A 72,089-nucleotide genomic window follows, 5' to 3' on the forward strand; every position below is an offset into this window, starting at 1 on the left:
AGGCTTGTTTTATTTATATCATTTCACTCATTTACGGTATTCTTATTAGTTTATTCATTCATTCATTCAGTATATATATATATATATATATATATATATAATATTTTAATAAAAATATGTATCCGGACCCTCGGGAAGGCTAGGCCCTGGGCCGTCGCCCACCCCGCACTCCCTCAAAGACGGCCCTGGCACTTATACTCAATACAGAAATCAACACTTGTTTTACATCCACATAAAACGATAAAAACGAACATCAGTACCAACACCGAGTTCGATAGAGAAATCAACACGTATTTTACATCGACATAAAACAATAAAAAACAAGCACCGGTACCACCATCGATGTTATTCAGACGATATCGATCAGTTTAGATCGTGAAGATACTGGCACCCAATTAATTTATCGTCACAGAAAGGAGTAATGTCTTATTAAAATATAAATAAATGCTTAAAAATTAAATAAAAATAAATATATACACACTTAAGAAACCCAAAACACTGTTCATCAAGACTATTAATATTAATTAATATGTATAATATGTATAATAGGGGTGTAACTTCTCGGGGTCCGTGGGGTGCCTTGGCCCCTCCTGATTTTTCGCTCTTAGTGTTAGTTTTACCGACTTTTTTTATTTGTAGTGTAAAATATTGGATTTTTAAGAGTCCAACCCCCATCGATATATATTTTGAAAATCTAGCACCCACTGATTTTTCGTTCAAGCTCTGCCGCTGAATGAGCTGAATGAGGACATCATACAAAACATCCCATCATTATTTATGTTAAGAACTCTTTTGGCTATAATATCCTTTTTATCATTGGCAAGGATCTTGTTGATGCACATTATGTTGTTACGTTTGCCCAGTTATAGTGATGTCATGGTAAATATCGACTTTGTGGTCCAGTGTTAAATCATATGGACTTCGTACGATCTGGATCTACTGGTTCCAGACCTTGATCATCCATATGTATTTAAAGAGAGTTGTGACCATATATGGGTCTGGACATGTTCCAGAACTTGATGCTCAAAGCATGTCGATCAGAGCTGGCTTTGGGCTTGTGCGGGAGGTGCCACCACACACGGCCCAAACTATCTAGGATTACCTCGTGAATATATTTGTAATTGCTTATAATATTTTATATAACAACAAATAAAAGTCAATAATGTATATAAATAATAAACATATAGTTATACATCGTAAAGGAGATGCAATTCAAAAAAAATATATACATCATAAAGGAGATATTATTAATAAGATTAAATAAAGAAAATAATCAGAAAAAAAAAAAAGAACTAATATTTGTAAAGAATGAAGCAAGATTCTTGGAGGCATGAGGCCGACAAGAATTGATCCAGGTACAAAGTTGTTCTTTTCCATCTGTGTGTGATCGAGAGAACTTGAGTTGGTTTAGAAGATTGTTAATTAAGTTATAGGCAAATATATAATATACACACATAGATTTTGTGGATCTACCAATAATATAATCATAATTATATAAAACTAATAAATGGATACTTTTGAGCATCGGTGGTTGTAAGTGAGAGATCCAAGAATTATTTGTTGAGGTACGGATAAGGGGTTTAATCATATTTTCAAGGAGTGCGGTATAGTTTTTTGCCTAGCAGATACACTAATTTTTTTAACGGATGCGCGGTCCGTCCCTGTGTGTTGTTTAATGAAATTTACAAGCTACTTCGAGCTTAAGCCAAGCCGAGGGTATGAACTCGAACCTTTACGTAGACTTGGAATCTAAAAAAATTTGTTTGTATCGAAGGTTTAGAAAAGTAGTTGTAGCAAATAATTATAAAATAGGGTACAAACAAAACCTCATACATCAAACATAATTGATTAAAAGGTATTTAAGTAATTAAATTTATCAAAGCTCCACTTTTTTTGAAAGCTATTTGTAGTAGTTTTCAACGTTTATACGTACGCTTAGTTTACTAAAACAAGTTTTTAATGCAATAGAACTTTAAAACTCCTAAATCTCATCACTTAAATTTACCAAACCAATATTAGCTAACAAAACTTGTGCCATATTGGTGTTGTGGGTTTTCACTTTTCACACCAAGCAAGCTATGTTATGGTGGTGTGAAATGTGAACTTGATGCATTATTGTAAAATTTGAGAAAAAAGAAATAGGGGTATATGGACCTGCGGCCATTGTTCACTCCCCCTCGGACCCCATCGCTCATCTGCCTGCCTCCTCACACCCATAGAAGACTCCACGCCTACCACCGCGCCCACCTGTGGTGGTGTTTCACCATCGCACCCGGCTGATTTGGCATCCAACCTCACCCCACAAGTCAACATGTGGTCTAATAAATAACTGGTTGTGTCACGTGCTACATTTATGTAAGCGCTATGTGGTTTTTCTTGCTTCTCTTATTTCATCATTCGGTAGTCTATTTCTTAACTAAATAAAAATTAAAAAGTTTAAACTAAAAAATAATAGTAAGAAAGCATTAATATTTCCTTTATTCAACTCGTACTCGTAGAATACGCAAATTTAACCAAGCTTTCTATAAAACATACGGAATTGCAATGTGAGGACCACTAAATCCATCGGTGGTTCTCTACTTATTTTGTAGTCAATAAAGTTATGCATAGATGTACAAGTAAGTAGTGTTTATAGGTAGTTAATTATTCGAAAGGCAAGGAAGAAAGCACTAAAGCGGTTTGTGGTTTGGTTTGGTGGAATTGGTTCCTTAAATGTTGCATCTCATAAAAAGATAAGAGTAATTATGTAAAAAAGAAGTTGAAAGATGCTTTTAAAAAGCCGATCCCACATCTAACAAAAACCCTACACAGTCATACTTAAGTCAATCATCTTACATAAATGTAATCAATGCCAAAATAATGATTAAAATGGTAATTAGCATATCAACCACCACATGTTCTATACTATCTTGACATCTCAAATTTTCAAAAAAGTGGTATTTTGAAAGGGCAGAAAGGTAATAGAAAAAAAATCCCATTTGTTATTAATCTTGTTTATATCAAATGAAGACCAAATCTTAAGATAAATAAACAAGATCTGGTGTTTTAGGATTAACAACTCCAAAGGCGGCAACAATTCCACTTCTTGCATAGTGGCGGACCTAAGAACTTTTTTTACTGAGTTCCTTTTGTTAAATTCTCATTATTTTTTCCAAATCATACAAGCTTCTCACTAATTTTTTTCCATTTTTTCCAAACCGAATGGGTTCCTGACTCCTGAGAACCACAAAAGTAGCCTTGATCCGCCCCTGTCTTGCACATTCGAAACCTTTATCAACATTGTGCCGGGATATTGAGGATGAGGTAGAACGCAAGTTATGCGTTCTATATGCTAATGCCATTCGTGGGTAGGATCACTCGGTATGTAGTGAACTCAACATTCCAAATGTTGTAAGCGCGACTAACGAATCGAAAATTCATTGAATCGCTTGAACAAAGATTAGTAACCACAAAAAGGTGGATGGGCTCGGCTTTGGTAGTCTTTACTTAAGCAACTAATAAATTTCCTTTTCTTATTTAAGTGATAGTGGCATTTAAGTCAAATAAAGATGGTCTTTGAAAAAGGAAAAAAAAGAAGGTTATCAAATACTTTGTTTCATATTTGAAAAAGGGAAAAAAGAAGGTTATCGAATACTTTGTTTCATAGTTGGGGAATGGAGGTAAAACCGTGTTTCTGGCACTACATGCTTAAAAGAAAAGTATGATGTTAAACTGAAGTTGTATAAAGATAATAGATACGGGTGAAAATTGATTTCATGACCCTTTTACTTTAGTGCATTTATGTTAATAAAACCCTTTCACATGCATATTCTTCATATAAAGTTCATACGTTATTTCCAAAAGAGTTGGTGTTAGTATGAGACAAGTAACTATACTTTATTTTGTTGAAGAATGAAGAATGAAGAATAAAGAAGATGAGATATTACTATTTACTCATGTTGAAGAATAATACATACTGAATGAATGAACTTTCATGTTTGTATCCATAGTATTTCATGTTGAAACAGTTTCTGATTTCAGATGATGGTTTTAGCGTAGAAAATGTAGATATAATTATCATGGGCGAAGCATTGTGGATGCCCGGGGGTGCACCCGCCCACCCCAATGTTTCGGTTAGAAGTGTATAAGTTTCAATTTTTTGTCCGAAAATTTTAAAATTATATATGATTGTCCCCCGATTATTTTTTTTAAATTGTATATCCTAAATATTTTTAAGAGTCAAATGTCATTTTAGTCCCTGTGGTTTGGGTCATTTAGCCAGTTTAGTTCAAAGGTTTCATTTTTCCACTTGTGGGTCCAAAAAAGTTTCACCGTTGCCATTTTAGTCCACCGAGTTAATTTCACTGTTAATGAGAAGGCCAATTCGGTCATTTTATATGGCCGAATTGCCCTAATAGTGAACAGAATTACATATAAAATGATCGAATTGGCCTTCTCGTTAACAGAAAAAAAAAAAAAAGACGAAGTTAACCCAGTGGTCTAAAATGGCAACGGTTAAACCTTTTTGGACCCACAGGCTAAAAATGAAACCTTTGGACTAAACTGACAAAATGACTCAAACCACATGGACTAAAATGACATTTAACTCTAGTTATAAACTTTGTCTATAAATGATGGGTAGTTTAATAAATATACACTTTGTTTTATTTGGAACTATTATTATTTGACCCGACTTGAATCGAATAGTCAACCCGACCCGACCCAAACATAACGATATATGCCCCCTTGAAACTTTTGGTTAAGCTCCGCCATTAATTATGGATTATTGATCCACACATTCACACCAAATTGATGGTTAAGGCTATGCGTAGTGAGCTAGCCCCTTCAAATGGAGGGTTCTCGTTGATTCATCCCCGCTCTTGGCGTTTGTATCGCAGTGTTTACGCTGATGTGTAAGTTTAAGTTAGCACACTGCATATGACAAGACTGTAACTAATATAAATAAATATGATTGGAAAGAAAATCTAGTTGGGTATCATTTTCTTCAAATTTAGTCTAATAAAAAAAATTAACCCAAAAAGACTTGTATATTACATTTTTTTCTTAAAATTATAAGATATAATGAGAATTGTTATGAACAAGCCTAATAGCAAGAAGATGAGAAAAGATATTGGGAGAGAAAGAGATGTTTATAATTGATGGTGTGTTCATACAATAAATACAATGGAATATATATAGGGTAAAGAAACTTGGAGAATAAGCCTATTCTATTTTAGGCGTTAATAATCACAATATCAATATATTTAGAGTAAATTACGTTTTTGGCCCCTATGGTTATATCACTTTTACTATATTAGTCTAAAATAAAAATTTTTAACATATCTGCCCCCATGGTCTCTATAACTAACCATTTTGGCCCCCATGATCTCTAGACTTAGGGGTCAAAATGGTTAGTTATAGAGACCATGAGGGCAGATATATTAAAAATTCTTATTTTGGGCTAATATAGTAAAAATGATATAACCACAGAGGCTAAAAACGTAATTTACTCATATATTTATAATACTCCCCCTTGGTTATCAACTTTATACGTTTAAAGATGTTGCCTCAATAAAAACCTTACTAAGAAAACCCAGTAGGACAAAACTTAGTTAAGGGGGAAAAGAGTGTAACTTGAATAAATCTCTCTCTTTTTTATTTAAGTATAACCTTCAGTTTTTTTTTTTCTAAGTTAATGCACTGTTTATTACAAGGGAGTTTTTAACTCTCCACTCTACATCTAGAACCACTTGTAGTTAATTAGACACAAATGGATCACATTAGACATACACATGTCACTTCTTGAATCATTCAATATGTTTTGCACTTTTGCACGTTATAAAATCTCTTTTCGCACAACCCGGCCCTAAATGTGTTGGTATATATAACCTTAAACAAAACCACACCCAGACCGAAAATGTTTCACACATGTACTAACTTGATTGTCAAATACATCTCAGAGGCCATCCCGAAACCGTTGTTGACGGTTTGTCTTTTGTTGTGTTTTGAGGGTTGGAGCCACAGAGTCTTGAATGACCAAAATCCACCGTTTTAAAGACCCTAGGCGATGCCGGATGCACAACGCATCCATGTATATATCAAGTTTTGTAAGCAAAGTACATAATAACTAGTTCAAGTGGCACATATTCCCCAGATGGCCAGATCTATGCACATTTAGAAAGTGTAAACAAACTATTTACCCGAGCACAAACAATTAGTTCATCGATAATGAATTAGAAAAAGAATTATAACCGTGGACGTCATGCCACATCAATGTCAACATCAAGCCAATCATTAGATCCTTTCATTTGAGAGTCATGAACGCTTACTTGTGCCGATGAATCACTATCCTTACGATCTACGGAGCTTCGATTCAATTGTACCGAATCTCTTAAACTTTTTGTTGAACAATCTGAGGCGTATGTTGCGTTCTTGTAATGTATTGGGATGTTCCCATCATCATCATCATCGTCATCCTTAAGGTCACTAAATGATACATCCTCATTATTCTCAATGAGAATTGCAACAATTTCCGGGCTTTCTTCCTTTAACCAATCGTCTTCATCTTTAACTTCATGTGTTTCCTCTTGAATCACAGATTTGTCTACAATCTGAACATCATCACTCTTTACGGGGTGTTTTACAGTCTCCATTGCAGATACCTCAATCGGGAGAGACTTTGACTTACAATCAGACGTGTTTTCTGAACAGGAACGGTTCTTCAACTCGTGCGTTAACAAGGCTCTAGCTTTCACAATCTGCATAAAGACATTAAACCGACACAAAAGATTAACTATATAAAAATGCTATCACTTGTGTAATCAAACACGAGAATCAGCATGACTCCAAGCAGACTTACATTGGGTGTTGAAAGAAGGTCGGCAGCATCGCGTTCGAGTCTTGGATGCAAAAGTACAAAATATATCTTCCAGAAAGAGCTCTCACTCATATAACTTGGGCACAACTCGATCCTTAGAGCACGCAATGTTGGTGCTAAACGTTGAACAGCGTAAACATGTTCTTGTTGTGCATCAGAGAGATCAAAATCTGGAGTAAAAGGAAAAGCAAACAGACGTAATTACCAAACCAATATTTGATAGGTTATTCAATTCAGAAACTCACTATGGCATACCAAAAACAGAAATTTACTTCAACTATAGGTAGGTATACAGGGGTGCGCTCTTTTCAGAACCAGTATAATGTTGCACAACAAGAGACTGCATAGTATCAAACATGAAAACCACTTGTTTAACTACTTTATATCTCACGTTTATAACTTATTTTATAGTATACTTTTTATTAGGCCACAGGGTGTGGCTTAACGCCACCCCGCCAGCTCAACATTTATGGCGCCCCGGGGCGCCAACCACCATCCCGTCGTTGTTAAGAGGGGGGCGCTATAGGCCTTCCGCCATGGTGCTAACGCCGGTTAAAGGGGAAAGAAGGTGGGGCCCACTCTTATCAACCAATCAAATCTCCTCTCTATTTATTTATTTATTTTTTTTGTATTTTGTTTAATAGGTAGCTTTAAACCATTGCATGCAAGTTAAAGGGAGGAGCTTTAAAGCCCCTTGTGTGACGTGGCGCCGAGGTGGTGTGATAAAACCCCTAGGGGCTTTATACCACACCCTGTAGCCTTAATAGGTTTGTTCATGTCATAAACAGGTCAGGAATTGCCGGTCCTACTATCTACATCTTGTTAATATTCTATTTGCATTTCTATATTGATACAAGGTATTCCATAGAATTATCAGGTAATCCATAGAATCATGATTCAGAAGAGAAAAACAATGGAGTAGAAAATCATGTAATAGAATTGCCGAATCGGTTTGGACTTTGGATTGGTGACTCGGTTATGCCACACACCAAAACCGAACCACCATTTCCAGTCAATTGATTATGCATTAACCGGACCAACAGTTAACTGTTCGATTTGGTTAGGTTCATTAATAAGCGGTTAATTCGGTTATTCATTTACATGTTTTCAAAAATCAACAGTTCAACACTAGCGCTACCAAACATCAAGTAAACAATCTCCACTTCTAAAACACATCCAATCAAAACATCAAATAGCACAACACCTAACAAATAATCAAAAATCAAATCACTAATCACAGATTCACATATTCACAAGTTCAAACTCAACTAACATCATATAGTTTACCTTCATCATCATCTTCATCCTCCGGTAACGGAAACTCAAGCCAAGTTTCAGGATGCATAACAATATCACTAACAAACACCACCACATCATCCGTAACACCAACCGCACCACCACTGTCACCGTCACTCGAGTCGCAATCATCATCATCCGAATCCACCTGAAGAAACTCCGAAGCAAATTTCGAAATTCCACTTCGAAACCGTCCTCCGATCTCCGCAAAATCTCTGCGTATTCCGGCAATCGGTTCCGGTTCCAGATCCGACGGCTCAGATCGCTCGTTAGGTGCGAGAAATGACGATACGCAACGATATTGGCGAGTTAGGGTTTCGGTGAGCTCCGATAAGTCTTCTTCGAGGTTTTCGTTGTCGAGTTTGAGGCTGTTGGCGATGGTTCTGGTGAGCCATGACATTGTACGGTGGCTGGTGGTGGTTGAGATGGCCGGTGGCGGTGGTGGTGATGATCGGAAAATGTAGTCCGGCGGAGTTGCTTGGAGAAGAGGTAACTGAGTTTGTAGTTACACGAAATGTAATGGTTTTTAGAGGGGGGGGGGGGGGGGGGGGGGGGCATAATGGTCAAACGGAAAATGAAGATTTGTTGTAAGATAAACTTGATTGCTTGAACCAGAAGTAATCAAGTAGAAGAAAGATTTCGTAGAGGGTTATGTTATGTGGTCAAAAGCACACTAGTGGAGTCTAAACGGCTAAAACTAGTTTCAAACGGTCTAAAGCGGTAAAAAATAACAGGGTTGCACCAACATGAGGAGCATGAACCACCTTACTAAGAGTGGAGGGAGCGTCTTACCGGGTCACCCTCAAGTTCAATCGAGTATAACCGTGTACTCATAATACACTGTTGCAAGTACCCCGGGTACTTGGGCCGAGTGGTATATCCGGGTTGTGGAACTCGCGTGTGGGGGCATGTTTTGAGCCATTGCTAACTCGCGTGGGAAGCCGATGATGAAGATGAGGCGGATGTGTAAAAAGGATTTAGGGTTGGTTATGATGAAGATGAGAAGTTGTTGGAATCTAGTTTATTATTTTCGTGAAGTTCATATGCAATTAATCAAATGGGTCGAGGATCATACAGTTGGGCTGCAAGCCTGCAAATGAAGTCAACAAAAATTCTTTTGTAATCTAGTTTAATATGCGATTTATCAAATGGGTCGAGGCAGAGCCGGCCCTGAAGGAGGGCGGGGAGGACAACTGAACAGGGCCCGTGATTTCATAGGGCACGCAATTTTTAAAAAAAAAATCCGACATTATATATGTAAACAGATTTTTTTAATAGGGTATAACCAAAAAAATATTAACATAGGCACACTTAAAAAAATCATATTGTTTAAACTATTTAGCCCATTAGATTAATGAGCCCAATACCCAAATATTTTCTAAAAACTAATTAAAAAAAAGAATTTTGGGCGGCCCTAAGGGCACGTTTTTTCGAGCTCGAACAGGGTACATGAATTCTCAGGGCCAGCCCTGGGTCGAGGATCATACAGTTGGGCTGCAAATGAAAATTTGCATGTGTTGATTTTTAGTCAGCTTATTATACTTTCAATTTGGGCTAGTAGTATTAAAATTGGACCATGTGATTATCCAAGCATCATAATTCATAGGTGTTGAACTATTGATGTTGAATCAAAAGTGTTTATTATTTGAGTAAAATGCAATTTTACCCCTTGAGGTTTTACCTCGCTAACACTATTACCCCCTAAAACCAAAATCTTGCTGCCCAATTGATGGTAGCATAGACGAGTCATGATTTAGGCCAAATCAGAAGGCTTGTTAACTCAGTTTTATTGATTGAATAATCGCAAGGAGATGGCAACCTGCTAGGTAATTGGTTGGCTACTGGCGGAAATCAAAAAGAAAACTAGGAGGTGCCTGCTTATTTCTTTTGTGTTCAGAATATCGGCTTCTTCGGGTGATAAGAGTCCAACTGGGTTGCGGAAAAAAACGAGCATAAAGAATCCGTCAAGTAGGAGGCTTTGGATTCGATTCGTTTAGCAGGATGAAAGAAACGGGGCTACGAAGCTAAGAAAGGGCTAGGAGCAGAGAAGCAAGGCATGACAGAGCTAATCACTCTAAAAGAAAATGGATTTGGTCTCGGCTAAGCCGATTTGGTGATCGGTGTATGAAGGATGAATGGTTTAGCCCAGCAACAGCAACCGCAACGGAACTTGTTTTTGCTCAATCCACCATGGCTGCAATCCCATTTAATAGAGAAATAAGATTTGCAGGTGTTTTTGCCCAATCCACCATGGAGCTTTGCCAGAAATCCACTATACGTCTTCACGAAAATCAAATACCTAGGATAAATTCCGTCGCTCAAATAATATCCATGAGGGTAGTAGTTTCGATTTGCGTAAAACGACGCTTTTAGAGCTTTGCCAGAAATCCACTCCTCTAACAACGGCGATTGTTCAAAAACATTGATATCATTGCATGACCCGACCACGCCAAAGTAAGCCGACCAAACCCAAAGGTCCTGTGAAGCAACCGCCTGAAGAATAATAGTGGGTCCTTTTTGGTCACCACGTGTGTGTTGGCCTCGCCATGCAGTCGGGCAGTTATCCTAACGCCAATGCATGCAATCTGTGCTCCCGATCATACCAGGCAAACCATGCTCAGCATTATGTACCTCGTAGATCTTTTGAAGGTCGTCCCATGTAGGCGTTCTAAGATAACGCGCACCGTACACATTAATTATACCTTTATAAAAAAATATAGACAAACATAAGCTTCCAAAAAAAAATTCTAAACATACTCGTCGTTTAAAAAAAAATAAAAGTAAAGTATAAGAATTGTACCGCGACAAAAATGCTCCAAGCTGTCTCGTGTTGTTTTCTCCGCCATTTTCAGATACTCGTCGTTGATGTCGGTAGTGTTACCATAAGCAAGGATTCGTAACGCCGACGTACACTTTTGGATACCGGTAAATCCAAGTGCCCCTCTCGCATCCGGTTTTTGTTTAAAATAATCGTAGTTGGCTTCCAAGTCGTCGACTATGCGTAGAAACAACCGCTTACTCATTCGGAAACGACTCCTAAAAAATTCGTTCGAAAATGTCGGCGCCTCATCAAAATAATCTTTCATCAAACGATCGTGTGCCGCGCGTCGGTCTCTTTCAATATAACCTCTTTTATTTTTTTCTGCTTGGGGCCGACGAGAATGCTTGACATATCTCACCGCTAGTTCACAAGCACTCGTAACCGCCTCTTGCTCAAGCTCCTCATCGGTCGAACCATCGCCATCCGCAAAATACTCGTTGTAGTAAAAATTTACCATGGATGAAGAACTAGGAGAATCCATCAAGTTTTTTTAAAAATGGTTGGGTTTTTTAGAGAGTTTTTGAGGTTGTTTTTGTTGAAAGTGAATGAGTTTTTAGGGCTGTAAACGAACCGAACGTTCAGCGAACAGTTCGTGAACCGTTCGGCGGGAAGTTCGTTTATGTTCGTTCGTTTAATAAACGAACGAACACGAACAAGAAATTTCGTTCGATTAGTTAAATGAACGAACATGAACAGAGGTCTCGTTCGTTCGATTGTGTTCGTGAACGTTCGGTAAGGTGTTCGTGAACACGTTCGTGGACATTCGTTGATTTGCGTTCATTTATGTTCGTATGTTTGTGTTTTAATTGAAGATCTTTGTACTTTCTTATATTTTATTTGTACTTTTTATATTATTAAACTTTTATTTATTTTATTTCCCCAACAATTAAATTAGGAAACCCACTTTCACCTTATTTATGCATCATTTTCCTTTCATTTCTCATTATTTACCTCCAGAATACAATCGACCTTCGTTACACAATAAGGGATTCAAGTTCGAGTGCTACTCTCTGGGCCATCTATCTTTATCCTTTGTCGCATTAGCCAAATTTATTTGTGTTCGTGAACCGTTCGCGAACACACTCATTTCCTTAATGAACGAACACGAACATAAAATCTCGTTCGGTAAGTGTTCATGAACCGTTCGTGAACACATTTATTTCCTTAACGAACGAACACGAACAAGGCATTGTTCGTGTTCGTTCGGTTCGTTTACAGCCCTATGAGTTTTGGTTGTGTATATATATATATATATAAAAGGTTAAAAAAATTTAAATCAAACTAGCCGTTGATTGGTTATTTTTTTTTTCGAATAAGCGTTTTAATTGTAACGCCGGGGTAATTTTTTTTCGATTAAAACGCCCTATAACGTCGGGTGTAGTGGGTTATGGGGCGTTATAGGGCGTTATTTTTGAAAATTTAAAAAAAAAAAAACGCCCCAGTACGGGCGGTCTAAATGATTAATTTTCTATACAGTTATATGTTTTAATTATTACTATCGTTTTTTTCTTGTCCCGTAATTACGTTATTTTTACATCTAGGCAACTCTTTTTGTCCCGACTGCGTGCCTTTAACTACTTTAGATGGATTAGAAAATATATTTTTTTAATAATTTCTTAAATCTTCAATACTAACTTTTCAGTATTTTATTTATTTGATATTATATTTTCTAACACGTGTAATATACCAATTTCTAACAAAAAAGAGTCGGAAAAATATGAAACAGTGGGATTATCTACATATACAATTACAAGATGGGGGAATAGTGCCAGGCAGCTGCCTGGCACTCCCCCATTGGACCAACCTTTTTTTAATTTTATTTTATTTCCAGTTTAAAATTACGCTTTCGTCCTCCGTTTAAAAATACGTTTTTGCCCCCAATTCAAAATAAAATTATAATTTCGCCCCTATCTCAAAATTATATAACTATAAATATGCTATGTCGGTGATGACAATTTTTTTTTATTTTTTTTTTCCTTTTTTTTTGTCTTTTCCTAGCAACGTTTGGGGTTTCTTTTTTTTTCCTTAATTTACGTTTTCGGTCCTTATGCTTTGTGCGTTGTTTCTTAAATACCAACTTCTTTTGCAATTTACAGTTTTCATCAACTTTTTAACTTTACGTTTTTACCCCTTGCACTAATTTTTTGTGATTTTGTTTTTTTATGTATTTTTTTTTTCATCTCTTGTAATATACGTTTTTGGTCCTTATGCTTTGTTTGTTGTTTCTTAAATACCAAGTTCTTTTGTAATTTACAGTTTTCGTCAACAATTTAAACTTTACGTTTTTACCCCTTGCATAATTTTTTTTCTTTCTTTTTTTATAAATATTTTTAAACTCCATTACAGTAAAACAATTACTAAAACAAAAATAAAGAAATAAATAAATATATAAATAAATAAAGGGAAGTAACTTAAATAAATGAACTACAAGCCTAACCTCTAAAAAATCAAGCATCATAATAAAATATTTTAAAACTCCATTACAGGAAAGTAATTAACAAAATAAAAATAAATGAAGGAAAGTAATTTAATTAAATGAACTACAAGCCTACTATAACCTCTAATTAATAAAAAATAAGTTGAAAGATTATTTGCAATTTTACATTAATTTTGGTATATTATGTCTAATTCTATGGAATTACAAAATAAGCCCCTATACTATTAAATTAGCTACAAACCACTATAAAACTAATCCAGCACAAGTATGAACGATCTCAAAAGTTCCAACATAGATTGAGCCTTTAAAATTTTGGAGAATTTTAGAGGGTAAGATGTTATATAATGTGGGTATTAGTTTTAAATAACTCGTTAATTTTTTATTTTTTTTGTTTTAAATGGCGAATTTATTTTAATCATTTTCGTCTGTGAAACATGAACGCACGACATATCCCTCTCAAACTCATGTGTTATTAATTCGTTTATTGATTCGATGATGTGATGTAAGTTATATGTCTTGATTCTATAAACTATATTTAAATTGTTTATCGAATTAGGTTTTTTTATTGAATTAGGGTGTTACACCCGCGCTTCGCGGCGGGGCGACCCGATTTTTGATCCAATATAAAAGTATGTCGACACGTGTCTTACATCGACTGGAAAACTCGATTAGAAAAGTATTTACAAAGTAAAAAGGTTGTCAATGTGAATGCTAAAACCTGAGAAAAGAAAAAAAAAATTATGTCGACCAACATGTTTTTTGTTTTATATTCGTTTTAAAATTACGATTTCGCCCTTCATTAAAAATAAAATTATGTTTTCGCCCCCACTTCAAAATAAAATTACGTTTTTGTCCTTCGCTCAAAATTACGATTTTGCCATCGGTTCAAAATTATGATTTTCTCCCCAGATTACAACTACAATTTTGGCCCCAGTTCAAAATAAATTTTTGCTTTCGCCCAAACTAAAAATGACGATTTCGCATTTTTGCCCCTTTCAAAAATTATTATTTCGCCTTAAGTTTAAAATTATGTTTTTGCCCGGTTCAAAATAAAACTATGCTTTTGCCCCCCTATTCAAAATTACGATTTTGCCATCAGTTCAAAATTTTGAATTTGCCCGAGTTCAAATTAAAAATATAGTTTTGTCCCCAGCTTAAAATAACGATTTTGTCCTTAGTGCAAAGTTATAGTACGATTTTGTCTCCGGTTCAAATTTATAGTATTGCCACCACTTTAACTTTTGGCAAATTATGATTTTACCCAAGTCAACAAATACAACTTTGCCCTCAGTTCAAATTACAGTATTGCTATCATTTTAGTTTTTTTAGCAAAATTATAAAAGTTTTTTTTATATTAGTTTACTGGATTTAATTTTTTTCCATGTCAAGGAGCTTACTAAAACTCACTCATTAACCCTTACAAGCTACAGTTTTGCCCTGAGCTCTGAACTACGGTCTTGTCATCGTTTTAGTTTTTTTTTCCTAACAAAACAATAATAGTGTTTTTTTAATTGATTGATAATTATTCGGTCATCGCCCCGCAACGCGTTGCAAAATGGCCTAAAGATAAAGGACAAAACTTGCAATTCACTCTAAATAAAAGGTGGGCTTTTTTTCACCACTGTTTTTGTTTATTTGAAGTTTCAATTCTCACCCGATTTTACTGTGAAGTCGTAATCCCTCACCCGACTTCATCTACACGATACACATTGAACACAAGTTACAAAACATAACAAAATATATGTGGGTCAAAATGAACTATCTATTAAGGGTATCAATCATGGTGGTTAGCAAGCATTCTTACTTTGTAACATCCTATCCTATAAAGAATTAGACGAAAAAAGGTACGATCACATGTTAAAAGTAAAAAAGACACTGGCGTCTTTCCCTTGTACTATATATATGTTCAGTTGTTTTCGAGTTTATTGTTTGACTCACTTAATCAAGAAAAATTATAATTGAAGGCCTGGTTTTAAGTTATTTTGTTAATTTCTTTTATTAATTGATTAACAAACAAGCTATGTTACATATAGTTATGATAAAAGCAAATATTTATAACAAAATGAATTTAATTTATGTGTAAATTTATATGTAGTTGTATTTTAAAAAGTTTACACATACACATATCTACAAATAAATCTAAAAGTAATTTTAGGGAACTAGTAGGATTCCTCGCGTGTTGCGAGGACATTTGCTCAACATTGGTTCTGTTCATTACAGTACTGGCATGATGATTGGACTCAATATAACAACCGAAAGAAAAATACGCTAGAAGATACGTGTTTACATAGATAAAAAACAATAAAAACGAATGCCGATATATGTTTCCAATCCCGAAAAGAAAGTAATTAACAAATCAATTTAAAAAAGTAATTAACTAACTTATTAATAACTAAGCCCAACATATCTAACAAGATTAATTAAACAAACCATTAAAAACTAATCCCAACATATTATTGGGCATAAGTGGTTAGCAAAAAAATATAAGAAAAAGTGAAAAACCTACACCGTGCACACATGACCACTCCACCAACAATGGTTTTCTATTTTGTTTTGCGTCGAATTGTATGTATCCTAAAAACAAGTTGAGGAAAAATTAACAAAAAAGCCATCACCCCTTTGAACCAATCAGAGGGGGACGACTCATGTTAGCATACATCCACTATTCATCAAAGGTTTGTTTTCAGTATAGAGATATAATATATGAATTATTGAAGAGATAACTCATTTAATATCTCACATTCCTTTGCATAAGTCAAAATTAATTTGATTGGTTTGTTGCAAGTTATGACGAGTTCTTGCTGTTGCTCACAACCTGTAGAGTTCCTCAAACACTTATGAATATTTTCTATTACAGTTTTAAATTGATCAACTTGTTTACTTTTAACTACCTTTTCGAGATTTGCCCTATTGATATACTTGGCTTTTTGCAAATAAGCTCTTATATAAATAAATATCTTGAAATTTCTCCTTCCAAACCCAATAGAATAGAGTAATAGACGATTGTTGGAAATAGAACGTTAAAGACGCCATGGTTTCAATACAGGTTGGCACTTCGAGTGTGTTATTGAGATTTAAAGATATGTAACATACGATCCCTCCTATCAACCGATATTGTTTGTTTGACTTAGTAAGAGCTCACGAATTTGTTTTTATTTCGCCTGAGGCATGTGTTGCTCTTAGTTAAGCACGCCTAATCGTGGAGTTTATCTCTTATCCACAACTAAAAGAATAAAGAATAAATAGTAAAAGGCCAAGAGGAGTCGTTGCAGTCTTGGATATGTTGCTTTTGTCGTGCCCAAGTCCATCACGTGTGGGCTGAAAACAAATTGAAAGAAAGAATCTTTGAGTTTGGGTTTATTTTCGGTTAAAAAATTTCCAACCATTTGTAAACCACCTTCAACTCTTCTTGTTAAAATCTTGAATCAAGTATAGCTTAAACAACGCTTCATACCGGATTCTGCTATACAGACATTGAGCTTCATTGGGGAACCAAAGCTAGAGGTTAAGTTGTAAGAATGTTACATGCACGGGCGGACCTAGCTTTATAATAGGGGGTATCACCCGCTACCTCTTAACGTCCCGGCGGTAATGTAAATTTTAGAAAAATTTAACGTTTTTTCGGTTTCCTTACCCTTTTTTAGACATTGAGACAAGTAACTATACTTTATTTTATTGAAGAATGAAGAGGAATGAGATATTAACCATGCGTAGTGGTAAGGGTGAACAATGCCCCTACTTTTAGGCGTTTTTCGTCGTGTGGCAATACAGTCAGCAAGGGGCATTATTGGTCGTTTTTCTAAAATGGGTGTAGTGGGGATGTGGGCATTATGTTAAAAGGGTGTAGAGAATTAAATAAAAATAAAAAACCCAACAAAAAAAGCTATTGGCCAAGAAAAAGGAAGATTAAATGTGATTGATGCTTCAAATGTGGACAAAGCGTTATTTAAAAACGCCTAGGGGGAAAATTGATCAATAACACCCAATAATGCCCAGGGGTGGGGAGCAGGCCCGGCCCGCAGGGGGTGCGGGGTGGGCGACGGCTCAGGGCCCAAACCCTCCGGGGGCCCAAATTTTTATTTTTTAATAAAGTTACGCTGTAGAGCTTAGAATATATAAGTACTGAATTGGAAAAAGACAAGATAAGACTTATGGTCTGGTTGTTCTCATGTCACTTTATTAGCAAATAGGTCTTAGGTTCTAGTATTGATAGTTTCTTTTTTAGTTGATTTTTTTATTTATGTTTGTTACCTATGCACTAAATGCAAATGACATAATTGACTAATTTTGTGTTTAAAAAGGTAATCGTAGTTATTTCTCAAATCTAGTTTAAAACTGTTTATTATATTAATTTCTTAAAATATTATTCAATCTACAATTAGTTTTGTGTGTTCCATTATTATGAAAAAGGTTATTTAAATTTTTTTTCTCTTTTCACTATGTGTATTTTCTAAATAAATTTGGATAGGTTCCGATGGTTTTACATAATTGTAAATAACGATTTTTAAAGTTACGATGTAACAATTCTACATTTTCTTAATTTACCCTTACAACGTGTTTTCTTTCTATGTTTCGTTGTCCAAATATGCGTGTGATGTGCTTTTTATCTACATTTCCACGTAAAAAAGCAGTCCGCCGCAACATGCGGGCGATTCCACAAATTTTTAATTCATTTCATATATTTAAAACTTTTTTGTATATTCTTTTTAAAAAGTTTATATTTTAGGGGCCCGTATTTTATCTTCGCACAGGGCCTACATATTTTCGAAGATTTTCGGAGACGGCCCTGGTGGGGAGGGGGCGTGTTTGATTTCAAGACCCTTTTACATTAGTGCATTTATGTTAATAAAACCCTTTCACATTCATATTCTTCATATAAAGTTCATACGTTATTTCCAAAAGAGTTGGTGTTACTATGAGACAAGTAACTATACTTTATTTTATTGAAGAATGAAGAGGAATGAGATATTACTATCAGACCATGCGTAGTGGTAAGGGTGAATAATGCCCCCACCTTTAGGTGTTTTCCGCCGTGTGGCAGTACAGTCAGCAAGGGGCATTATTGGTCGTTTTTCTAAAATGGGTGTAGTGGGAATGTGGGCATTATGTTAAAAGGGTGTAGAGAATTAAATAAAAACAAAAAACCCAACAAAAAAAGCTATTGGCCAAGAAAAAGGAAGATTAAATGTGACTGGTGCTTCAAATGTGGACAAAGCGTTATTTAAAAACGCCTAGGGGGAAAATTGATCAATAACGCCCAATAATGCCCAGGGGTGGGGAGGGGACGTGTTTGGTGGCAAATTTTGAAAAAATAACGCCCACTACGCATGATCTTACTCATGTTGAAGAATAATACATACTGAACTTTCATGTTTGTATCCATAGTATTTCATGTTGAAAGAGTGTCTGATTTCAGATGATTGTTTTAGCGTAGAAAATGTAGATATAATTATGGATTATTGATCCACACATTCACACCAAATTGATGGTTAAGGCTATACGTAGTGGGCTAGCCCCTCCAAATGAAGGGTTCTCGTTGATTCATCCCCGCTCTTGGCATTCGCATCAAACTATCAAAGTGTTTACTATTTAGCGCCTAAAGATTGCTGATGTGTAAGTTTGAGTTAGCTCACTGTAGCCTAATAAGGCAATGACAAGACTGTAACTAATATAAATAAATATGATTGGAAAGAAAATCTAGTTGGGTATCTTTTTTTTCAAATTTAGTCTGATATAAAAAACTTAACCCAAAAAACGTTTATATATTACATTTTTTATCTTAAAATTATAAGATATAATGAGAATTTTATTATCTTTTATTTAAGTATAACCTTCAGTTTTTTTTTTTTTTTTTCTAAGTTAATGCTATGTTTATTACCCAAAATCCACCGTTTTAAAGACCCTAGGCGATGTCGGATGCACAACGCTCCATGTATATATCAAGTTTTGTAAGCGAAGTACATAATAACTAGTTCAAGTGGCACATATTCCCCAGATGGCCAGATCTATGCACATTTAGAAAGTGTAAACAAACTATTTACCCGAACACAAACAATTAGTTCATCGATAATGAATTAGACAAAGAAATATAACCTTGGACGTCATGCCACATCAATGTCAACATCAAGCCAATCATTAGCTCCTTTCATTTGAGAGTCATGAACGCTTACTTGTGCCGATGAATCACTACCCTTACGATCTATGGAGCTTCGATTCAATTGTACCGAATCTCTTAAATCTTTTGTTGAACAATCTGAGGCGTATGTTGCGTTCTTGTAATGTATTGGGATGTTCCCATCATCATCATCGTCATCCTCAAGGTCACTAAATGATACATCCCCGTTATACTTGATGAGAATTGCAACAGTTTCCGGGCTTTCTTCTTTTAACCAATCGTCTTCATCTTTAACTTCATGTGTTTCCACTTGAATCACAGATTTGTCTACAATCTGAACATCATCACTCTTTACGGGGTGTTTTACAGTCTCCATTGCAGATACCTCAAGCGTTAACAAGGCTCTAGCTTTCACAATCTGCATAAAGACATTAAACCGACACAAAAGATAAACTATATAAAATGCTATCCACTTGTTTAATCAAACACGAGAATCAGCATGACTCCAAGCAGACTTACATTGGGTGTTGAAAGAAGGTCGGCAGCATCGCGTTCAAGTCTTGGATGCAAAAGTACAAAATATATCTTCCAGAAAGAGCTCTCACTCATATAACTTGGGCACAACTCGATCCTTAAAGCACGCAATGTTGGTGCTAAACGTTGAACAGCGTAAACATGTTCTTGTTGTGCATCAGAGAGATCAAAATCTGGAGTAAAAGGAAAAGCAAGCATACGTAATTACCAAATCCATATTTGATAGGATATTCAATTCAAAAACTCACTATGCCATACCAAAAACAGAAATTTACTTCAACTATAGGTAGGTAGGTATACAGGGATGCGCTCTTTTCAGAACTAATGTTGCACAACAAGAGACATTGTGCATAAAATATAATTTGAGGTAGGGGGAGAGAGAAACAGGGGCAGTTACATAACTATCAGGCGAACCAGAGTCTCGCAGTTTTTAACATATTATTTTTGTTGTTCTAAATTCTAATCGTGTTAAACAGGAGAGCCCTGAGTAGACTGAGCAGACTCAGCAACGCACTCGTCTGTCGAAGGTGAGTTAAACCGGAGAACAGAATTCGGAGATTTTCCACCTGAGTTGTGACCAGAGTCGAACGACGACGTTTTTTTTGTCATTGTTGTCGTCGTCGTTGTTGATGTTGTTTACCGGCGGTGAAACAGTAACTGGAATAGTAAAATTTGTAAGCGCGTGGGGACCACGCAACTGAATAGCCGCGTGATCATACACCATAGCAGCTTCTTCAGCGGTATCGTAAGTCCCAAGCCATAACCTCACGCGCCGGGTCGGGTCTCTTATCTCCGCCTCCCATTTCCCCCACGGGCGTTGCCGTACGCCCCGAAACTTCTTACCGGAGTTAACTTTCAACCGTTTTGTCGCCGCCATGTCACCTTTCTTCCTCCGTACAACCGCCGGTTTGTTCACATTCCTATTTCCGACATCGTTGTTAATCGTAACCTCGTTAACAAACCTTTTCACTCTTCTTCTGTTAGAAAACACTTCATCTTCATCACCGGAAGAATCAGTTGCATACGGGTCGGTAACCGATATTCTGACAACCTTTAACGACGACGTTTTGTTGAGCATTGTAATGTGGGTTTTGTGTTGGGTAAACTTAACTGAAGAAGAAGAAGAACTAACGGGTGGGTTTTCCATAGTGATGAGGTGACGGATGGTGAAAAATTGCAGTGAAGAGTGAAGACGGAAATGGTATCTCCGACTTGCTTTTTCATAGCATATCCTGAGAGCATTCACATCCAAAGAACTAAATTGCGAGTGTGGGGTTTTTAAAATATAAAGAGTATAAAAAATGGTTATGAGTGGAGGAGAGAGAAAATGTTACTGTTCATCTGTATATTTGGGGGACACTGTTCACCCACCATAATTTTTTAATATATATTGAAAGTGGTTGTGAGTGAAGGAGAGAGAAAATGTAATGATAAAGGTATAAAAATATTATTTAATTGAAAATTGAAAAGAAGAGAGAAAAAGTATTTGTTTTTAGTGAAAATATATTGATATAGGAGTTGTTTTTTAGTGGAATGTATGTATAATTTTAGAGGCCGGGATGTGAATGCTCTGACACTCGTAATGTGTGTTTTTTTTTAACAGCCCCACCTTCGGCCCAAAACCCCTCGGCCCCACCTGTCACAAATCTTCACCCTATGACTAAACGTTCCAAAGCCCGTTCCTCTACAACCTCAATTCACTTCACTCCCACCACCCTCTCCCCTATTCCCAAGACCTATGCCAAGGCCTTTGCTGACACTAATTGGTTAAGTGCTATGAAAACTGAATTTTCTGCCCTACAGGATAATTGGTTAAGTGCTATGAAAACTTCAAAAATCACCAACAATCCGATTGCAAAACATCTGTTTGGGATTTTCATCATTATCGCAGGTATCTACATTCCACTAAAAAACAACTCCTATATCAATATATTTTCACTAAAAACAAATACTTTTTCTCTCTTCTTTTCAATTAAATAATATTTTTATACCTTTATCATTACATTTTCTCTCTCCTTCACTCACAACCACTTTCAATATATATTAAAAATTATAGTGGGTGAACAGTGTCCCCCCAAATACACAGATGAACAGTAACATTTTCTCTCTCCTCCACTCACAACCATTTTTTATACTCTTTATATTTTAAAAACCCCACACTCACAATTTAGTTCTTTGGATGTGAATGCTCTCAGGATATGCTATGAAAAAGCAAGTCGGAGATACCATTTCCGTCTTCACTCTTCACTGCAATTTTTCACTATCCGTCACCTCATCACTATGGAAACCCCACCCGTTAGTTCTTCTTCTTCTTCAGTTAAGTTTACCCAACACAAAACCCACATTACAATGCTCAACAAAACGTCGTCGTTAAAGGTTGTCAGAATATCGGTTACCGACCCGTATGCAACTGATTCTTCCGGTGATGAAGATGAAGTGTTTTCTAAAAGAAGAAGAGTGAAAAGGTTTGTTAACGAGGTTACGATTAACAACGATGTCGGAAATAGAAATGTGAACAAACCGGCGATTGTATGGAGGAAGAAAGGTGACATGGCGGCGACAAAACGGTTGAAAGTTAACTCCGGTAAGAAGTTCCGGGGCGTACGGCAACGCCCGTGGGGGAAATGGGCGGCGGAGATAAGAGACCCGACCCGGCGCGTGAGGTTATGGCTTGGGACTTACGATACCGCTGAAGAAGCTGCTATGGTGTATGATCACGCGGCTATTCAGTTGCGTGGTCCCCACGCGCTTACAAATTTTACTGTTCCAGTTCCAGTTACTGTTTCACCGCCGGTAAACAACATCAACAACGACGACAACAATGACAAAAAAACATCGTCGTTCGACTCTGGTTACAACTCAGGTGAAAAATCTCCGAAATCTGTTCTCCGGTTTAACTCACCTTCGACAGACGAGTGCGTTGCTGAGTCGACTCAGTCTGCTCAGTCTACTCAGGGCAGTCCGTTAAACGACGTCGTTAATGATTTTCAGCCGTTTGATGATCATTTCTCAACGTCGGATTTATTTAATTTCGCTGATTTTGTTCCGGATATTTTGTAATCATTTGGAAAACTTTCAGTACGACGGTTTTCATAGCACTTAACCAATTATCCTGTAGGGCAGAAAATTCAGTTTTCATAGCACTTAACCAATTAGTGTCAGCAAAGGCCTTGGCATAGGTCTTGGGAATAGGGGAGAGGGTGGTGGGAGTGAAGTGAATTGAGGTTGTAGAGGAACGGGCTTTGGAACGTGTAGTCATAGGGTGAAGATTTGTGACAGGTGGGGCCGAGGGGTTTTGGGCCGAAGGTGGGGCTGTGGTAATAGGAGGTGGGGCCGTGGCAGTGGATGCCGTAGGTGGGGGGATGATAGGAGGTGGTGGTTTAGGGCGTCGACTATAGGTAATTGGAAAGGGAGTGACGGTGGACTGGTGGGGAGGTGCGGGTGTTTGAATGGGTGGTGATGGAATAAAGGAGAAGCCAGGAGGAGGTGAGTCGTCTAAAAAAATGTAGGTAGTGGGTGTTTGTGGCAAGGTATAAGGAAAGGTCGATTCGTCGAAGGTTACATGACGGGAGATATGAACTTTACCGGTGGTTGGGTCGAAGCACCGGTAACCCCGGAAATCCGGGGGGTAGCCGAGAAAGATGCAATGAATTGCACGAGGGTGAAGCTTGTGTGGTGAAGTGGCGGAGGTGTTGGGGTAGCAAGCATACCCGAATACATGTAAATGATCGTAGTCGGGATGCCAAAGGTATAGGGCAAATGTGGGTGTATAAAAGTTTAAGCGTTTAGTGGGTAAGATGTTGTGTAAGCAGGAGGCGGTGTGTAGAGCTTCGACCCAAAAAACAGGGGGTAGGTGTGCGTGAATGAGGAGGGCACGTATGATGTCATTTAGACGACGGATCATACGTTCGGCCCGTCCATTTTGTGAGGATGTTTGAGGGCACGAGAACCGAAATAGCAAGCCATGATGATTGGCAAAGCTTTTGAAAGCATGATTATCAAATTCGCCTCCAAGATCGCATTGAAAAGTTTTGATTTTCCTTTGAAATTGTGTTTCAATGAGTGTATGAAATTTAGTAAAGGTGGGAAAGGCCTCGGATTTAAATTTAAGTGGGTATACCCAAATAAAGTGAGAAAAATTATCAACAAGCACCATATAATATTTGTAACCTGTTTTGCTTGTGACGGGTGATGTCCAAAGGTCACAATGCACAATATCAAATGGGGCAAATGTAAAAGAATTTGATGCGGAAAAAGGTAAACGTTTACTATTCGAAAGTTGACAAGAGTTGCAAACATGAGACAAAGTGACTTTATTACATGAAAAATGAAAATTACGACGTAATAAATCTAAAATTTGATTCCCGGGGTGACCGAGACGCTCGTGCCAAGGGAGGGATGGTGTGGTGATGAAGCAGGCTTGTGGAGGTAATTCAGGTGGAGTGAAAGGATAGAGGTCCCCGGTACTGTTGTGTCTTGAAAGAGTCCGTTTAGTGAAAAGATCCTTCATAGAAAAACCAAACGGGTCAAATTCGATAGACACATTATTATCACGAGTAAAACGTCGTACAGAAATAAGGTTTTTAATTATGTGTGGGCTGTATAGAATATTTGGCAAAATATAGGTTCGGTTGGGTAGGGTGTGGAAGCCAGTGCCCGTGCTACTAATTGGTATACAAGTGCCATTACCAACCATAATTGAACTGTGTACAGGACAAGATGTGGGAATTACAATTTTACCTGGGTCGCGTGCCGAATGCGATCCTGCCCCAGTATCCATGATATCATTATTCCATGATGCATTCGGGTTCATCTGCAAATTGTTAAAAGCTGCACTTAAATCAGAGGGGGACAATGCATCATACCCATATTGGTTTGGCCCGAACTGGGGAGATGAGTAATGGCCCGAACCAGCAAAGTGGGCCTGGGACTGCTGAGGAGGGTTGGGCCGCCAATTGTTTTGTGTTGGGTAAGGGCATGGAGGTGTGGTCCACCAGGCCCAATTTGGGTATGGAGAATTATAGGCTGAAGGGTTGCCAGCAGTCCAAAAAGAGCGGCCGTATCCTGATGAACCACCTATGTTTCCGTAACGACCGCCGCCCCTAGAGTTGTTTCTGCCGCGTCCGCGTCCCCGGTTCTGATTGCTGCTGTTCAGATTACTGTTGTTCGGTTCAGGTGTGTGGTCAGGGACAGGTAGTGAGAGCCGGCTGTGAAGATGATGTATTGCTGATCGGCGCTACCAAGACTGAAGTGGTAGCTCCTTTTTGTGCTTCAATACGAATAGCATCATCTTTGAGAAGGGAGATGGCAAGGTCCCAATCAGCATCTTTGTTGTTGATAAATGAAGCAGTAGTGTTGTACTCGGGAGGGAGACCACGGACGAGCTGTAAGACCAGCCGAGAGTCAGACACAGGTTTGTTGACATCGGCTAGTTGGGAGGTAAGACTTTGAAGTTGTTGACAATAGTCATCTAAAGAAGCACAGGCACCAAGGGTCATGTTGCAGAATTGAGTTTCGAGAGCAGCAACCCGTGCCTTCTTATTACTGAGGTATATCTTTTCCAGCTTGGCCCAAGCATCATGTGCCGAGGCATTATTATCAATGATGCGTTTGAGGATGTCATCCGATACAGTGCTGAAGATCCACTGCATTACAAGGGCATCAAGTTCCTTCCATAGATCATAATCCGGAGCTGTTTTTGCAGGGGCTGGGCTGCCATCAATGTGGTCTGCAACTTTGTAGGCGGTGACGTGAAGGTTAAACAGCTTAACCCAGTTAGAATAGGTTACATTCGTGCCATCTAAGGTGCGGATTTTAGCGTTAATATTAGTAACCGAATAGGCGGGGTGCAGAGTGTTTGGTTTGGTGGCAGCAGAGGCTTCAGGTTTGTCGTTCATGGCTGTGAAAAGTAATCGCCTGTGGAAGTGTGAATGAGCAGGGCCTTGTTAATAGGGAACAGGACCTTGTTGATACGGAAGCAGGGCCTTGTTGATAGAGGAGCAGGGTCTTGTTGAGATCGAAAACAGAACACAGTCGGCAATTTTAGGGTTTAGGTAATCCAAGAGCGTAATGCTCTGATACCATAAAAGTTTATGAAAACTGAATGAATATTATTGATTTACAAACCCCCTTATATAGGGATGATGCAATCATATAATAAGGAAACGAGATATACAAAATATATACCATAGTTATCAAAAGCGGTCGCTTTTGGCGCCTAAGCAATATTTCTGGGCGAAGCGAGTTGAATGCGCTCCTACTTCCTAGGTTTTTTGAGCGCATTGATAATTAATCTTTTTTTTTATTTGTAAATTCCTCATTATCTGCAGTATTTGTAGGACTATTGGCAACTGTTTATATTTGAATTCGGTATGCTTAATTAATCATTACTACTCACAGAAACTGCATATCCTAAATATATGGGTAGCTACTTTTATCCTATTTTTTTGCACGGCTAAAAAACTTTCATTAGAATCCGGCAAACAAATACAACATAGCTAGCAAGTTACTCTTATCCTAAATACATTAACAGCAGTTTTTTGTTCTCTGATTTAGTTCTGTATTTTCCAGTATTTATTTTTAATTAGTTAATTCTGAATTAGTTCTCTAAGTTCTAGTTTTTGTTCTCTGATTTAATTCTGAATTCTATTGTCACATTATTGTTTTGGTTTTGAGTACTTTATTCCCTTAATGAACTTTTTTATTTTTTTATTTAAGTGCGCTTTTTTTTTCTTGGGCCCACGCTTTTTTTGCGCCTATCGCCTAGGCCCTAATCGGAGCTAATGCGCCTAGAGTGCGCTTCGCGCCTTTAATAACTATGATATATACAATTCAATATATTCCTAAAATAGTGGCTAGACCTGGAAAACGGGTCGGGTCGGTTCGAGTCATGGGTCAAAACGGGTTCGGGTCAAAACGGGCTCGGGTCAGAACGGATCAATTATAACAAAGGGTTGTTTTGGTTCGGGTCAAAACGGGTCCGGGTCGGAACGGGTTTCGGGTTGGGTCGGGTCCGGGTCAGAACGGGTTTCGGGTCGGGTCGGGTCAGTTTTTTTTTTTTTACACTACATCAGCACTACATTGGCAGTTATATATATAATCTAAACCTTCAGACTCAAAGATACTGCTTGTATAGAAACAGATTCCGTTGATTCAATGATTCCTCCAAATTGTTGACAGACCATTAGTCCAACTCCAATCTTCACGATATGAATGCAAAAAAAAAAAAAAAAAAACACTAGAATCATGAAAATGCCAGAATCATCATCTAAAGTTTAGATTCTAAATAACTGATCGCAAATATCTTCTTTGAAACAAGTCGAATAGTTTGGCTTTAGGAAGCTTTTGTAGCGTTTCTATATAATCCCATATACAGTTGCAACACATCATCAATACCCACAAATTTTATGTAATTTTTTGCAGTGAATTTTTTTTAAAAAAATGTGAACCTGGATTTCGTATGCCTCCTCGGATACATCGGCATCCTTTCCTCTAAGTTTTCTCAAGGCATCTTCAAACTCCTTATGTTTTCCTTATACCAAAATATAACTTCTAGAACACACAAAAAGGAGATTAATGGGAGCCCGAGAGCTTTGAGACGGTAAAGAACCGCGTGTGAGCGAGCTAAATAGACGCTGTCATCCCTGGTTCAGCATTAGTAGACAACCAGAAACAAAAGCATTAATAGAACATAAACAACAAGCAAAAATGGTAAACAAACAGCCCGAGACATCATCAGTTTAGTTTAGTTGATGATGCACTCTCATATTCACCGACACGAAAGGTTTGACACGCGCATGAGAAACATTTCGAGTTGTCTGCCTAGGACTCACCAAGCTTAGATGTTGAGATTGAAGAAATGAGCAGTTTTCTTATACTAATATGCTAACTTAGAGTTCATATTATCTTCACTCATGCATAAGTTAAATATTTACACGTGTGACATAAGTTTATTACTTTTATGAATTTAAATTAGTGACTCAATCATCGAAGCCACTTGTTGTGGCCAAAACAGTTGAAAAATAAAATACTGAAAATCAAGAACAAGAGATTCGAAATACTACAACAAAATCTGAACTAAAAATAAATCCACTTTAGTCCTTTATCAGCAGATTCTTGATTGAAACATTTAGAAAAAAAAAATTCACAACAAAATTTAAAACATTTATGGTACACATCAACATTCCTGTCAAATTCCAAAACAACTCCACAAAATCAAACAAATTCATGACAAAATTTAAAACATTTACACAGACATACATCAAATCCATCAATTACGGCGCTGATGAAGTGAGGATGATACCTTCACCGGAAAAGATGTCGTCGCTGCTGATGAAGATGCCGTTGCTGATGAAGATGCTGGCGGTGGGTGGGGGTTTGTGGCGGAGGCCGGAGAGGGTGGAGAACTTGTGTGGGCGTCACTCAGTGAACCCGTGGTTGAGGTAAAGAACCCTAAAAGAACCGTTCGTTTAAAATTCTCAACCCGTTTGGACCCGTAGAAACTTTTTATGTTTTTTTCCAACCCATTTCAACCCTTTGACTTAAATTACTCTAACCAAACACACCCATAGTATTTTATAAATAATCCAAAATGACCCATATCAAACACTTTGGGTTAGAATTACCCCTCCTAATAGTGGCTAATATTCTTTCTGGAATATTCATCGGCTAAGAACATCAAGTAAACAATCTCTATTTCTAAAACACATCCAATCAAAAATCAAATCACTAATCACATATTCACAAGTTCAAAACTCAACTAACATCATATAGTTTACCTTCATCATCTTCATCCTCCGGTAACGGAAACTCAAGCCAAGTTTCAGGATGCATAACAATATCACTAACAAACACCACCACATCATCCGTAACACCAACCGCACCACCACTGTCACCGTCACTTGAATCGCAATCATCATCATCCGAATCCACCTGAAGAAACTCCGAAGCAAATTTTGAAATTCCACTTCGAAACCGTCCTCCGATCTCCGCAAAATCTCTGCGTATTCCGGCAATCGGTTCCGGCTCAGATCGCTCGTTAGGTGCGAGAAATGACGATACGCAACGATATTGGCGAGTTAGGGTTTCGGTGAGCTCCGATAAGTCTTCTTCGAGGTTTTCGTTGTCGAGTTTGAGGCTGTTGGCGATGGTTCTGGTGAGCCATGACATTGTACGGTGGCTGGTGGTGGTTGAGATGGCCGGTGGCGGTGGTGGTGATGATCGGAAAATGTAGTCCGGCGGTGTTGCTTGGAGAAGAGGTAACTGAGTTTGTAGTTACACGAAATGTAATGGTTTTTAGAGGTGGGGGCATAATGGTCATATGGAAAATGAAGATTTGTTGTAAGATAAACTTGATTGCTTGAACTAGAAGTAGTCAAGTAGAAGAAAGATTTCGTAGAGGGTTATTTTATGTGGTCAAAAGCACACTTGGCCCGTGTCAACGCGTGTAGTTTAACCGGCTAAAACTAGTTTCAAACGGTCTAAAGCGGTAAAAAACAACCTACACTAGTCTAAAACAAGGTTGCACCAACATGAGGAGCATGAACCAGCCTTACTAAAGGTGGAGGCAGCGTCTTACCTGGTCACCCCCAAGTTCAATCAAGTATAACCGTGTACTCAGAATACACTGTTGCAAGTGCCCCGGGTACTGGGGCCGAGTAGTATATCCGGGTTGTGGAACTCGCATGTGGGGGCATGTTTTGACCCATTGCTAACTCGCGTGGGAAGGCGATAAAGAAGATAAGGCGGACGTGTAAAAAGGATTTAGGGTGGTTGGGATGAAGATGAGAAGTTAACAAAAATTCTTTTGGAAGTTTAATATTTTCTGAAGTTCATATGATCAAATGGGTCTAGGATCATACAGTTGGGCTGCAAGACTGCAAATGAAGTCAACAAAAACTCTTTTGGAATCTAGTTTAATATTTTCGTGGAAGTTCATATGCAATTTATCAAATGGGTCGAGGACCATACAGTTGGGCTGGAAATGAAAATTTGCATGTGTTAATTTTTAGTCAGCTTATTATACTTTCAATTGGGCTAGTAGTATTAAATTGGACCATGTGATTATCCAAGCATCATAGGTGTTGAACTATTGATGTTGAATCTAAAGTGTCTTTATTATTTGAGTAAAATGCAATTTTACCCTGGGGTTTTACCCCGCTGACACTCTTACCCCCTAAAACCAAAATCTTGCTACCAAATTGGTGGTAGCAGAGACGAGTCGTGATTTAGGCCAAATCAGGAGGCTTGTTAACCCAGTTTTATTGATCGAAGAACCGGAAGGAGATGGCAACCTGCTAGGTAGCTTGGTTGGCTACTGGCGGAAATCAGAAAGAAAAGTGGGAGGTGCCGGCTTATTTCTTTTGTGTTGAGAATATCGGCTTGTTCGTGTGATAAGAGTCCAACCGGGTTGCGGAAAAAACGAGCATAAAGAATCCGTCAAGCAGGAGGCTTTGGATTTGATTCGTTTAGCAGGATGAAAGAAACGGGGCTACGAAGCTAAGAAAGGGGGCAGAGCAGCAAGGCATGACGGAGCTAGTCACTCTAAAAGAAAGTGCATTTGGTCTCGGCTAAGCCGATTTGGTGATCGGTGTATGAAGGATGAATGGTTTAGCCCAGCAACAACAACCACAGCGGAACTTGTTTTTGCCCAATCCGCCATGGCTGCAATCCCATTTAATAAGGAAATAAGATTTGTAACACCCCAAACCCGCTAGGGCTGACGTGTCACTCTTACAGATATCAAAACTAAAACTAATCCATAATATTAAATAAAAAGATCCTAATTACATTTATTACATTACTGAAATAAAGAATCTTGGTCATCAACTTCCTAACGCTTCTCACTGAAATCCCAGATTACCTGTAAAACAAAAAGGACAAACACATAAAGAAAACTACGGCTGAGCCAAAAATTGCTCAGTAACGGAGAAATCAACAGTACAAGTAAAGTCATATCAGTGAAAGCAAAACACAACATGACAAAAATTGGGACGCTTACGGACACGAGTACTGAAAATAGATGCAGGCATAGGACTGATACAAAAACTGATACACGAACCGATCTGAAACTGTAACGGAAACTGACACGAAAGGCTGACATATACATAACTGTTACTGAACCCAACACAAAACCGATGTAGAAACTAGAAACTGATGCATCGTTGACCATAATATCAAAAACGTTTTTATCGTATAAACGGACTTATTTTAAAACATCATTTAAGTAATCTAGTATTCGTATAAAAAAAACAAATTCTAACCAATCGTTTGTCAATGAAACGTTTGAACAAATCAAAAACTAATGACTATCAAATAGTTTGAAGAATGTTTAATAATGCTATTATTTTTAGAACAAGATACTTGACAAAGCTATTTTCTTATATTGAACGTTTGAACTTCATCAACATAAAATAGTTTATCTTATTTCATAGCAAATCATCATTGGACAGAAAGAGCTAATTTTCTATCTTTGAAAACTTATATTCTAAAAATAGAATAATTTAAATAATCTGTTTTTCCGAATGAAACACTTTCGACCATTCCGTAAAACGACATGGGAAATAGAAACAAAACAATTAGCTAAGCCAAAACATTTTAAATACCATTTAAAATCCCATGATCTTTAAAAGAAAAAAAAATTGTCGAACTGTTATCTCTAAATACACGCTTAGATTCAAATTCATATCTTTTAATTAATCAAATTCCGTAAGTTATTATTTAATTAAAATAACTATTTTTATAGATTTGTAGATTCATATTTAATAACCAAAATAATCTAGATAACTTGAGTTTAAAAGTAGAATAATGTAATCCTTACGAAATTACTTAAACCGATTGAGAGAATCGACACGAAATAAAGACAGATCCAACGGCAAGAATAGAACAAACATTGAATCAAATACTGAATACATGTACTGACGGATACAAACTAAACGTATAACACCGAATCTAAATCTAAATCAAGACTGATACTGAGATGAAATTGATACAAACCGGTATAGATACTGAGTCGAAACAGACCTAACTAATACATAACAGAATCGGACATTGAACATAGTCAGAAGCATACTTAACCCAATACTGATCAGAAACATAACCTTATTCGTACACATATCAGAATAGAGATACTGAACATAATCGGAAGCAGAACCCCATACACGATCGGAAGCACAATCAGATGCGTACAAAACATATCAGAATAAATACTGAACATATTCACATACAGAAATGTATACTGACTTACACGACAGATATATCAACAAACTAAGTCGTGTAACACAGAAGCACCCAAAGCCATAAACAGAACAGACTGGTACACAGCTAGCTAGTCCATGCACCTATGAGATGGTGAGTGTGGCGTTCACCCATTATTCCATCTCCAGACAAACAAACAAACTCAAACTCAGAGCTAAGATCGATCTATACGCCTCTAGTAGCCAAGGTGCTACACAAGCACGGGCTAGAGACGCCGTGAACTTTGATTACGCACTGTCACGATAAGTGCCATGCCGTTGACGCCCAAACGACAAGCCAGACATGCTTGGGTGACAGAGTACATATACTAAGGCCTTATAAATAATTTAAGGCAACTGAAAATAATACTAACAGGAACATGCGACCATGATACAAGTCTGAGGTATGGCATGCTATAACATACTAACAAACATGTAGACAGATACAATACTGACTCAGATAACGTATCACATATCAAACAAATATAGGTATCAAACCATGACAATCATACTCTAAAACAAAGACATAGATCTGTACTAAGAGTAATTAAAATAAAATTACGTTACGGTATCAAGACTTAAGAATTCGTACCCGTAGAAGGAATTGGAAATTATACTATGATGAAAAGAAACAGAATCCGTACCAAAGAGTAACGGAATTAAATAAAGTTATACTACGATGTAAAGGGTCACGAATCCGTACCTTATTTAGCAGGCAAAAAGAAAAAAAAAATCCACAAGCCGAGTCGTCCTCAAAAATTATGCAAACCTAAACCCGTATCTCCGAGGTTAGTTTTGTTATGATTTTGTTTAAATTAAAACGTCTTGTGTTTAAAAGTAATTGTGGTTGTAATTGTCGATGTATTATTGATAAACAAGGGCCCTATATATAGGGATCATACAACCATAATAAAGGAAAGGATATACAGCAATAATACAAAGATTATCTCCTAATAATACAATTGTAATCTATTCCTAAAATATGTGTAAGTCGGTTATGCTAAGACACCCCCTCAGTTTGAGCGGGCGGAGGACAGACGCTCAAGCTGGACCGAAAAGATTGGAATAGTTCACGAGATAACCCCTTTGTAAATATATTCGCGTACTGCATAGAGGAGGGCACGTGAAGAACTTTAATGTGCCCAAGACGAACCTTCTCACGGACGAAGTGTATGTCGATCTCTATATGTTTTGTCCTTTGATGTTGAACCGGATTGTTGGACAAGTAAACCGCCGAAACATTGTCACAGAAAATAACCGATGCACGAGATAAGGGTGTGTGTAACTCAAACAACAGGTTGCGAATCCAAGTTGTCTCAGCAACTGCATTAGCGACCCCCCTATATTCAGCTTCTGCACTAGAGCGTGAAACCGTAGGCTGACGTTTCGCGGACCAAGAAATAAGGTTATCACCAAGGAACACACAATAACCGGATGTGGAACGTCTAGAATCGGGGCAACCGCCCCAATCAGCATCAGAATAAGCCACCAAATCATTGTTATTCGACCGACCAATCCTTATACCGTAATCAATAGTGCCCTGCAAATATCGTATTATACGTTTCATAAACGCAAAATGCGGATCCCTGGGCTCGTGCATGAATAAACAAACCTGTTGAACTGCATAAGACAGATCAGGACGCGTGAAAGTTAAATATTGCAAAGCACCCGCCAAACTTCGATATAGAGTCGGATCCGAAAATAATTGGCCTTCGGTAGCACTTAATTTAGAAGAAAGATCAACTGGTGTGGAGCACGGTTTGCACGAGGTCATGGAAGCACGAGCAATAATGTCCTTGGCATACTGTGCCTGTGACAAAAAAATACCGAACTTCTGATGTGTGACTTTTATTCCCAAAAAATGATGCAAACGTCCCAAATCAGTCATGGCAAATTCCTTTGAAAGCGTGCCAATAATGTTGTTCAACAGACATTCATTAGAAGCTGTAATAACTATATCATCAACATATAATAATAGATATGCAATATTTGATGGGTCCTGATGATAAACAAATAAAGACTTGTCACAGGTACTGCTGCGAAAACCCTTAGAGGTAATAAAAGTGGCAAACCAAGTGTACCATGCCCTGGGTGCCTGCTTTAGCCCGTACAATGATTTCTTCAAACGACAAACATGATTAGGAAACTGTCTATCATAAAAACCTGGTGGTTGGTGCATAAACACTGTCTCCTGTAGGTTCCCGTGCAAAAACGCATTCTTGACGTCGAGCTGATGAATCGGCCAAGAACGTGAGACAGCCAAGGACAAAACAGTACGAATAGTAGCCGGTTTAACAACTGGGCTAAATGTCTCATCACAATCCACACCAACGGTTTGGGAATTTCCATTAACCACCAACCTAGCCATGTATCGTTCCAACGAGCCGTCCGACTTAAATTTGTGCCGGAATAACCACATGCAGCGGATAACGGGATGGTCAAGTGGACGAGGAACCAGCTCCCATGTTTCATTATCCTGTAAAGCCGTATATTCGGTTTGCATGGCATGCAACCAATTAGGATCAGTTAGGGCTTTGGCATAGGAATTAGGGACTGGTGAGATAGATAGGGTATTGTGGATGGCCGGGTGAGTGGAACGGGATTTGGAACGAGTGGTCATAGGGTGTTGGTTAGTGGCCGAAGAGGTGGGCTGGTTTTGGGTTTGGGCAGGGGCTGACTGTGAGACGAGCTGAGACAGGTTTGGAGGTGGGGCCGGGGCTGACGGTGGGATAGGCTGGGGTTGGGTTGGATGTTGGGCCGAGGAGTTCGATAAGGGCATTAGGCCTGTAGGGTGGGCTGGCACATGAGGGACTGTTTTGGGCCGGCGAGAATAAGTAAATTGGTATGGGGTCGTGGCAGGGGGTGGTACGGGTTGGGTATTGGGCTGGGTAACGGGCTGTGAAACAGGCCTGTGGAATGTAAAGCCCGTTGGTAAGGTGTCATCCAAAAAATTGTAGGAGGTAGGTGGATGAGGAAGTGTATAAGGGAACACGTGCTCATCAAAGGTCACATGTCGGGAGATGTGAACTGTCATGGCCCCCGACCCGGTTTGACCCGTTTCAGGAGCCGCGGGACAGAAATCCCGTGATATTTAATTATGTGATTTTATTTAGCAGCGGAAGTTTATTATCATCAGGATCGTTTTAAAGCTAAAAACTTTTCCCGATTATTTTATTTCACAACTCGGGATAAAATCCCGATAATTTACAATAATAAGGTTTTACTGAGAAATCCTTATTTTTACAAAACATATTTATTTTATAATGAGCCACTATTTTAAGCCTGCACTGCTTCCCAGCACTTTTCCTGAATTACAATAGATCACCTGAAACATGTTTGAAAAGGGTTTTGTCAGCGGGGAAATACTGAGTGAATCATTCTATTTACTAAAAACGATACATTTATTATAATTTACAGTATTAAGATCTTTTACATATGTTTCTGATATCAACCAACTACCCACAGTATTTGTCACTCGAACGGATCTGTGACAGTGGTCATATCACCATTGGCTGTCCCAATGAATGACGTATCACTAAATTTTAGGTTCGCCCACCTAAAGTGATAAAAACAGTAGTAATGTGCACAATACCCCACATACTGGCTGTAATTTGGTGATTACATAAACTTAATCACTGTAATTTATAATTCTGAAAATAATTTGGAGTATTGTAAAACATTTGATAAAAAGAGAATGACTCACATTGCAGTTTTAACATGGACAGAATATGATTTAGCCTTGTTTAACCTAAAATAATAATAATGCACACAAAACCGGGTTAGTGATCAATACAGCAGTCACGATAACTCACGAAATCAAATTCTCACAACGAACGACAAAGTGCGATACTTAAACATCCATCGATTTAACGACGAACGACAAAGTATCACCCTGGTGTGGGCGGCACTTAAACATTCATTGGATATAATGATCTCGGAAAATGAATCGTAATAGCGATCGAGTGATTACCCTGTTTTGCGGTAGCAATTTGATACTAAGGTGTGTGTTTTGTGACTGTTCTTGCTATATCTTAACGTCTACAGAGAATTTATGTGTCGAATTAACAACAGAAGGCAAGTGCCAATGTCTGCTATTTATAGTGATTTTTGGACAGGCTTACGGACCGTATGGCTTTTCCCTTTACGGTCCGTAAAGGGTGCAGTCTAATTACCTAGGCTAGCTGGAAACGGGACTAGCTTGCATGAATCATCTAAAAATCGAAATTCAATCTGTACAACACATTTTTAAGATAATTATCAATAGGGTTTAACCCCCTTTGAGTTTTAGGGGCCCTGATCCTGATTATTCTGAAAATTTTAGGGTTAGTGCAGAATTACTTGGGTGTCTCAATTAGGGTTTTCTTATTGACTAATTATCATCCTAATTATGGATTTTAATGAGAATTGTTACATCCTCCCCACCTTAAGAAAAATCTCGTCCTCGGGATTCATTTAAATAGATGAGGGTATTTCCGCTTCATTTCTGACTCCAATTCCCAAGTATATTCTGGTCCTCTCTTTGAATTCCATTTGACTTTCACCAGTACTAGTCGCTTGTGTTTGAGAAACTTGATTTTCTTATCTTCTATTTGTAAGGGTTTCTCTATGAATTTCAGCTTTTCATTTACCTCTATGTCTTGAAGAGGTACTACCAGGGATTCGTCTGATAGACATTTCTTAAGATTGGATACATGAAATACATCATGTACTCCAGCTAGTTCTTCTGGTAGTTGTAAGCGATAAGCTACTGGTCCTATTCGTTGGATTATTGGGAATGGTCCAACATATCTGGGACTCAGTTTTCCTTTCTTACCGAATCGTACGACTCCTTTCCAAGGAGATACTTTTAACAGTACTTTGTCTCCTATCTGGAATTCAAGTGGCTTGCGATGATTGTCTGCATAGCTTTTATGGCGATCTCTGGCTGTTTTCAATCTTTCCTTGATTTGAGTTATCTTGTCTGTGGTTTCTTGTACGATTTATGGACCTGATAATTGACTTTCTCCTATTTCCGCCCAACATACGGGAGTTCTGCACTTGCGTCCATACAGTGCTTCGAATGGAGCGGCTTCGATGCTTGAATGATAACTATTATTATAGGAGAATTCGATTAATGGTAAATGGTTATCCCAATTACCTCCAAAGTCAATTACACATGCTCGGAGCATGTCTTCTAGGGTTTGGATTGTCCTTTCACTTTGCCCGTCTGTCTGTGGATGATATGCAGTACTTAAATTGAGTCGGGTTCCCATTGATTCTTGGAAACTTGTCCAGAAAATGGAAGTGAAACGACTATCTCTATCCGATACAAAGGAGAGTGGAACTCCATGTAAGGATACTATTTCATCTACGTACAACTTGGCTAACCTTTCCATGCTAAAGGTTTCCTTTATTCGTAGAAAATGAGCGGATTTGGTTAATCGATCCACAATTACCCAAATCGCATCATTACCTGAAGGTTTCTGATGTTCGACTTTAACTTGTGAACAGGTTAAACACTTAGATACATATTCGGCTATATCCTTTTTCATTCCTATCCACCAGAAATTCTTTCTTAAATCTTGGTACATCTTATTGTTTCCTGGGTGTATAGTATACCTAGATTTATGAGCTTCCTCTAAAATCTTTGATCTTAAATTTCCCTGCTTAGGTACCCAAATTCTGCTTTTATGGAATTTCCAAATTCCATCATTTCCTTGTTCCAATTCTTTTAGTTAACCTTTCATTCCTTCGGCATCGTCCTTGATTGCCGTTTCCTGAATTTCCTTCAATTTTTCCATTAAATCTACTTGTAGATTTATTCTAAGAGCACGGACTCGCCTTTGCTTCTCATGATACTTACGACTTAAGGCGTCTGCGACTACGTTTGCCTTTCCTTCGTGATATTGAATATCACAGTCGTAATCACTCAGGATTTCCATCCATCTCCTTTGCCTCATATTTAACTCTTTTTGCCCAAATATATACCTTAAACTTTTATGATCTGTATAAACAGTAAACTTACTTCCATACAGATAATGTCTCCATATCTTAAGAGCAAAAAAACTATAGCTCCTAATTCTAAATCATGAGTCGTATAGTTTTCTTCATGCTTTTTCAATTGTCTAGAAGCATACGCAATTACCTTCTTGCGTTGCATTAACACACATCCGAATCTTAATTTTAAAGCATCACAATATACTTCAAAATCTTCTGTTCCTTCTGGTAAGGCTAAGATTGGTGCATTGGTTAATTTCTGCTTCAAGATTCTAAAGGCTTCTTCTTGTTTAGGTCCCCATTCAAACTTAATGGCTTTACAAGTTAGCTTAGTTAATGGTACAGCTATCTTGGAAAAATCCTTAATAAACCGTCTATAATACCCGGCTAAACCTATAAAACTTCTAATTTCCATTGCGGTTTGCGGAACCTTCCAATTGGTAATTGCTTCTATCTTAGCAGGATCTACGTGAATACCTTCGTGATTCACCATATGTCCTAAAAATTGCACTTCTTGTAGCCAAAATTCACACTTCGAGAATTTGGCGTATAACTTTTCTTTTCTTAACAAAGTTAAGAGTGCATGCAAGTGCTGACAATGTTCGACCTGACTTTTTGAATAAATAAGTATATCGTCTATGAAAACAATTACAAATTTATCCAAATATGGTTTACAGATTCTGTTCATCATGTCCATAAATGCCGCAGGTGCATTAGTTAACCCAAAGGGCATGACTGTAAACTCATAGTGTCCATACCTAGTTCTAAAAGCAGTTTTAGGTATGTCTTCTTCTTGAACCTTTAATTGATGATATCCGGAGCGCAAGTCTATCTTAGAAAAGTACTTAGCGCCTTGCAATTGATCAAAAAGATCATCAATCCTAGGTAATGGGTATCGATTCTCAATTGTAACCTTATTTAACTCTCTATAATCGATACACATTCTCATTGATCCATCTTTCTTTTTCACAAACAACACTGGTGCACCCCAAGGGGATGAACTAGGTTGTATAAATCCTTTGCTTAGTAATTCATCTAATTGCTTCTTCAATTCTAGCATTTCGGTAGGAGCTAATCGATAGGGTGCCTTGGCTATCGGTGTAGTTCCTGGAATTAGATGAATCCTAAATTCTACCTCCCTATCTGGTGGTAACCCAGGTAAATCTTCCGGAAATACATCTGGGTATTCTGAGACTACAGGAATTTCCTTAAGTTCCTTACCTTTAGTATTAATGATTACTGAAATCATATATACTATTCCTTGTTTTCGTTCATAATTAGCAACTTTCATTACTGATATGAACTTCAGTGGCTTTCGAGGTTTATCTCCTGTAATCATGATTACTTTCCCAGTAGGTGATTGAATTTCTATAGTGTTTCTATCACAAATGATTTGAGCATGGTTGGCTATTAACCAATCCATTCCTAACACAACATCAAATTCAGCTAATTTCATAGGCAATAGGTTTGCAGCAAATTTATGACCTGAGAGTTCTATTTCTACTTTTTGCAAAACCTGATTGATTTTTACTGAATTCCCATCTGCGGTTTCAACTGTAAAAATCTGCCTAATGGTAGTTAAGGGTAACTTAAGAGCTTGACAGAATGAAGTATTTATAAAACTTTGGTTTGCACCAGAGTCAAATAATACTTTTGCATAAACGTTGTGAACTAAAAACGTACCAGCTATCACATCCGGGATGAGCTCTGCTTCTTGAGTGGTTAGCTGGAATGCTCTGGCATTCTTCTTAGTAGCTCCTTCGGTCGCTTTGGGTTTGTTGTCTACTGGTTTGGCTAACTTAGGACATTCTGTTTTGAAATGTCCGGCTTCTCCACAATTGTAACAAATTATGGATTTCTTCCTGCAGTTTTCTTCACGATGTCCTATCGTTTTGCAAAAATTGCAAAGTTTATTACATCTTCCAAAATGATTCTTTTTGCAAATTTTGCAGAATGGTTGTGCTGAAGATTGCCCTGCTCCTTTCTTTTTAAAATTACTATTATTACCCACCCTAAATCCTTGGGTAATTTTCTGAGCTAATTCTTTCTTCCTATCTTCATCTCTTGTGCGTATCAGTTCATCAGTTAGGGTGTTAGCTAATTCTACTGCATCGTCAATAGTGCGAGGTCTCGCAGCTTTAACGATATTGCGAATTTCGCTAATTAATCCCCAAATATAACGAGAAATGAGTACCGGTTCTGGCGAAGCCAGGGTAGGTACCACTCTCGCATATTCGAAGAATGTCGAAGTATAACCACGACAATCTACACCTAACATCCGATGAGTTAGGAACTTATTTGCCATTTGTTCCTTTTCGTATTCGGGACAGAATTTTCTTTCGACAAGACTCTTAAATTATTCCCAAGTCATAGCATAAGCCCTATTTCTTCCTTTAGCTTGTAACACAGTGTTCCACCATTCAAGTGCTCCTTCTTTAAACAAATTTGATGCGTACATGACTTGATCACCTTTGGCACACTTACTTATTGCAATTACTGCTTCGGTTTTCTCTAACCAACGCAGTGATGCAGTTGCTCCTTCATTGCCTGCAAATTCAGTGGTTTACAAGCAAGGAATTCTTTGAAAGTGCAACCAGGTGTTGCAGCTTTCTGTTTCTTAGGGAGCGGCGTGTGCTGGGATTCATTATCATGATTAATGCCCCCATTTATACTATTACTGAAGTTATCTTCAGAAATACGTTTGCTAGGAATGATATGTTGCGGTTCGATTGGACTTTTTACAGCAGCAACGAATGCTGGAATAGCATTAGCTATCCCTTGAGCAACAATATTTTCAATATCTTGTCTAGTCATATATTGATCTCCTGGATGTTGCTCCGACTGATTAACCTCATTTACTAGTTCATTACCAATATTTGCCATCTGATAATATATATAATTTTTATTAGTATCTGATAAATAGCAATTATACACAAACAATCACACAATTTACAATACACGTATGGTCAAAACTATCGATTTCTCGATTTCATTTTATATTGGTTATAGTATGCATCAATACACACCAATATTTTACAAGGTTTTATTCGTAGTTACAACTGATTTCACTATTACTATTACACAACTATAGTTTTACTATCCTCCTATCTCTCGTCACTCGTTATCCTAAAAACGAAGTTCCCTTTCGTCATACTTCCAGGCAATTTGTCCCCCTATCTCCCTGATTCTATTTCCTGCATCCATCAATTCTTCACCATAATGACGAAGTTCCGCCATATTTTCGTTACTCGTTGGTGGATTAGGTAGGGGTTCTGGATCGAATTGTGGAAAAAAAGAATAAGGGTCGTTGACAATATTTTGAAATTGCCAATCATTTGTCCACCATTCGTCCATTTCTACAGGTTGGGAGTGTACTATTGGTTCTGGAATTGCTGGTTCAAGATTCATAGGGAGTGGATTTTCACTAGGATAGGTAAAAAAAAACATTCGTATTGACAGGCTGAATAGTCTCATAATTTTCTAATAGAAAATCTATTTCATCCTGAAAAGTTATTCCCTGGTTTTGGTTTGAACTCTCTCCAATTTCCATCTGAGTTGGTCTAGAACCTTGTCCTACTTCCATTTCTATATCTTTAGAATATTCCTCAAACTGTTCTTCCATTTGCCTAGAATCTTTCTTGACTTCAGTTTCCATCTCTTGCTGTTTAGAACTCTCCTTGATTTCAATTTCTTTTCCTTTTTCTAAAGGGTTGTTTATTTTTGGAAGTTTCGGAACTGGCTTTTTCCTACGTATACGACTTCCCCACACATAATTCTTTCTTTTCTTTCGTTTTGGCTTTGGCAAAGGTGGAGCATGGAATTCTACAAGTTGTTCCACATCAGCAAAGTATCCAGTGAAATCTTGGGAAACTTCTACATTCACCGGGTAAAGATCGAGGTTCTGAAAGGCTTCAGATATCTCATTCATGCTGTGTAGCATATATGCAAAATGCACAAAATACTAAGTTAAAACTTTGAAACAAAGTTTAACCAATAAACATCAAAGTTTTATTGCACACTATTTGTACAAAATACAGGAAAGAACACACTCGGATTTATTTATTTATTTACTGGGAAGTGCTATTACTAGACTTAGGGTTTTTTAAAGATTTGCATGTTCTGCTACTGTAGCTAACATATACAAATTTGCCCATTTCTCATCTAGCTTATCTTCTTATAGTGATTTATTGATTAACTCCTGGGTTTCCTTTTTAATCCTCTTTTCTCGGATTTGCTCTTTACTTTTCTTAATAATCATACTCCTTTTTCTAGGAGAAAGCGGTTTTTCATATTGTGCTTTTCGCACAAATATTCCTTCTTCAGGAATTGTAGGGAGTTTTGAAGATGAACTTCCCTCTTCATAGATTGACCTATCTAATTTAAGATAGATATCTTGCAGCTTTTTCTTACCGATACTGTAACTAACAAATAATCAGTTTAATAAAACACATAATCACATAATAGTAATCAGGAAAAATTAAGTATCTTTTAAATACTTAATTAGCTTAACTCAGTGGCTCTGATACCACCTCATTTCTGTCACGGCCCCCGACCCGGTTTGACCCGTTTCAGGAGCCGCGGGACAGAAATCCCGTGATATTTAATTATGTGATTTTATTTAGCAGCGGAAGTTTATTATCATCAGGATCGTTTTAAAGCTAAAAACTTTTCCCGATTATTTTATTTCACAACTCGGGATAAAATCCCGATAATTTACAATAATAAGGTTTTACTGAGAAATCCTTATTTTTACAAAACGTATTTATTTTATAATGAGCCACTATTTTAAGCCTGCACTGCTTCCCAGCACTTTTCCTGAATTACAATAGATCACCTGAAACATGTTTGAAAAAGGTTTTGTCAGCGGGGAAATACTGAGTGAATCATTCTATTTACTAAAAACGACGCATTTATTATAATTTACAGTATTAAGATCTTTTACATATGTTTCTGATATCAACCAACTACCCACAGTATTTGTCACTCGACCGGATCTGTGACAGTGGTCATATCACCATTGGCTGCCCGCCCCAATGAATGACGTATCACTAAATTTTAGGTTCGCCCACCTAAAGTGATAAAAACAGTAGTAATGTGCACAATACCCCACATACTGGCTGTAATTTGGTGATTACATAAACTTAGTCACTGTAATTTATAATTCTGAAAATAATTTGGAGTATTGTAAAACATTTGATAAAAAGAGAATGACTCACATTGCAGTTTTAACACGGACAGAATATGATTTAGCCTTGTTTAACCTAAAATAATAATAATGCACACAAAACTGGGTTAGTGATCAATACAGCAGTCACGATAACTCACGAAATCAAATTCTCACAACGAACGACAAAGTGCGATACTTAAACATCCATTGATTTAACGACGAACGACAAAGTATCACCCTGGTGTGGGCGGCACTTAAACATTCATTGGATATATTGATCTCGGAAAATGAATCGTAATAGCGATCAAGTGATTACCCTGTTTTGCGGCAGCAATTTGATACTAAGGTGTGTGTTTTGTGACTGTTCTTGCTATATCTTAACGTCTACAGAGAATTTGTGCGTCGAATTAACAACAGAAGGCAAGTGCCAATGTCTGCTATTTATAGTGATTTTTGGACAGGCTTACGGACCGTATGGCTTTTCCCTTTACGGTCCGTAAAGGGTGCAGTCTAATTACCTAGGCTAGCTGGAAACGGGACTAGCTTGCATGAATCATCTAAAAATCGAAATTCAATCTGTACAACACATTTTTAAGATAATTATCAATAGGGTTTAACCCCCCTTGAGTTTTAGGGGCCCTGATCCTGATTTCGATTATTCTGAAAATTTTAGGGTTAGTGCAGAATTACTTGGGTGTCTCAGTTAGGGTTTTCTAATTGACTAATTATCATCCTAATTATGGATTTTAATGAGAATTGTTACATGAACCTTACCTGTGGTAGGGTCCAAGCAACGGTAGCCACGGAAATCAGGGGGATACCCGAGGAATATACATCGCATGGACCTATGGTGAAGTTTATGGGGTTGGGTAGCGGATGTGTTGGGGTAGCAAGCACATCCGAACACCCGTAAGTGGTCATAGGCTGGGTGACGGAGGTAAAGAACAAAGGTAGGTGTGTAGAAATTTAGTCTTTTGGTGGGTAGGATATTGTGTAGGTAGGTAGCAGTGTGGAGGGCTTCAACCCAAAACGAAGGAGGTAGATTCGCATGAATTAAGAGGGCTCGAATGATGTCATTCAAGCGGCGAATCATACGTTCGGCCCTTCCATTTTGAGAGGATGTTTGTGGGCAAGCAAAACGGAAAAGGAGACCGTTTTGTTGGGCAAAGGTTTTGAATGCTAAATTGTCAAATTCACCCCCTAAGTCACATTGGAATGTTTTTATTTTCCGGTTAAATTGGGTGAGGATTAATTGATGGAATTTGGCAAAGGTAGGAAAAGTTTCGGACTTATATTTAAGGGGGTATACCCACACGAAGTGTGAGAAATTGTCAATTAGCACCATGTAATACTTATATCCTGATTTACTCATGATAGGCGAAGTCCATAAATCGCAATGAATAATATCAAAAGGAGCAAAAGTAAATGTGTTAGACGAATAAAACGGCAAACGTTTATTATTTGAAATTTGACAAGAATTGCAAATATTATGACTTTTGTCCTTATTACAATGAAAATTAAAATTGCGATTTAAAATATCTAAAACTTGCGCCCCGGGATGTCCCAAACGATCATGCCATGGTAAGTGATGGGAAGTAATGAAAGTGGCTTGAGGTGGCAGTTGAGGTGGCGTGAACGTGTAAAGAGTCCCGGTAATGTCATGTCGAGATAGGTGCTTCCTAGTTTTGAGGTCCTTCAAAGAAAAACCAAAAGGGTCAAATTCGACAGACACTTGATTATCACGAGTAAAGCGTCTAACGGAAATAAGATTTTTAATTATTTGTGGGCTATAAAGGATATGGGGAAGTATATAGGTACGGTTTGGTAAAGGGTGAAAGCCTGTTCCTAATTGATTAATTGGTAAAAACATGCCATTACCTACCAAAATATTACGACAAACAGGACGTGAATCAGGGATAATAATTTTACCTTTGTCTTTTGTCACATGAGACTCAGCACCAGTATCCATCACATCAGAAGTCCAACCCATATTTGGGGAATTAACCTGCATTTGTGCCATAGCTGCACTTAAATCAGTGGGACAAAGAGGGTTATAACCTTGTGGTGAGAAGCCAGGAGGCGAGTAAGTCGCCGGAGAGAACCCAGTAGCCAGAGGACACCCTGAGTACTGAACCTGAGGAGCAGCAGCCGATTGATTGTTGTTGGTCCACTGCTGCTGATTGGATTAAGTCGGATAAGGGCATGGCGGTGGTGCCCACCATGCCCAATTAGGGTAAACCGGCTGCTGTTGTCCCGGAAACATCGACCACGGATTTGCCTGCTGGGGTCGTCCACGTCCCCTGCCCCGTCGATTGGAAGAGGCGCCGCGTCCACGAGAGCCACGGCGATTGTTTGCAGCGTCCGATTGATGATTAGGGTTGCCAGGGGAGTCAGAGGGCTGCGACGGCACTGTGGCAGCCAGAACAGAGTTCGTCTGGCCCTTTTGAGCTTCAATCCTGATAACTTCATCATTAAGCATTGTGATGGCTTGGTCCCAATCAACACCTTGCTGATTAATCAGCGAGGCGGTGGTGTTAAATTCTGCTGGAAGCCCTCGAACAAGCTAAAGAACGAGGCGAGAGTCAGAAACAGGCTGGTCCACATCAGCCAGTTGATTGGCGAGATCCGATAATTTCTGACAGTAATCGTCAACTGAAGAGCAGGCTGACAAAGTCATATTGCAGAAACGTGTCTCTAGCGCCGCAGCGCGAGCCTTCTTGTTGCTCAATTATTGTTTCTCGAGCTTTAACCACGCATCCCGGGCTACAGTCGTATCCATGAGGCGTTTCAGAATATTATCCGAAACGGTGCTGTAGATCCACTGAAGGACCAATGCGTCAAGTTCCTTCCATTGGGCATATTCAGGGGATTTGGCTGCGGGTGGTGGTGTATCATCGATGTGATTTTCAACCTTGTATGCGACCACGTGAAGGCGGAATAGCTTAACCCATGCCGAATATGTTACCTGCGACCCGTCCAATGTCCGGATCTTAGACTGAATGTTCGACACGGAGTAAGCCGGGTGTAGGGGAACAGGTTTAATCGATGATTCAGATATGGCTTCCTTCGTCATTAGGCTGAACCGAATGAATCCGGGCGAAAACGGAACGAATCCGGGCGAAAAAGAAACGAAAAAAACAGGGGATATCAGAACCGGGGAGGCTCTGATACCATAAAAGTAATTGTGGTTGTAATTGTCGATGTATTATTGATAAACAAGGGCCCTATATATAGGGATCATACAACCATAATAAAGGAAAGGATATACAGCAATAATACAAAGATTATCTCCTAATAATACAATTGTAATCTATTCCTAAAATATGTGTAAGTCGGTTATGCTAAGAGTGTTGAGTTTCCCTGCGACCGCAACTAAACTCACCCGTAACAACTTATCAAGGTGTACTTTCGGTTAACACTCACAAAAACTAATTTAATCTCTAAATAATGTCTTAATTATATTGTAATAAAAAGATGTCATATATAGATAATATAATAAAATACATGCACATTATAAACACATACACTTGATATATATGCACACCCCATGCAAACATTAATTAAATCTCACACACATCTGCAACATACTCATATGTACAATTCAAGACTACACAGTGATACACACACATACTAACTATGTACACATGCAGACACACTCGAATATATATATCAACACATACATAATTAGATTTTGTAACCCTCTCCCTCTTTTAGCAACTCACCAGCAAACAACCTAAACAAAACCCAAACCCTCGATCGCCGGAAATAACCCACCCTTAATCCAAAACGAAAGTCCTTAGCTAAAACATATTAACAAGGTGATTTGTTTGTCTACCTCTTGGATCGAAACAACCAACGCTATGGTACCGGAAGACGCAGGCGACTCAACTGGTCCTCTCGGTGGTTCAAAGCGGCAACGATTGTGGCGATAGTGGTTGATGATGTCGGCAAGGGTTGCGGCAGTGGTGGTTCGTGGCTGCAACGGCTAATGGTGCGGTGATGTAATAATGGCAGCGAGTATCTGTGTTGTCGGCAAACAGAAACTGAGTTGTCGGTCAAGACGTTGAATGGTGGTGGTTTTAGAGGTTACAAGGCGTGAAGTCGGTGATGAAGGTGAAAACGTAATGGCGGCTATTCAAAAATTAGGTTACGAGCAAAGATGAAGATAAAGAGATTATTTATTTACATTTTTCAAATCCTTCCCTTGAGCATTAGACAATTTACAAACAAATCTTTTAGTTTAGTATGAATTTTTAGAAGACCTTAAACTATCATAAAAATACATTTAATAACAAAAGAAATGTTCTAATAAAAAAATATGTAAATGTTGCTTACTACTGATATTTACCAAATAAATTGCTCGATGTGTAACGATAATCATTAAATAGGTTTAATATATATTAATTAGTTTAGAACTGATAATCGATATTAATTATTTTGGGGTTTTCACAATTTCGGGTATTACAGCAGGTGTTTGCCCAATCCACCATGGCTTATAATGGGATTTTGATTTTGATTTTGATTTAGAAGTGATATGCGGATCTTGAAGTGGGTTTTAATTGGGGAAGAAAGAGGGGTATAAACGTCATTTCACACATTACTAACAGTTAAACAACCGTTGACTTGACAGAGGGTCCAAGATCAATGCAATCATGAAACGTCGAGAGGTAGGGCAGCAAGATTTTAGTTTTAGGGGATAAGAGTGTCAGTGGGGTAAAAGCCCAGAGGGTAAATGTAACATACCAATTTTTATCATATAAATTATAAGGTTTGGTTAAACTTATTAACCACTAGTACCTAGTAACTAGTTTATTTTTTTAATATAAATATTCAACCCAAATAGTTTTAAACACTATTTTATAAAGTTGGTTGAAATATTATATTAATTAATTGGCCTGTATATGGGTGACCTTTCTAATAAAATAAAAGTCTATAAAAACTTATATTATTAGACAGGTAATTTATGGATAGGTTGACCGTAAGAAATATGAAGTTCCTAGATGGACCTAGGAACCGTATAATACTTAAATTATAATAATATATTGTATTTTAAACATACTCCGTTTTTAATGAAACTTGGTTCAAAATGTAGACAAAAATATTCTCGTTCTAATAACATATTTATTATTTTATAAAACATCATATTTTAAAAGTTATAAACATCAAATGAGTAAAGCAGTTAAATTAATCTATATATATTAATAAAGGAGATAATTTGGGCTATGTGTCCTTGAATGGTGAAGCTATTTTGCTTATGTGGCATCTTATGGTAGATTAGATGGTGATTTTAGGAGGGAATCCATCTCAATTTTCTATACACAAATGAAAATTCTCAAAACACAAACAAATAAAGATGTGGGACGCGGGATCCGTATAAGCTCGGGATCCGGCTTATTAATTTGGATTTTCGGGTCGGGAGTATGGGTTTCAGTTTCCTAATCTCTCTTTTCTTTCACTCTTTCCTTTTCTCTTCAAACCCTAGATCCATTCAATATTTCTGGCCGTCACGCTCACAGGCGATTTCACATCTCTGTAATCGGAATCCATTCATACGCTTCTTCCTTCTTTGGTGATTCTTCAGTTTTATGCACACGTATGTTGTTTCTTCTTGATCTTTTATTCTGGTTTATTAATTTGAACAATCTTTGATTTTTTTGTTTTCTTATTTCACAAACCCTAAATTCTAAATCTGTTCGTCCGCTAATTTGTTTGTCAACGATTCGTCAGCCGAAAATGGTTGCCGCTGATGTTGAGTACAAAAGTTTAGATTTTGGTTGCCGCTGATTTCAAAACAAATGTTGAGTACAAACGATTCGTCACGCTCACAGCCGAAAATGGTTGCCGCTGATTTTAATTTTTCGGTTTTTTAGATTTCATTTTGATTTGCTAAGATTAAACCCAAATGCTTTCGATTTTGGTTTCAGTTTTTTTTTTCGCACAGAAACCTTTCGATACTCTGTTCTTCAATGTTTTATTGGAAACTTTCGGAATTGATCAATCCGGTTCAAACGATGATCGAGTATGACGTTTTGGTTTCGGTTTCGGTTTAATGATATCGATTGAAAGATTCAGATTTTTCTTTGTTTTGGATTTTGAATTTTGTCTTGAAGGTGGAATTGATCAATCTGGTTCAATCGATGATCAAGTATGATGTTTTGGTTTCCGTTTAATGATATCAATTGAAAGATTTAGATTTTTCTTTGTTTTGGTCTGAGTTTTGCTTTTGGGTTTTGGTTGTCCAGTACTTATATGGTCATTACAATTTTATTTGCAGAATTTAATCTTCCAATTAAAAGAAAAAACAATTTATGGGAAAGCTTGGGAAGAAATTATGCTTTGTAGTTTGCCCTATTCGTCTTCACGTCCTTCGTATACGCCAAGGTATGCTTCTTCTTCTTTCGTCGTTGTGGCAGGTTTAAGTATTTGTAATCTTGGTTTACGTTTGCAAGGGTTTCACGAAATTCGGACAAAAATTAAGCATAGCCAACAAAATTTGATCATAGAATCGATCAGTAGGTAAACTATTGGTGCAATATGAGCATGTGATTTTGTTTACACTTTTTTATTTATCATTTATGAATGATTGTGAAATGATTATGAATAATATGCATTTGAATGCAATTTGTTGCAGGCTGGTGTTGATAATAAGACCTTTTTTTTCTATTGACATGAGGCTGTGATGAACATGTATATGTGATTCAGATCGGGGTGCCGCTTAAACTTTCACGTGGCAAATTGGATGGATGGCAGGTGCTCACCTGCAACCTCCAATGCAGCCATGTTGGGTCTATGATTTTTCAATTATACGCATATGAATGCAATCTGAGAATTGAATAACTTATACCTTCTCACTTTGATATCCAGGTAATATTGTGTTTAGGTGTAGATAATAAGTCCTAATTTTGTATTAAATTAGTATTTAATACTTTTGGATTAGCTTTTATGGTTATGTTTTCTGTTTCAGCATCATATTAGGGACCAAAATGGAAGCAAATTTTTTATTTCTTTCTAAAAAACAACTAATAGACTTTTGGGCTGTTTAGCGTCACTCTGCAAACGCCAAGTCATGAGGTGCATTTGTAGCCTCGAAACCAATTGAATTCACTGGCACTTCACTTTCTTTTGTTTTCAATTTTTTTTATTTTTTTACTGTTATTTAAAAAAACTTAAAAAGAATACCAACAAAGCTTATTCGTTCTGGTTATATATATATTACGACTATATTTTTTTCTCTCTTTCGAACGCATCGAACCCGACCGGTTTCCACCTGCCTTACATTCTGTTTCAGCATCAATCAATGAAGCTTTCTTTCAATATAAAGGTTGTTGAAATTGTGGTGAGTGGGTTTTATGTTCATCATACTTGTGTAATATAGTCAAATTAAGTTTTTATGAATTTGAGTAAAAATTTATTCTTACCTAATTTACTTTACTAATGTACTTTCAAACTGATGCAGATCAAAACTAAATAGATCAGATGTAACTTATCAATGTCTGAAGTGAGCTCATGAATAACGTCCATTAATGATCAAGGTAATACACATACATGAAAATTTGTTCATCCACTTCTTCCTTCTCTGCTAAAACCACCATTCTCCGCTTGATTAATTGGTGAATCAGGTAAGAAATCCTTCGGTCCTTATTTTATGATGTATAGATGTGGCATCGGTGCGTTGCAAGAGTTTGGGTTGTAATTGGGAGTTTATGTATATGAGTTAAGGTTAAATCTTCAGTATGAAGTCTGAGATTTGTAAATCACCGACATGAAATTCCTTTTTATATATGAATGGGTCAATTTGAGTTGCAATTTTATCTAAGTTTTACCAAAAGTGTCAAATAATTTTTTTAATATGTCAAATAAATCATATAGTTTTTATTACATTCCAATTCTCAATTTGCTATACATATACTTTCTGATAAATCAGTTGTTAACGAACTGTTGATTCTGTAATGTTTTACACTCATGGATTGACAGGCTAAAAAGAATAGAAACCAATTTGATATATCAGAGTTTCGAGCTCAGCTTGATGCATTGGGTTTGAAAATTATAGACGTTACATCAGACGGAAATTGCTTTTTCAGGTTTTGAACATGCCTCTCTGGACTCATCTATATCTTTTTTTAAAGATTAATTGGTAGGACCTGCTCCCTCTCATCGATATCCGTGATGGATATCTTGAAATCACTTTCTTATTTAAAGACCGGATTTATGGTTGAGCTAAATGGTATAGTCTCATTTAGGAATACTTGGTACCTCAAGAATACATCAATACATTGATGGAGTCAATGTTGAATAGATGTCCGACATCTTCCTTTGTTTTTTATAGTATTAATCTAAATTTGTTTCATTTGAAAGATATAATTTTGACTCGGTGGTGGGTCAAACTCAAGAAGCAGTGGCACAACATGAATAAAACAGACCAAGGGTGCCGCTTTCTCTGACGTAGAGAGATTCAAAGATAACTAACTGTTGTTATCTGCGGACGGCAGCAACGCTGACTATGTGTTCCGGTTCAGTGAAGGCAGCCTAGCGGAGTTACGGTTTGGTAAGAGATGATGTCGGCTGGAAGTTTTAGGATTCTGATGATGTCTGGTTAACTCCGGTGACCTGAACCAGGTATGCGTGAATCCTTTTTAGTCAGGTTGGGTCTTCTATGTTTTTATATCTAACAATTTGACTTTTTGGTGTAGTTTGGCTGCGATTTCGACAACATCAATCTGAATAAGTATTTGAATCAGGCACCTTTGATACAACACATATGTGTTGCCGGCGATTGTTAGTTGTTTTGAAGTTTTTGTTAAGGTATTGAAATAGTCTTTGTTTTGAATCTTTTGCAAACATATTTCAGAATTTTGCAGTTAAAAAGTGACGATGGCAGCCTAGAGGGGTTAAAGTTTGGTAAGAAATGATGGCGGCTGGAAGTTTTAGGATTCTAACGAAGTCTGTTTAACTCCGATGAGAACTCGGTGACCTGAACCAGGTATGTGTGCATCCTTTTTAGTTAGGTTGAGTCTTTCCATATTTTTGGAAAATTACCAGATTTTTTGATTTGAGCATTGAATAAGAATGAAGGTTTGTTTGTGTGACGTCTGAATCTCATATGATATTAGGGTTACGCATGAAGGAGAGGAAGAAGAAAGATGAACTGTTAAGGTTGGGCTGATACAAAAGATTTGGGTTTAAGAATAATTTTAGGGTTTAGCATTGTAATAGAATTTAAAAAAAATCATCGTCAAGTTTGTTACGTTCAAGATTATGTCGGCTGATGTAGTTCTTTCTATGTCCTAGAGAATAAAGTGTGGCTTTGTTTACCTTCCGTTTTTATGCTTTCATCATTAAAACTTCTCCTCAAACTGTACAGTTGAAAAGAGGGGTGGATATCGTTGTCGGAGCAGTCGGTCGTGTTAAGGTAACCCAATGGTTATCTGGTTGTATCTTCTTAGTATAACAGTGCCACGTGTATTTCTGTAAGTGAATCATTGAATTATTTGATAATGATGTGTAGGATCACATTGAGAGAGTGAATCTTGACTTATGCTCATTGAAATTCCGTATCCTTGATGAAGCTCATGAAATGTTGAGGCAAGGTATGCTTTAGGGTTATAAAAGAATCATTCGTTATTTTTTCATCTTTTAGGGTTTTAAAAAACAAGATTTTAAATAATATTGTTAAAAGCGACATGTGCTGCTTTTAGGGATTATAAACATATCTATTTGATTAAACTGAGACTTTGATAATTATGCGACTCGACCCAACTCGACCTTAACTAACACGTTTAAAGCAAACGCGTGACTTTAAATAATATTGTTAAAAGCGACATGTGTTGCTTTAGTTGTTGTTTGTGTCTGTATTTGAATTTGTGTTTACGTAAATAGTACTATTATGTTTTTAAATGAGCTGATGTAACACAGGTTTATGATTGAAGTTGTAATAGTCTTGATGGTTTGGAGTTGAGGTAAAATAAAGGGTAATTGGCGATTATAGTTTTTACGCCGGGTGTATTTGAGGCTGTTTATCATAAGTTACTTATTTTTTATGCATTTTATGCTTTAATAGTTTATGATCTTATGGTGTGATATGTTCCGTTTGTTTATTTGGTAGGTCTTACATCAAAGGGTGCAAGATTTTCCAACCATAACTCTGGAAGTAAGTGTTTCATAGTCATCAATTGACAAGTGAAATAATATTTTGGTTTGTACACTCAAGTATTTGGTGAAATCTTTATGAAGTCTATAACCAATTTAACTTTTGTTGATTACTGTGTTAGAATTGCATGATTTGGTATAATAGGCTTTAGAGTTATAGTTCAACTCAAATTATTTGTACAGTTGTTCATAGTGACAATGCCAAAGAATACTTCGTATTTGATAGGCTGGCACTGTTTTGAATACCAAGGATGCTAAAATGCCAAAAAACTGGAAGAAAAGTTCATCATGAGTCCTGCAGTTGTAAAGCCATGATAAATAGTTATTGCTCATTTTTATGATCTCTTCCAAATACCTCCTTTATATATAAGTAAACAAGATTAAATAAAATATAAATACAAATGCAAATGCAAACCTACATGGTCTGCATTAGATGTATTATTTTTGTTGGGATTGAGAGTAGGGGTGTTCATCAAATCGAATATCGAATTTTCAAATTTTTCGAATTGAATTATTCGATAAATTTTTATTTTCCATTAAATTTGAATTGGATTAAAATCTACCCATAATTTTTAGAGTAAATTGCTAAAATCGTCCCTGAGGTTTGGGCATGTTTGCCATTTTCATCCAAAATAATTTTTTTGTACAATATAGTACTTCACTTTTGTGATTTTTTGCCATTTTCATCCAAAAAATCTGACTTTTTTGCCAAAATCATCTCTGGGATTTGGGATTTTTTGTCATTTTTATCCAAATGTTTGATAGAAAAAATAAAACAAATTAGATGTTTGGATGAAAATGGCAAAAAAATCTCAAAAGTGAAGGACTATATTGTACAAAAAAGTTGTTTTGGATGAAAATGGCAAACATGCCCAAACCTCAGGGACGATTTTGGAAATTTACTTTAATTTTTATTTTCCCTTAAATTCGAATTCGATAAAAAAACTACCCAATCCGATTCGAATTCGTATTCGAATAAAAAACCCAATTCGTATTTGATTCGTATTTTATTTATTATTATTTTTTTAAATTTTATTTTTATATCTGCAGGGCATTCTGGATCAAGACAGTGATTTTTTGCGACATATACCTGGTGTGATGACCCCAACAGAAGTAAGTAACATTTACATTTATTTAACTTAGTTTAATTGAAATTAGGTTTCCGACATTGGTTGTTATTTTGTGATACTGGTATGTAATCTTACTCTTTGTTGGTAGTCCAGTTTATAACTTATAATGAAGAAACTGTTGTAAGAAAACGGGTATTTTGTCAGCCTCAAAAGAATTGCCCATCCTTTTGGAAAAATCACAGCCTCAAAATGGGAAGCCCATGTGATCACGTTTGCTTAAATTTCAGTTTATAACTTATAATGAAGATACTTTGCCTTGTATGTGATCACGTTGGCTTAAATTTCAGTTTGAACAATTCTACAAGACTTTTTTTATCTTTTCTATTTGATGTGATGTTCTGTGGTATAAACAACTTTAGTGTAATATATGGCTGTTTAACTTGGAAATTTGGGGACTTACAAAGGTTTTTAGTACATGAAACTTGAATTTTGTCTTATTGAAGCCTATTTAGATTTATAAGGTGTGGGCGTTGTGGATTCTAAGCAACAAGGATTCTAAGCCTCCTTTAATCTTATAAGTTTCTATAAAGTTCAAGTAGGATATAGAAACTTTCTTAGAAAGTTATAGCTTTATCACTTTAGAGATTGTTTGTGCGTTCCAAGGGTGTAATTAGTTTCCGGCATCTCCAGGTGTTGGTTTTTCATGTATGACCTTTTCTGTCCCATACTCCCATGTATGTGACTCTGTATGTTGTACATCAACTCTTCATGGAACATACTGTGAGCATCCATCTTTAAAGAATGATTTTGATTTGAGGTGCTAAATTAATTCAGTTTCGTATTTTTTGGTCCCACATGATCATATTCATGTATATTTTATATTTAACATTGAGTTTCGTATTTATATCCATGCGTCTGACATTACGAGTATTGGACCCATGACAGGAAATTTTTATCCTGTATAAATGGCGAACTACAGGACAGCTTGCGGCAACTCCGCCATTCCGGTACTCGAACCTGTTCGCTCTCATAATCTGGCAGGGAACGTACCGATGGTGTTGGTTTGTTCATTTGACGGCCGGTAAGTGTTTGTTTTTTGTATAGGACACACTCTCTCTCTCTCTCTATCTGTTTATATATGGTTAGGAACCTTATATATGGGATGAGTTTACATATAATGTTAGTTTCTTTGATATTTATGTCAAAACTTGAGGAATTAACACATCATGAATTTACTTTGTCTGTGCAAGGGTATACAAGAACATATTGAATGATGTATTAGTAATTTAGAAAATCTATATGGCATTTTGGTTAGTGTATGAACTATGAATGTTCATGAACTTCTGTATTTTTCATGCTGCATCTGATTGAAGTTGTAATTGGTGCAATGGAATGGGTATTTGGGCACGGGATTGGTTTTAAGAATTTTCATGTGTATGGGACGTGTATGAAATTAGGCAATGCAACACAACTGTACTTAAAAATAGTTTACCCGAATAAATAGCATAAAATATACTTGAACATATCTACTCATTGGCTTTGTTACAACCAAATGTCGTCTACAGCAAATGTTGACGGAATCGGAAATAATTGTCAGTTTTTTATGCAGATCCGATGTAGATGTATGTGTACTCATTGGAAGATTCATTGGATTTGAGTTCTTAACGACTCATTTAAGACTACAACGATCGCAGTTTTGGTTACGAATCGAGATGAAACATATATCATCGACTGGAAAATAGCAGAGCCCATCTGAGATGAACCATAAACCATCGACTAAAAAGGAAGAGTGCCCAAATGATACGGTAAATTATTTTGCTTTTTAGTTATATGCTTGCTTGATTATGTGGGAAAACATTATAGTAAAATGATAAATTTCAAGTTCTAAGTTTATATCCGACACAATCCGAATTAATCTTTGTTTTCATTGCTGATTTATGTATAGCTTATTGTGAATTTTAGAAAATTTAACAGGAATGTTTTATATAGCAAATCATGGATTATGATAGGAAAAGATGGGAAGTCATAATTGAGATAAATAATGAGATATGGCGTGTGTGTGTGTATTGTAAAATGGGCAGGTCAGGTATGTTGGAGCCAGACGCCATACTGAATGGCACCAACGAGTTAGCTTTATAAAACGGGTCGAGAAGGCAAGCTTTTTTAAACACGGAGAACAATCATTTTCCTCTTAACGGGTCAAATGAGTGTAGTATACTAAAGGGTCAAACAAGATAGATTTCTTACTTGTGTAACGGGTCAAACGAGTTTTTTTAAGTATGTGTTTTTAGCTTATGCGCTAAACTTAGTTGAGAAATCTAAAACAAACTAACAAAGCCCGAAAGACCATACCAATAACATCGATAGGACTTCAGTTAGAGAATGTAGCAGTACAAGCTGGTAATGGGCTGATTTGTATCAACTCAAAAAAATATAGAAAACATTAGTGCTTGATGAGAAATTTAGACAACGGTTAAATCTACATGAGAGATTGTTGACCCGCGTCTTATTGATCTGTTTGAGAATGATCACTTATTCAAACTTATAGAAATCTATTTCTTTTTATGTTTTCCAAAATAATTATTTGCACATGTGTCAGTTGACATGGGAGGCGGTTCCATCCTTGCTTACTTCAGCTCCCCCGACAGAGGAGGTGTTGCCGATTGTGTAGCTTTTAACTTTTTCATAGACCCGCTTGGCGATTCCACACTTCCCTTCTTATTAACACCTTTGAGCTTTTCTTGGTAAGTGACACATTAATTTTCGAGTAAACCGCCAAAACTAAACCGTGAACTAAACTAATAAATCTCAAATTGGCTACTTAAGTCATGTTGAATGTATGTTTTGTCAGATAGTGGTTTATAGATTCTTGTGATTATGATTTTTGGGATGGATTTGTTTGAATTAAGTTGTGGATCTATGATTTCTGAAGATGCAGAGGTGGCGTGTAGATAGTGTGGTCCTCATGTCTGCTTTTATTTTAAAGATGTGAAGGTCAACATATTTAATTTCCATGTTTGACCAAGAATTCTTAACTCAAATGTGTTGTAAAAACATGGACATTTTGGTTGTAATTTCGTGCACCATCAGTCATGTCTTTTGCTCTATTTATTCCTCACAAGTTTGTAATTGAGGTGGTTTTTTATATATATTTTTTCAAGTCATATGTCATATGCTTTTGAATATTATAGCTTTTGTTATTAAAATTTGTTTTAAATACTTGAAACTTTTATTATCTGATAAACCACAGTGGGTTTTTGATCAAATTTACATGATCTTGGGTGGAGTTTCAAGACTATGTACAAAGAAAGGGGAAAGTAACCCATCTCCACCAGTTGCATAAAGCAATCTTATACAAAACCCTTTAGAATTTAGTGTTATTGATTACCAAACGTCTAATGATAGATTTAACTGTATTATTATTTTTTTGGAATTTTCATTTTCCAACTCCTTATAAATATATAAAATAAGTTTTTAGAAGTTTACTTTTTTTTTCTAATTTGGTTTTGATAAGATAACGTGGGTTCATTAGTTTTTTTTAACGAACTCGACATTACAATATAAAATATGTTGAAGACGTAGTTATATCCAATAATTTTTTTTTGTTCCGCAGGCTATATTTAGTGAGTGTTAGTATCGTACCATTACTACAACATATGAAACTGATATTGAACGAACATCAGGTATTATCGGAACCGCTATTGGTGTTCAAAGGCCATATTTGTTGATCAACTTTACCTTTGATAATGCTGACCCATACTAAAAGTTTCCGTCTGGTTTGACCTCTGATATCTATATACTCATAATTAATGTAATTTTAATTTTTTTAACCCGTGAAGTTCATGAGTGATTACTTTATCCGTCACATATTTTTCATTTTAGAAAAAATAATGTACAGTTGTGTTTAATAAAATTTAAATATCCAACCCGTGAGTATTCACGGGTGATAACCTAGTTATAATATATAAAATAAATAAATAAAATAATGAAAACATTCCATTTATGTTGTGTGTACGTGTATGCATTGTAGTTGTGTATCCTCAAATAGAAAAAAAAAGAATAAATATTAAAAACTAACTTAGAGATTAAGTATTGAGTGCACAGTGTGCACGTGTCCACAACTTACGTGAAGACTAAGTTTAGATTCAATATAAATAGTATGCAATGTTCAAACATTTGCTGTGCTTATCGATTTTTCATCTCTCTCGGCTCTATGTGCCTTCCATTTCTATTTTTCTTTAGTATATCAATTAGTATATTCTAAAACTCTGCCTTGTTTTAAGTATTGTAACTTCCAATCACCGCTACCCTTTCCGATTGATCTGAGTCCCATAACGCATGTCAAGGCTCTACCCGACTAAGTTCGTTTGGATTCTATCTCGGGACTTCGGGACAAGGTTGATTTAAGGGTACTATACTTAACACAAGTGCAAAATATATTTTTAATAGCCCAAAAGTTATACCCAAAATTTATACCAGGAGTCCTTCTAGTTGAACCCTAAAGTTACACAGTGGGTCCATTTCTTTTTTTTTTTCACCATTTTATTCTCTTTTTGTGATTTACCCAAAACTATTATTATTTTATTTTATCAAAAGTCATATCTATTATTTTACCCTATAGGAAACCCTAATTGAGACACCCAAGTAATCCTGCACAACTCCTAAAATTTTCGTAGCAATCAGAATCAGGATCAGGGCCCCTAAAACTCAAGGGGGTATTCCCTACTTGACGGTTATCCATATAACTCACTGTAGAAATTAAAATTATTGTTTCCGTCGACTCAGCAAGCCTACCCCTAAACGTGTCCACCCTAGGCTAGAAAATAGACCCGTCGCGCCACGCGACGGGTGCACATGTTCCTGTCGCGACACGTGAGGGGGACGATTTTCCAGCTATAAATAGTAGGCTGTGGGACTTGATTTCTGGAGTTGGAACGACGGAAAATTTCGTCTTACACTCCGAGTTATAGCCGTTTTACTATAAAACACCCACAATCACGAATTCTGCTACGATACAGGGTAATTACTCGATCGCTATTACGATTCATTTTCCGGGATCAATATATCCAAAGAATGTCTAAGTGCCGCCCATATTGGGTTATGCTTTGTCGTTTGTCGATAATTCGATAAATGAGTTGAAGCATTATACTTTGTCGTTTGTCGATAATTCGATAAATGAGTTGAAGTATTATACTTTGTCGTTTGTCGTTAATACGATAAATGAGTTGAAGTATTGCACTTTGTCATTCATTGTGAGAATTTGATCTCGTGAGTTATCGTAAAAGCTGTATTGATCATTAACCCGGTTTTGTGTGCATCCTTTCCTAAATTAGGATTATTAGTCTCAATACACTTACAATCAAAGTAGATGCTAATTCTCAGAAGAATCTGAACCATGAAGCTTGTTAATTCAAATACTGCATGCTGATTTGTGAGTCATTCTCTTTTTATCAACTGTTTTACAATACTCCAAATCATTTTTCAGAGTTATAATTACAGTGATTAAGTTTATGTAATCACCAAATTACAGCCGGTATGTGGGGTATTGTGCACAGTATTGTTATTATTGTTTCCTTCACATTAGGTGGGCGAGCCTAATTGTGACATACGTCACTCATTGGGACAGCCAATGGTGATATGACCACAGTCACAGAGCTGGTCTGTGACAAATATCTATTCTTGAATGTTGGTTGATAATAAACATATGTAAAAACCCTTAATACTGTAAATTATAACACATGTGTCGTTTTCAGTAAAATGAATGAACTCACTCAGTATTTCCCGCTGACAAAATCTTTTTAAAACGTGTTTCAGGTAATTACAGTAGATTGGAGTAAGGATTGGATCCGGCACTAAAAGACTTCAAGAAGTGGCTTATTTTATTAATTAAATCAAATTAAGAAATATTGTTTTATTAAAAGCTACCTTTGTAAAACTTGGAATTTATTCCATCCATTTAAATAAAATCCGGTGTTTCTAAACTCTGATATTTTTCCTAACTCACGGTCCTGATGAAATTTCCACTGCAATGTTTTTCAAAATAATCACCGGTACCACTGGACTGCTCGCGACTTCCGATTCCGGCTAGATGGGGTCGGGGGTCGTGACAGTAAAACTGTAATTTACTCTTATTATTTATAAGTATAGTTTTTGTGATTTAAAAAGAAAAAAAAAGGGTGTAAGTACTTGTGAGTTAATACTCTCCAAACTGAGTATTTATGGTTTCATTTCGTTTAATCGAGGTGGTAGAATTCTATTGATAAGTGATTTTAGTACCCGTAAGTTAATGCCCCCCTCAACCCTAAATGATTAATTTTCTATACATGTTATGGCAAAAGATCAAATACAAATAATCTTAATATACTAAACATACAAAGTGAAGGAAAACTTAAAAAGACAAGGTGACATTTTTGTAATTACCACCAACTATCAAAGTTACTATACAAATGTGAACTCAACCAAAAATACCTAAAAAACACAATTTTTTTAACATTTTTTATTAAAAAATTGCTACATTTCGTTAGCAAAATTTTTTTTTTTTTTGCTGTTACTAAAAGTAGCGATTTTTTAATAAAAAATGTTAAAAAAATAAAATAAAATAATTTGTGTGTTTTTTTTTATCTTTTTAGGTTTTTTTGGGGTTTAGTTTTTAGCATTTTAGCTTGGGGGGGGGGGGGGGGTGTTTAGGTTTTTTGGGGTTGGGGGTTAGGTTTTTTTTTTTTTTTTTTTTTTTGGGGGGGGGGGGAGGGGTTAGGTTTTTTTAGGTATATTTGTAGAGTAACTTTGATAGTTATTGATAATTACAAAAATGCCACCTTGTCTTTTTGAGTTTTCCTTCAATTTATATGTTTAGTATGTTAAGATTATTTGTACAAGAACTTTACTCTACATGTTATATCATATGTTTTAATTATTATCATTTTTTTCTTGTCCCATAATTATGTTATTTTTACATCTAGGCAACTCTTTTTGTCCTGGCTGCGTCATGCGCCTTTAACTACTTTGATGGATTAGAAAATATTTTTTTAATAATTTTTTAAACCTTCAATACTAACTTTTCAGTATTTTTTTTATTTGATATTATATTTTCGTAATATACCAATTTCTAACAAAAAAAAAAGAGTAGGAAAAAATATGAAACAATGGTATTTAAATAAATATAAAGAGAGATTAAAGAATAAGTAGGAAAAGGCCAAGAGGAGTCGTTGCAATCTTGGATATATTGCTTGGTAAAGGATCAAATAGAAATAAAATTAACGTACAAATTAGGGGAAAAAGCAAAAAAGTGGCAGTGTCATTTTGGTAATTATCAGCAACTTCAATATTACTGGGGAAAAAACAAAAAGTGTATTGTAGAGTAATTTTGAGCATTTTTAGAGTAATTTTGAGTCTCTGTAGAGTAATTTTGGGAAATGTAAGGTAATTATCAAATTACTCTAGTAGAGTAATTTTGACTTCTGTAGGATAATTTTGGAAAATGTCTTGTAGAGTAATTTTGTTAACATTTAGTTATGGGGTTTAGCTTTATGGTTTAGTTTTTAGCTTTTAGTTTGGGGGGGGGGGGGTAGTGTAATTTTGATAATTACCCTACACGACCAAAATTACTCTACATGAACATTTACTAAATGGTTTAGGTTTTTTTAGGTTTTTGGGGGGTGTGGGGGGGGGGGGGTTGTGTAATTTTGATAATTACCCTACACGACCAAAATTACTCTACATGAACATTTACAAAATTACTCTACAGAAGCTCAAAATTACTCTACTAGAGTAATTTTGAAGTTGATGATAATTACCAAAATGATACCGCCACTTTTTGCTTTTTCCCCCAATTCGTACGTTTCATAAGTTTACTTTATTTTTACAAGAGCTTTAACTCTATATTGCTTTTGCTGTGTGCCCAAGTCCATCTCGTGTGGGCTGAAAACAAAGAATATTCTTTTGAGTTTGGGTTTATTCTACTATGAGTCTAGGAGAGGTAGGGCCTACGTTTACTTCGGTTAAAAAATTTCAAACTGTTTGTAAACCACCTTCAACTCTTCTTGTTAAAATCTTGAATCAGGTAAGCTTTAACAACGCTTCATACCGGATTCTGTTACACATACATTGAGGTTCATTGGGGAACCAAAGCTAGAGGTTAAGTTGTAAGAATGTTACATGCAGGGGCGGAACAAGCTTTATAATAGGAGTAGCCCCCGTTACCCCTTAACGTTCCGGCGGTAGCGTAAATTTTAGAAAAATTTGACGTTTTTTCGGTTTCGTTACCCTTTTTTTAAACGTTGCCCCTATAATAATTTTCTAGATCCGTCACCAGTTACATGATAATACATGTAACATAATTACCAAGCAAGCCTGTTTTTCTTATCTGAACCATAGAAAGTTCCTCAGTCCCCAAGGACCTTTTCTTTTGCATCTTTTTTTTGGGCCAGCAAATTTGATATTTGGTAAAGGAAGATGAATTAAATAATAAAAAGAGCCTTAAAATTGTGGGAATGATAATGAGAAATTCAAGTCTTAAAGTGTCACAATTCCTGAACCTACCCTGAGTGGGAGCCCTGAGCAGATACAAGTGGTACCACTGTTTATTAAAATTATCGTAACAGATATTTTATCGGGACCGGGTGTCAGGAAAAATATTAGAGTTTTCAAAACACCGTAGTTTTCATTTCATAAAATTGTGGGTGAAATCCATATTTACAATAAATGGTAGCAAAAGTCGCTAGGCGCTCACTAGTCGGATTTAAGAGTACTCGGGAAGTACTCGGCCTGGGCGGAGATTACTCGGGGAGTAATTAGCCTAGAGGACCAGTACTCGGGCCTCGGCAGCCTACCTTGTAACGAGTACTCGGGGAGTACTTGGAGCCTAGGCGGGACTTTTACAACATAGATTTACATAAATTTTCACAAGGATAAATCCTTAATTACAAAACACGTTTTATTCAGGTTACATAGCCACTTATTTAAACTTTGAGTGCCTCATAGCACTTTTCCCTTCTCTTCACAGTAAATAACCTGAAACGCGTTTTAAAAACATGTGATCAGCGAAAAATACTGGTGAGTTCATTCATTTTGTATAAAAGGCATATTCCTTATAAATACAGTATTAAGGGTTTTTACATTTGTTTCCATCTTACAAAATTACTATTGGCTATCCCGTTGTCCAATAGCAAAGAAACCATATTAATAGTATTTGTCATTCGGTGGCAGTTCCTGTGACTGTGGTCATATCACTCATTGGCTAGGTCGTTGTCCAATAGTGATGCATAATAAGTAATGTATACAAAACCCCACATACTGATAGTAGTTTCCCAGTAAGAATACAAAGACTTAATCAGTGTAATATAGGTAACAATTGGAAAAAATTTAGGGTTTTGAAAGCATCTGATAAAAGAGAATGACTCACATTGCAAATTTAGGGTTTTTAGTAAACGTCTCCTGGTCTAAGTCCTGGGTTCCTAATTAAACAGACAATGCAACACATATTAGTGTATTAACCCATTTCAAACTTTAACGATAATCACGAGATCAAAACCCCAACGTAGATAACAAAGTATAGCCTTATTCAGGCAGCACTTTGACAACCGTTGATTTGGTTTTGGATTAATCGGACAGGGTATCGTACCAGTGATCAGGGTTAGAACGCTGATTACGGAGGAGAGTTTAGGAGTTTTAGGGGTTTGGTTACTCGGACAGCAGAACGAAAGAGAAGGTGTATCGATTTTTCAATCGAAAAGGTGCACTGAGACTCGTCCCACAGCTGCCCTTATATAGCCTACCTGGGCTTCCCCCGCGCGTCGCGGAAGATCACTGGGACAGCCTTGCGAGGCGCGGCAGCTCCTTATAAGGGATAGGTCAGCCTCGTCAAGTGTATAGCCTTGCCACTTGTCGCGAAACGCTGTCACGTGGCTTGGTCCCCCCCCTCGCGTCGCGGGAGATGCAAAGGTATCCCCCGCGTGGCGCCTGGGATGCCAGGTTTCGGATTCTTCGTTTTCCGCGCTAGGTTTTGTTGTGCAGGTCTGGGGTTTCGATTACGGTTTTTCATAAGGTCTTTTTGGAGTTATTACATCCTCCTCACCTCGTTTAAAATCTCGTCCTCGAGATTCTCTGAAACAAGTATGGATATTTTCGTTTCATCCTTGATTCTAATTCCCAAGTATATTCTGGTCCTTGTTTTGAATCCCATTTTACTTTGACCAGAACTAATTTCTTATGCTTGAGATTTTTAACCTTCCTATCTTCGATTTGGAAAGGTTTCTCAACAAATTTTAATTTTTCACTTACATCTATATTTTGAAGAGGTACCATTAAAGATTCATCAGCTAAACATTTCCTTAGATTACATACATGAAATGCATGATGTACACCAGCCATTTCTTCTGGTAATTGTAGCTGATAGGCTACTGGACCAATTCGCTTGATAACCTTAAATGGTCCAACATATCTTGGGTTTAACTTTCCTTTCTTACCGAATCTGACTACTTATTTCTAAGGAGAAGCTTTTAACAATACTTTTGACTCTAACTTGAAATTCCAATGGCTTACGTCGATGATCAGCATAGCGCTTTTAACGATCTCATGCTGTCTTCAATCTTTCTTTGACTTGAATTATCTTGTTAGTTGTTTCTTGTACAATCTTAATACCTGATAATTGCTTTTCTCCTATTTCTGCCCAGCATATTGGAGTTCGACACTTTCGTCCATAAAGTGCTTAAAATGGAGAAGCATTAATGCTTGTATGATAACTATTGGTATAGAAGAATTCCGTTAATGGCTAGTGATCGTCCCAACTTCCTCCAAAATCTATTACACATGCCCTCAACATGTCTTCCAATGTTTGGATTATCCTTTCACTCTATCCATCTATTTGAGGGTGATAAGTTGTACTTAAGTTTAGTCGTGTTCCCATAGCTTTTTGGAAACTTTTCCAAAAATGAGAAGTAAAACGACTATCTCTATTAGACGCAATGGATAATGGAATTCCATGTAATGAAACTACTTCATCTACATATAGCTTAGCTAGTATTTCCATACTAAAGGTTTTCTTGATTGGTAGAAAATGAGCTGAATTGCTTAGTCGATCCACAATCACCAGATTGTGTCGTTACCTTTCCTTGTTTTGGGTAACTTGGTAACAAAATCCATTGTTATCAATTCCCATTTCCATACTGGCATTTCTAACCGTTGAAATAAACCTGAAGGTTTCTGATGCTCAGCTTTAACTTGTGAACAAGTTAAACACTGAGAGACGTAACTAGCTATATCTCAAATCTTGATACATCTTGTCACTACAAGGATGCATCATATACTTAAGACTTATGAGCTTCTTCTAAAATTATATGGCGTAACTTTCCTTGGATATGTACCCAAATTCTCTTCTTACGGAATCTCCAAATTCCATATGTTCCTTTTTCTAATTCCTTCATTATTCGTTTTAATCCTTCAGCGTCATCCTTGATTGTTATTTTCAGTGTACTTTTCAATTTTTCTATAAAATACGATTATTTTAAACAAAAAGCGGATGCGAGAGGGGCACTTGGATTTACCGGTATCCAAAAGTGTACGTCGGCTTTACGGATCCTTGCTTATGGAAACACTACCGGCATCAACGATAAGTATCTAAAAATGGCCGAGAAAACAACGCGAGATAGCTTGGAGCATTTTTGTCGCGGTACAATTCCTATACTTTACTTAAAAAAAACGACGAGTATGTTTACAATTTCTTTTGAAGCTTATGTTTGTCTATGTTTTTTTATAAAGGTATTATTGATGTGTACGATGCGCGTTATCTTAGAACGCCCACATGGGATGACCTTCAAAAGATCTATGAGGTACATAATGCGGAGCATGGTTTGCCTGGTATAATCGGGAGCATAGATTGCATGCATTGGCGTTGGGATAACTGCCCGACTGCATGGCGAGGCCAACACACACGGGGTGACCAAAAAGGACCCACTATTATTCTTCAGGCGGTTGCTTCACAGGACCTTTGGGTTTGGTCGGCTTACTTTGGCGTGGTCGGGTCATGCAATGATATCAATGTTTTTGAACAATCTCCGTTGTTAGAGGAGTGGATTTCTGGCAAAGCTCCAAAAGCGTCGTTTTACGCAAATGGAAACTACTACCCTCATGGATATTATTTGAGCGACGGAATTTATCCTAGGTATTCGATTTTCGTGAAGACGTTTAGTGATCATATTGATGAAAAAAGAGCATACTTTAAAAAGGTTCAAGAGTCTTCACGAAAAAACATTGAGAGATGCTTTGGGGTTCTTAAACAACGCTGGCAATATTTGAGAAATCCTTGTCGTGCATGGAGCAAGCAAAAAATAAGATATGCTATGTACGTTTGTATAATCATGCACAACATGATTTTGGAAGACGAAGGAAATGCGATATGCCAGAATTATATGCCAGAAGCCGTTCAAGAGGACCATCCACAGGCGTCAATGGAAGAAAGAGTGAATAATGCGCGAGAGTTGCGTTACGAACCGTACCATTCCCAGTTAATGGTTGATTTGATACACCACACATGGTCGGTTCGGCATGTACCACCTGAGGGAGAGGAAGAAACGGAGGACGAAGTTGACGAGGGTGAAGAAAGCAAAGACGAAAACTAGTGTTTTTTTTTAATTTAATCGGATTTTAATTTTTTTATTTCTAGTATTGTATTTTTTTTTAATTTAATGAAGTATTTAAAGTTTAAAAAAATAATAATTGTGAAATGATTGCATGGGCGTTATTAGAATAATGCCCCACTACGCCACTTTTGGAATAATGTCCCATGCTGACTGGGATGACACGTGTCGAATAATGCCCCATGGTGGGGGCATTATTTTCTTTCACCACTACACATGGTCTAAGGTATATCATATCTCTTTATAAGATAGTGGGTTCAAATCCTGCAAGATACAGACACATGAGTATTTAAGAGTATGTTTGTTTGGCTTGATAAAAACCCATCTTCCGTCAGCATTTGATGCACAATTATTTACCAAATAATTTGAACTAGAGATAAGGTTAACCCGCACTTCGCGCCAGACACTGAGTTTTCTGCTGAAGCATACAACAATCAATCTCAGCCAGAAATCATGAACTCAAACGTCAATCTCGGTCATAAATCATAACTACAAATATATACAAATCACAAAAATCAACATGTTACTTATAATCATTACCAAGCTAAAACATATAAAAATACTAAAAAACTATTCCTTATTCTTGTTGATCATGGGCAAAGTCTTAAATAAAAAATTAGGTTGCTTTCTCTTAGACCAAAAGTAAAGTTTCCAAGCAGTAATTGATCTCATATTCTCATCTGTTAATTAAAGAAACCATTTTTCGGAAATATTAACTAGTGTTAAGCCTTCGCGTTGCAGAGCAGGGTGTAAAACCGTAATTGCCCCCCCCCCCCCCCGCGGGGGTTTATCGGTACGGCTAATCGGAAACTATGAAAGCAATAACGCTACCGGTTTCAATAATATCATTATTTAAACCTAAAATCATTTAATTCTTGTGGCTGAAATTATAAAAAATCATAAGTTTGTTACAAAAATGTAACACCTCGAAAATTCACGTCCTATAATGTACCGACACGTGTCATAAGCTTGAACGAGTCAATGAATACTATAGAGGGACTAAAGTTGACAAACATAGAAAGTATGTGAATTCAAGGGTTCAAAATGTCAACAATGGATAAATATGCCCTACAATGTCCCTACATGATGTTTATACCCTTAAACGAATGATTGATGGATCATACGAAGCTAATTGTGAAAGAAAGTGAGAAATTACAAACTACAGGGGTTAAATGTGTCAACATGTTTAAGTTATACCTCTGAGTGACCTTTTAGCAAACACAAAGCTTTGTAAAGGTAAATTATGCTCACTAGAATGCACGGTAGAAATTTCACAAAGTTTCATTACCGTATGAGAAAGTTATGATCAAATTCGTATACGAGGGGATAAAAGCGTCAACGTCAAAAGTTAAGACTTTTCGGGTAATAACAAGGTAAACAAGGACTTAACATGATAGGTAAAAGTCTAGGGGCCCTTGTAGGTAATTTGGAAGGGGTCAAAGTGCAAGAGATAAGTTAAGTTGACCTTTCGAAGAACCAGGAGCCAACATGCAATTAATGAAAAGATTTGGAATCAGATCTGAAGGCTCACGCGGCCCGCGTAAAGCCAAGGAGAACTCTTACGAGGTCCTCCTGACACGCCCAGATGCAGAAAATCGTTTTTGTTGCTTGTTCAGCCCATGTAAACAACATTTATGGCCTTAAAACACTTCCAAGAGCTGCCTAAACAACCCCTAGACATTTAGGGACACTTGTTAGTGATCAAACATCAATGGTAGACCTTGTTGTCAACAATCTATGAAGATATGAACACTATATAAAGCCCATTGTTGCACACTTTGATCACTCATTCATTCCTTCATCTGCTGATCATTGCTGGAGCTCAAGACCTCCTTCTAAGCATCCCTAGTCGTGCATAGGACCTTTGTAAGTATGCTTGACCTTTCCTTTTTGAGTTTTCGCTTAGTTTTAGCTTAGAAGTCAACCCGTCGTAATTAACAGTTGACTTAATGATTAATCACTATTGGTCTAGTGATTTGTCGAATCAAAGGTAGTTATAAGTTGGTAATCATGTGGGCTTTAAACCCTTAAAAGGGCACCCTCTGATTCCCATTCTAACTAGATCAAATGTCGGGTCAAAGTTGTTTATAAAAAGTCAACAGGAGCTTAATTTCGATTTAGCGCATAAGTAGCAATGTAGAAGGCATATAACCTATTTTATCACTCATATAACTCGGTAATGAGTTTAAGAACTGATCTAAGCTTGTTGATCCGACAATTTCCTGTTTTGACCTGGTTCGGAACCGAAAGTCGCAAAACTTTGACTTTTGCTTTGACTTCAGTTCTGACCCGTTTTAGTAGAGTCTAGAAGTGCCTTAGGACTTCCTTAGGACCAAGTTACATGAGGGTATAACCCTCTGGATTTGGTTCGTTGTTTGTCCATTCCATATGCACGTTTCCGTTAAATGCTCAATGTTGACCATAATGCCCTTTTTGCTATAAAACGAGAATTTTGGAAAAGTGAAAGGACAATAATCCTTATTACTGATTTATAAAGTTGTCCCTAAATTTTCATATCAGTTGGAGCTCTAGATTAGGAGTTATGCTCATTAGCGTAATTATAACGCCTTTTGGTAAATAAACGGCGCAATTAGCATAAAGCCTATCTAAACCCAATTTTTGACACCAAACCTTTTACCCACTGATGTATTATAATATTTTGAGATTTTTAAAGATTTTTAATTATTTTTAACCTGCTCATAACCTACGGTTATGACCTCGATTCGGTAAATACCGAATATACCCTTTTCAGACATAAAATGAGTTCTACATAGTATGTTAACACGAATCCAATTGCTACTGATTTTAAATAATAAATAAAGTATTTTGAACTTTATAACCTGGTCAGAAAACTCAAATTTCCTGTTTAACCCGGAAATCGCTTTTATAATATTTAAAACGACCGAAATACCCCTACGGGGCGTATATTGGGGTTAAACTCGTTTTGGGCAAAATGGAAGATATCCTACTGATATCACAACATATTTAGAGCATATTGACTTAGGAAACCTGTATAGGACTCTTACGGTTACCCGATACGCCTCCTGCGCGTTCGGTTCAGTTTATGTAACTAGTTTGCATAAATTAGTCGAAACGGGTCAAACCTTATCATTTTTATCTCAAAATTCAGAATGTGTTTAGTTTACCCATATTATACAAGTCTCCAAAGTTGTCGGGTCTAAATCACATTCCAATCCGGTCTTCGCTTAATCATGCGTTTTGAACCGTAAACCTTTCCTTAAAACTAACCGGTCTAAGTTACGACTTAAATAAGACCCGTTAGGAATCTAATAGGTTAATAAAACCTTCGTTCCAGATTGAGAGCCCCAGTAGAAGTACTTGCGCTTGCTGATTAGAATATACGGCTGAGTATAAATTGCTTTTGCTAGCTCAGGTAAATACTTTTAACTTATTTTCCCTATACGGGCTTGGGATACGGTATTATAATAATACCGCTTGGTCGGGTATTGAATGTTTGGTCGTATTGTGATTAAATTATTGATGTAACCCGCTTTAATCTGTGTTGTTTGAAATAAAAGCCTTTAGGGGTTAATGACCATGTCCCGGATATCCTTGACATCATTGTATTATAAAATGGCCATGTCTTATGCACGAGGTGTAGGCATACCCCTGACAGTGCATAAGGGAAACGGTATCTCACTCTCTTGTGGGCCTATACTTGTGGCGTGTCTGTTAATCTTGACTCGGTTTCTACATCGGGCCCTGAACGTACAACGAACATGTAAATCTGTATACAAGATTATAAAGATAATTGTCCCAAGTTATAAAAGATATGTTGTGCCTTGTGCATTCAAATCAATTTTATTAAACCTTTTCAAATGAGTCGGTTAATTGTATTTACCAGTGTAAACTGACGTATTTTCCAAAAAGGGTTAAGTGACAGGTACTGAACGTAATTGGCTGGAAGCTCAGGGCGTTAATAAGGAATCTTGCAAGTTCTAGATACCTAAAGTCTGTTGAACAGTTTTCTTTTATTTGATCCGCCTGTGGATCCTTTACTTTTCGTTGTAATGCGTTGACATTACTCTATATTCGGAATGTAATATATTTATCTTTTGCTTCCGCTGTGCATTTATATATTGTGTTGTTTGACTATGATGACATCAATTATGTCACGATTCTCCCCACCGGGCCCACCGGTGATACGTGGAAATTCGGGGTGTGACAAAAAATTTAAAACCCTAAAGTTTAGTATGCTTATAGAAAAAAAACCAAAACAAAATACATAAGAAAAGACAATTTAGGCACTATTCATTTATCCAAAAGTTAGAAATTAATATATATGAACTAACCGATCCCGTTTCAAATACAATGTATAAACTTTTTTTATAATAGTCTAATGTTAAAGTTTACATTCGTAACTTTAAATACAACACATGGACTTAAAATACAGTTATTCTTAAGACTTTTTAAATCAAAGTAATGACTTTTTAGTTTTTCATATTTATTAAAAAAATCAACGTTTATTTTCTATATTTTAAACCATCTTTATATAAATAAAGCCATATATATAAATCAAAACATGTGTGCGTTGCTAAACAAAGAAGTGACCTCTCACATGTAGTGTTGAAAGAATGGGTGACAAGCCGGTCTCACCCTCCTTCTGGATTAGAAGTGTGGTCTCAATCCGAATGAGACTTGAGTAAATTCCATAATTTATATTTTTGTATTCTAATAATTTATTAACCAAATTATTTAAGATGTACTTTACACTTTAATTATTGAAGTATAAATATGTATCCATAAAAAAATAACCAAGTGAATGAAAAGTTGTAAACATAATTC

At 36.8% G+C, this 72,089-nt stretch overlaps 3 protein-coding genes and 2 long non-coding RNA genes across 46 annotated transcripts; 3 read left to right on the top strand and 2 right to left on the bottom strand.

Annotated features, from left to right (window-relative positions):
* Window positions 1-6,028: 6,028 nt before the first annotated feature.
* On the bottom strand, window positions 6,029-8,687 carry LOC110943099. Its single transcript, XM_022184856.2, has 3 exons — window positions 8,144-8,687; window positions 6,839-7,026; window positions 6,029-6,737 (listed from the first exon to the last, which is right to left on the bottom strand). Exons 1-3 carry the CDS (start codon window positions 8,550-8,552, stop codon window positions 6,240-6,242), a joined length of 1,095 nt encoding a protein of 364 aa, XP_022040548.1. The 5' UTR covers window positions 8,553-8,687; the 3' UTR covers window positions 6,029-6,239.
* LOC118480359 lies at window positions 8,353-30,068 on the top strand. Its single transcript, XR_004862125.1, has 2 exons — window positions 8,353-8,425; window positions 29,101-30,068. It is a non-coding gene; the product is annotated as an uncharacterized LOC118480359 (long non-coding RNA).
* A 16,095-nt stretch (window positions 30,069-46,163) lies between these two features.
* Window positions 46,164-46,508, bottom strand: LOC110891202. The gene has a single exon (XM_022139152.1). It carries the CDS (start codon window positions 46,506-46,508, stop codon window positions 46,164-46,166), a length of 345 nt encoding a protein of 114 aa, XP_021994844.1.
* A 2,313-nt stretch (window positions 46,509-48,821) lies between these two features.
* LOC110943110 lies at window positions 48,822-58,283 on the top strand. 42 transcript variants are annotated; one of them, XR_004862152.1, is made up of 16 exons: window positions 48,822-49,028; window positions 49,710-49,816; window positions 49,885-49,951; window positions 50,067-50,771; window positions 50,892-52,051; window positions 52,126-52,415; window positions 52,546-52,588; window positions 52,797-52,844; window positions 52,941-53,022; window positions 53,538-53,582; window positions 54,632-54,694; window positions 55,342-55,468; window positions 55,597-55,732; window positions 56,261-56,456; window positions 57,251-57,395; window positions 57,503-57,780. It is a non-coding gene; the product is annotated as an uncharacterized LOC110943110 (long non-coding RNA). The 42 variants fall into 42 exon arrangements; XR_004862130.1 differs by lacking the exon at window positions 55,342-55,468 and adding exons at window positions 49,163-49,272; window positions 49,360-49,580 and having other exon boundaries at window positions 57,251-57,758; XR_004862150.1 differs by adding an exon at window positions 53,348-53,391 and having other exon boundaries at window positions 57,251-57,758.
* Window positions 58,284-62,455: 4,172 nt separating this feature from the next.
* Window positions 62,456-67,356, top strand: LOC118480360. Its single transcript, XM_035975160.1, has 2 exons — window positions 62,456-66,316; window positions 66,406-67,356. Exons 1-2 carry the CDS (start codon window positions 66,271-66,273, stop codon window positions 67,263-67,265), a joined length of 906 nt encoding a protein of 301 aa, XP_035831053.1. The 5' UTR covers window positions 62,456-66,270; the 3' UTR covers window positions 67,266-67,356.
* The last annotated feature ends 4,733 nt before the right edge of the window (window positions 67,357-72,089 follow it).

This window comes from Helianthus annuus, chromosome 7, assembly GCF_002127325.2.
Source record: "Helianthus annuus cultivar XRQ/B chromosome 7, HanXRQr2.0-SUNRISE, whole genome shotgun sequence".
Taxonomy (NCBI): Eukaryota; Viridiplantae; Streptophyta; class Magnoliopsida; order Asterales; family Asteraceae; genus Helianthus; species Helianthus annuus.

Coding starts and splice junctions, on each gene's coding strand:
- LOC118480360 (XM_035975160.1), top strand. CDS start 66,271: ATGGCCGAGAAAACAACGCGAGATAGCTTGGAGCATTTTTGTCGCG. Junction 66,317..66,405: donor CTTGGAGCATTTTTGTCGCG/GTACAATTCCTA, acceptor TTTTTTATAAAG/GTATTATTGATGTGTACGAT.
- LOC110943099 (XM_022184856.2), bottom strand. CDS start 8,552: ATGTCATGGCTCACCAGAACCATCGCCAACAGCCTCAAACTCGACAAC. Junction 7,027..8,143: donor GGATGAAGATGATGATGAAG/GTAAACTATATG, acceptor CTTTTACTCCAG/ATTTTGATCTCTCTGATGCA. Junction 6,738..6,838: donor ACCTTCTTTCAACACCCAAT/GTAAGTCTGCTT, acceptor GTCTTTATGCAG/ATTGTGAAAGCTAGAGCCTT.
- LOC110891202 (XM_022139152.1), bottom strand. CDS start 46,508: ATGACGAAGGAAGCCATATCTGAATCATCGATTAAACCTGTTCCCCTA.